The following is a 60,091-nucleotide window of genomic DNA, read 5'->3' as shown; positions in this document are numbered from 1 at the left end:
GCGACGATATTGGATTTTTTTGTTATTGTTGTTTTGTTTTTTCGAGGTGGGGTTTCAGTCTAGTTGAGGCTGACCTGGAATTCACTGGGTAGTCTCAGGGTGACCTCGAACTCGTAGTGCCTCCCTAGTGCTGGGCGTGCGCCACCACGCCCGGCTTGACAATATTCGACTTTCTTGAGACACGCCAAGGATCTTATCACTTCCCAAGATTCCTCGTGTCCCCATAAGTCTTTCACCCCCCCCCACCACCCCCCACCTAAAACCCAGACTCCAAAATCCCACCCGGATCGAAGCCCAACCCCCACCCCCGTTTCACAACGGCCTCGCGCTCCAGGCGCGTGACTTCCTGCTTTGGGGAGGGCTGAGGCTGACTTTGCTTTCTGCTCCGCATTGGCCGGGCGGAGTTGCAGGCCTCGCCTCCGCCGCCTGCGATTGGCCGCCCGCTCGCCCCGCCCGCTCCGCCCTGGGGCCGCGGCTCTCTATAAAAGCAGCCGCCCGGCCCTGCTCTCAACGGCGCGCCCGAGGACCCTGTGTCTGTGTCTTGCTTCAACAGTGTTTGGACGGAACAGACCCGGGGACTTCCTCCTTTTCCTTTTTTTTCCCCCCTCAAAAAATTTCCAACTGCCTTCCAGTCTCTCCAGTCACCACCCCCGGGACCATTTCCTCGCCGCCTGCGCCTTCCAGGACCATCCAGAACCTTCTAACTTCTTACTGCCGGACCAGCCATGACCTCCCAGATTCGTCAGAATTATTCCACTGAGGTGGAGGCTGCCGTCAACCGCCTGGTCAACTTGCACCTGCGGGCCTCCTACACCTACCTCTCTCTGGTGAGCGTATAGCGGGGTACCCACTAATGCGCACCCCGGACCCTTCTACGCACGCGCCGTCTCCTTTGTTCCATCGAGTGACCAGTGGGTGGAGTCCGTCCCGTCCAACCCTTGTCCCTCCATTTTCCTTCCCGCAGGGCTACTATTTCGACCGGGACGATGTGGCTCTGCCCGGCGTGGGCCACTTCTTCCGAGAGTTGGCCGAGGAGAAGCGCGAGGGCGCGGAGCGTCTGCTCAAGATGCAAAACCAGCGCGGCGGCCGGGCGCTCTTCCAGGATGTGCAGGTAAGTGCTGCGGGCAGCGGACTACAATTCCCAGCAGGCCATGCGCGGGCAGTGCCCTAGGCTCGGCCCTATTATCAGGAATCACGTGATATGTTTGTGTCTTTTTCTGGGGGTGTTCTTTTTTGATTTTCGAGGTAGGGTGGTCTGGAACTCAAGGCGCTCCTTCTACTTCTGCCTCCCGAGCACTGGGGTGTTCTTTCCTAATGGTAGAATATGGAGGAAATCGCTATACTGGGAACATATAGGAGACCAGGATGGCTGTTGGGAAATTTAGTTTTACCCTTAGCTGGGTGGGTGATATCTGTTCTGAGCTGTTTTTGTCTTTATTAGAAGCCTTCTCAAGATGAGTGGGGAAAAACTCAGGAGGCCATGGAAGCCGCCTTGGCACTGGAGAAGAACCTGAATCAGGCTCTTTTGGATCTTCATGCGCTGGGTTCTACCCGCACAGACCCCCATGTAAGTACCCTGTTCATCTTTGGCTAGCCCGCCCTTTTTGTGAGGCAAGGTCTTCCTATGTTTGTAAGACTGGCCTTGAACTCTCAGCCATCCTCTTGCCTCAACCACCCTAGTGCTGGGATTACAGGTGTGCACCGTCGCACCTAGCACTACAGTCTCTGGACTGGGCAAATTATCCTTTATGGTTTCTGAGATCTTCTCCCTCCTCAGCTCTGTGACTTCCTGGAGAACCACTTCTTGGATGAGGAGGTGAAGCTCATCAAGAAGATGGGCGATCACCTGACCAATCTGCGCAGGCTGGCGAGCCCTCAGCCAAATCTGGGCGAGTATCTCTTCGAGCGGCTCACCCTGAAGCACGACTAGATACTGCACAGCCTTCCAGGGATTCTTGCTCTGCCTTAACCTCCCTCAGGACCTCCTCCATCCCAGCCTCTCCAGCCACTAGGCAGCTTTGTAACGCCCAGATCCCCTGTCAAGTCTTGGACCAAATGAAATAAAAGTTTTGTGCAGCAACTTAGATGTTTGCCTCTGTGCTTGTTGGGTGAGGTGAGGCAATGGAGAGAGATGAGCTTGCTTCTGTTTGCTTAAGCTGTTTCAGAGAGGAGCCAAACTGCGATGCCTTGCACTGAGCTCTTTGCTAACTGCCCTCCTGGGAGGCAGGTGTAGGTTCCAGGGAATCTGATGTGGTCACTGTAATGCCTTAGATGGGAATGTACCTGGCTTGTTCATATTTACTCGAGAGAGAATGGGCTGAGCGCCCAGGACCTCTAGTCACTGCAAACTCCAGATGAATGTGCCACCTTTGCATCTGCTTTGTGTGGGTCCTCTCTTACCTCTGCCTCCCAAGTGCTGGGATTAAGGGTGTGAGCCACCATGCACGGCTTGGTCAGTTCTTTTACAGTAGTGCTGGGGAGTGGACCAAGGGCATGATCATGAAGCTTGTGTCCCTGAAACAGCCCTGTGCTTTCAACAAAACAGAAGGGAAAGGGGATTGCTGTTTCCTTTATATGGGAAAACTGAGGCTATTAAGATACAAAGCCAGCATCCTGAGGCTGAGGTAGGAGGATCCACATAAGGCCAGCCTGGGCTAGAGAGAGAGAACCTGCCTGGAGGGGGGGAGGGGAGTAGGGACCCATATCTAGGACTCCCCCTAGGTGACATCTGCTCCAAAGAACCTTCTACTGGGGAAGTGACAGTGCAAGAACATGGGGTAACAGTCACAAGGATCTGAACCAGCAGGACTGGTGGGGGTGGGGAGTGTACCCAGGAAGTGCTTGCTGGGGTCCAGTAGAAACAGGATGTGAAATTTGGGGCCACTGACCAAATGGGACTGGAGCCTCAACAAGAAGTCTTAGGGACATATCCTGGGTGTCAGCTGTGGAACTGCTGCCTGCTTCAAGCTACTGGATGGCCACCTGCTTGTCAGCTCAGCACAAATCCCTCCTGTTACTGCTCTTCCTTGGGGATTCTGAGGGAGGGACCGATGCCCATGTATTATAGAGAACAGGGAAAATGTCATTACAGCTTTCTAGTTCCTGAAGTGCACATGGCCTGGGGAAACCAGCCATGCAGAGGACAGTGACACCAAAGCCTGGAAGCCAAGAGAGTTCTAGGAACATGCCTGAAACAAATCAACTGAAACACCCAGTAAGCATAGCCACAAGCTATACATGACCAGCATCAGAGGAAAAAAAAAGAAAAAAAGCATGCTACTCCTGAGCCACACCCCAAGGCCTCACTGAAGCTTCTAGCTAAGTACCTTACCACTAAGTGACACCCTCATCAAGCTTGCTTTCTTTTTTGAGGAAGGGTCTTGCTCTAGTCCAGGCTGCCCTGGAGTTCACTATGTAGCCTCAGGCTGGCCTTGAATTTACAGTGATCCTCCTAATTCTGCCTCCAAGTGCTGGGATTAAAGGCACGTTTCACTCATTCTGAGACCATCTCACTAAGTTGCCCAGGCTGTCCTTGGAGCTTTCAATCTTCTTGCCTCAGCCTCTGGGTTAAGTGGGGTGACAGGCCTGTATCACCTGGTCTGGCTGCAGGGTTCTTATATATCCCAGGCCCATGGCCGCCTTGGCCATCTTCCTCCACAGTACAGAGCCACTTTTGCCCAAATCATTGCAGCCAAATTTGCCACCTACAACTTGAGCCCCAACTATGTGATCAGACAAGGCTGCCTTAAGCCTTTCCAGGACAGAAGTGTGAGATAAAAAACTAGGGAGGGGGCTAGAGAGATGCCTTAGTGGTTAAGCGCTTGCCTATGAAGCCTAAGGACCCCGGTTTGAGGCTCGATTCCCCAGAACCCATGTTAGCCAGATGCACAAGGGGGCACACGCATCTGGAGTTCATTTGCAGTGGCTGGAAGCCCTGGCACGCCTATTCTCTCTCCCTCTCACTCTGTCACTCTCAAAAAAAAAAAAAAAAAAAAAAACTACGGAGGGCTTGGACTGGAGAGATAGCCTAGTAGTTAAGCGCTTGCCTGTGAAGCCTAAGGACCCTAGTTCGAGGCTCAATTTCCCAGAACCCACGTTAGCCAGGTGCACAAGGTGGCACACGTCTGGAGTTCGTTTGCAGTGGCTGGAAGCCCTGGTGCGCCCATTCTCTCTCTCTATATACATCTACCTCTTTCTCTCTGTCTGTTGCTCTCAAATAAATAAAAATGAACCAAAAAAATTTTTTTTTAAAAGACTAGGGAGGGCTTGATGATACCCATCTTTAATCCCAGCAGAGGTAGGAGGTCACCTTGAGTTTGAGGTCAGCCTGGGAAGAACGGAAAAACAACAACCGTGACTAGGGAGATGAGAGCAGGAACTAAAATGAAGAAGTGGGCCTAGCGTCTATGGCCTGTCAATCCAGCACTGAAGAGGCTGAGGCAGGATTGCCATGAATTTGAGGCCAGCCTGGACTACATGGTCAGAGCATACCTCTAAAAACAAACCAAGGGCTGCAGATGGCTTAGCAGTTAAGACGCTTTCCTGCAAAGCAAAAGAACACAGGTTTGCTTCTCTAGTACCCATGTAAGCCAGATGCACAAGGTGGCACATGTATTTGGAGTTCGTTTGCAGTGGCTAGAGGCCCTGGTGTGCCTGTTTTCTCTCTCCATCATTCAAATAAATAAATTAAAAACAAAAAACCAGCCGGGCGTGGTGTTACACGCCTTTAATCCCAGCACTCCGGAGGCAGAGGTAGGAGGATCACTGTGAGTTCATGTGCCATGAGTTCAAGTCCACCCTGAGACTACAGAGTGAATTCCAAGTCAGCCTGAGCTAGTGAGACCCTACTTTTGGGGGGGGGGGAACAAGGCCAAAAAACCCATGAGGATTGAGGGAGTTAGGAATCAGGCCCATCAAGTGTTCACTTCCAATCACACTTGGGATGCTTAAATACATGTGTATTTTTCCATCTCTGACACACGCCTTCCACCCTTCTGTTGACTACAAACCAAGCAGCGCATCAGGCATAGCACACGTGAGTCTCTCCTGGAGTTTCCTGATGCTGGAGGCAGGATGCAGCTTTTGGGTGGAAGGGCCTCGAGGTAAATGTAGGTCTTCTAGAACCCAATGGTTTTGGTTCTAGACTGAGGAAGGGGACCCAAGGTGTAGCACAGTGACAAGGTTCCAGGTTCAGCAGCTGGGACCCAAAACCCAAGGGTTTCTCAGTGGCCTGAGTGGCTGGGGTGGGGGTAGACAGCCAGTTTTGTCCTTAAGAGAGGCTGGTTAACTAAGGGAAGGAGAAGGATCTGGTCAGGGAAAGGCCAGAAGGCAGAAAGGTGTCTAGTCTGAGATTGAATATCCCCCACCCCTGAAAGAAATGAGCAGCCAGGCTTGGCCAAAGTATAGAGGTTGGAGGAGCTGGAGTGAGGGGTCTTCTACCCAAGACCTGAGCCTGAGTTCGGGTTAGAATGGAGGACTGTAAGCATTCAGTTATCTTAATCCCTGAAGTGTGCTCACTCTGGACTTAACTGCCCCATTTGCAGGGAAGCCACCGGGTTTCCAGCACATGGTGGTCCCTGGGGCACGTCTGAGCATAACAAACTCTGTATATCGCGGGATATGCTAAAGAAGCCCCAATCCTGAAAACAACAGGCCAGGTTTCCTAAAATCTCCAGCACTTTGCGGAGTAATAATGGCAGACTCCTGGCTTCTGGCCCCCAGTCCAAGCCAGAGCACAGAATGCATTCTAAAATCCAAGAAAGGCACAGCATTGTGGAGTGTGAGAGCTCCCACAGTGGAGATGCAGGGCCACGAATGAGTGGTGCAGGGGCTGGGCTGTGGACCACACAGAGCGTGGACCCCACTCATGGTCTGGAGGGGGGTTCAGGAACAGCATGTCTGCACCCACTCTCTGCAGGAAGAACACAGGGCAGCGGGCAAGGGAGTGAGGTGGAGTGCAGGGTTCAGTTGCGCTCCTCGCCCAGGGAGCTGGCAGGGCTGAGGGGCTCACTGGGCGTGCTGAGCGAGCTGGAGGGACCCGTGTCCACCGAGTTGCTGCGTTTGCTGCCACCGGTGGAGGAAGCGCAGGAGGCCCTGCGTGACCACTCAGGTGCGCGGATATTGCGACGATCTTTGGCAGCCTCTTCCTCCTCATCGTAGCGTTCACCATCATCCTCCAGGGACCCATCCCGGGGCTCTTCTTCATCCTCACTCTGGTGTGGGCTCGAGTGTCTGGACAGGGAGGGTGATGGTGGCACCGAGGCTGGCCGTGGGTAGCGGTACCCTTGGGTCTGAAAATGTGGGCGTGGGAATAAACTAGAGTGAGCACAAGCCACTGAAAAATCAAGAGGCAGCCAGTAGCCCTTCCTGCCCCAGAAGAGATTCTTACCCCCAGCCCAGCCTTCTGTTCCTGACACAGCTTTAGTACTGGGTCTACTCACCGCATCTGCCTCATGTGGCTCATAGGTGAAGTGATCTGGGAAGGCTTTGGCCAGGGCCATATGACGGGCAGACATGTAGTACTTGGGAGAAAGGAGAGGAAGTGTCAGAGTACACAGGGGGCAGATACACTCCCTGGCCAATAAATCCCAGCCACACCTTTTTTGACCACTGAGCCACACCCTAGCCCTCACTGTGGATTCTGGACAGGAGCTCTACCTCTGAGCCACATCCCCAGCCCTCACTGTGGATTCTAGACAGGAGCTCTACCTCTGAGCCACGCCCCCAGCCCTCACTGTGGATTCTAGACAGGAGCTCTACCTCTGAGCCACGCCCCCAGCCCTCACTGTGGATTCTAGACAGGAGCTCTACCTCTGAGTCACACCCCCAGACCCTCACTGATGATTCTAAGCAGGGGCTCTACCTCTGAGCCAGGCCCCCAGCCCTCACTGTGGATCTAGACAGGAGCTCTACCTCTGAACCATGCCCCCAGCCCTCACTGTGGATTCTAGGTAGGAAGGAGCTCTACCTCTGAGCCATGCCCCCAGCCCCTCTCCCTGTAGATTCTAGGCAGGAGCTCTGCCTCTAAGCCATGCCCCAGGCCATCACTGTGGATTCTAGACAGGAGCTCTACCTCTATAGCTATTTTTTAAAATAAATATACTTTTATTTATTTGAGAGAGAGAGAGAGGGAGGGAGGGAGGGAGGGAGGAAAAGAGAGAAAGAGGCAGACAGACAGAGACAAAGAACATGCTAGAGCCTCTAGCCACTGCAAATGAACTCCAGACACATGTGCCCCCTTGTGCACCTGGCTTATATGGGTCCTGGGGAACTGAGCCACCGTCCTTAGGCTTCACAGGCAAACACCTTAACTGCTAAGCCATTTCCCCAGCCCACTACAGCTATTTTTAAAAATATTTTATTTTTTAAAGGAACAGATTGCTCAGTGGTTAAGGTGCTTGTCAAAGATGAATGTTTGAATACCATAACATAAAAGGAGTAGTGTTTTCTTTCTGCCTGGTGACACAGGCATTTCTACTCTTACTTGTAGGTTGAACCCCAAACACATAGGTTTTTCAGTTTTTTATTTACTTATTTTGACTATTCATTTACTTATTTTATATCAGAAGAAATTTCATAAATACACATCACATGTTGTGACCATCAAGCTCCTGTCTCCCTGTTTAATTGCAACGATTAAAAACTATTTGTAAGATTGGAAAAAATACATATTTTATTTTTTATTTATTTGAGAGACAGGTAGAGAGAGAGAGAGTGTGAGCAAATGAGCACACCAAGGCCTCTAGCCAGTGCAAGCAAACTCCAGCATGTGCCACCCATGTGAATCTGGCTTACGTGGGTACTGGAAAATTGAACCAGGCCAGCATCCTTGGAAGCAAATGCCTTTTATCATTGAGCCATCTTCCTAACCCATCTATACTTTTACATATATATATGAATGTATGTGTGTGTGAGAGAGAGAAAGAGGGGGGCACACCAGGGTTTCTAGCCACTGTAAACTCTAGATGCATGCATCTCACCTTATGCATCTGACTTATATGGGTACTGGGAAATAGAATCCAGGTTTCCAGGTATTGCAGGAAGGCGCCTTAACTGCTAAGCTAGCTCACCAGCCTCTCTTTTATTTTCTTTTCTGTTTTGGTTTTTCAAGGTTGGGTCTCTCTCTAGCCCAGGCTGACCTGGAATTCACTATGTAGTCTCAGGGTGGCCTCAAACTCATTGGTCCTCTTACCTCTGCCTCCCAAATGCTAGGATTATAGGTGTGCACCACCATGCCTGACCTGATTTTTGTTTTTTAATACAAGAAAAGTGAGAGCAAGAGAGAGAGAGAGAGCAAGAGAGAGAGGGAGGCGGAGAGGGAGAGAGGGAGAGAACGAACTAGCATGCCAGGGCTTCCAGCCACTGTAGTTGAACTCCAGACACATGTGCCATGTTGTGTGCATGTGCGACCTTGCACGCTTGCATCTGGATTACATGGGACCTGGAGAGTCGAGCGTTGGTCCTTAGGCTTCACAGGCAAGCACCTTAACCGCTAAGCCATCTCTCCAGCCTCATCCTATTTTTATTTTTATTTTTTGTCTTTTTTGAGGTCCGGTCTCCCTCTGGCCCAGGCTGACCTGCCTCATCCTATTTTTTGAGACAGGGACTTGCACTGAATCGAGAGCTCACCAATTTGGGTAGACTAGCTACTCAAAAAGCCCTAGCGACCCTTCTGCTTGTACCTCCTGAGCACAAGGACCATAGGCATGCTCTGGCATGCTTAGCCTTTTAGCTTTTGGTGTGTCAGTGTGGTATGTGTGAACCTGCATGTGCATGGATGTGCGCATTTGGGGAGACTAGTGGAAGACATCACGTGTCCTTTGCTCTTCTGCCTCATTCCTCGAGATACAGTCTTGCACTGAACCTGTGGCTGCTGATTTCTTGTTAGACTAGTGAGTCCCAGGGATCCTCCTGCCTCTACCCCTCTCAGTGCTGTGGTCATAGGTGTATACAGCCATGCCCAGCTTCTTACAGGGGTGGCATGGATCAAACTTGGGTATGCACGTCACACACAGAGCCATATCCCCAGACATTTTTTTGTGTGTGCGGAGATTAGGGTTTCACTCTGTAGCCCAGCAGACCTGGAAAGTCACTTTAGAGTCCAGGTAGGCATCAAACTTGTGGTGATCTGCTTGCCTCAGCTGCCTAGGTGCTGAGGTTACAGGTGTCTTTTCACTCACTAAATTACTCACAGTGGTCTTGAACTAGTGATCATCCTGCCTCAGCCTCCCAAGTAGCTGAGAATACAGATCTGTGACACCAGGTCCTGTTGGCCACTTTGTGGTCTTGTTAGGCTTTAATAGTGTCTTGCTATGTACCCCAGGCTCGCCTCCAACTTTTAGCTACATATTGGGTCAAACTTTCCAGTCTCCTCTATGCAAATGTTCGCCTCACATGGGTATTAGCAGAGCCATGACTGGACAATCCCAGAGTTACACCTCACCAACTGGGGCAGAAAATCCCCAGATTAAATACTGCTTTGTCAAGAAATCACTGCAAATGAGAACTCTACAAATGTCTTTCTTAGAAATTAATTTGACTTTCCTTCTTTGGTTTGAGAAAGTGCTTTTTGTTTGTTTTCTGTTTTGTTTTGTTTTGGGGTAGGGTCTCACTCTGGTCCAGGCTGACCTGGAATTCACTCTAATTTCAGGGTGGCCTCAAACTCACAGCACTACTCCTATCTCTGCTTTCCAAGTGCTGGGATTAAAGGCGTGTACCATCACACCTGACTCAAGAAAGTGCTTTTTAACCCACAAGCCATTTTCCCAGGCTTTTGTTGTTTTGTTTGGAGACAGGTGCTTCTATTACTTTTCCTTGAGACAGAGTCTCTCACTGAACCTGGAGCTACCATTTTTTGGTCAGTTTGTCTGACCAGCAAGTCCCAGTGATTTTCCTGTCTTCCCCACTCAGCACTGAGATTACAAGCACGTGTGGCCACACCCATCTTTTGTTATTTTATTATTATTATTATTTTTTTTTTTGTGGTAGTATCTCACTTTAGCTCAGGCTGACCTGGAATTTACTATGTAGTCTTTCAGGGTGGCCTTGAGCTCAAGGCAATCCTTCTACCTGTCTCCTGAGTGCTGGGATTAAAAGTGTGCACCACCACGCCCAACTTTTATTATTTATTTATTTATTTGTAAAGATAGAGAGAATGAGGATGGGTATGGCCAGTGCCTCCAGCCATTGCAAAAGAACTCCACATGTTCCTGCCACTTTGTGCATCTGGTTTACATGGGTACTGAGGAATTGAACCTAGGTCCTTTTGCTTTGTAGGCAAGTGCCTTAACCACTGATCCATCTCTCCAGCCCCACACTTGGCTTTTTGTGTAAGCAGTGGAGGTCAAAGCCAGGTCCTAACACGTGCTGAGCCATCTCTCCAGCCTGAGATTATTTTCTTTATTTTTTTTTTAATTTTTTTTAAATTTTTTTTAAAATTTTTATTTGAGAGCGACAGACACAGAGAGAAAGACAGATAGAGGGAGAGAGAGGGAATGGGCACGCCAGGGCTTCCAGCCTCTGCAAACAAACTCCAGACGCGTGCGCCCCCTTGTGCATCTGGCTAACGTGGGACCTGGGGAACCGAGCCTCGAACCGGGGTCCTTAGGCTTCACAGGCAAGCGCTTAAGCGCTAAGCCATCTCTCCAGCCCGAGATTATTTTCTTAAAATGACAGCAACGTTTACAGTAGGACAGACCCACGTGCTGCAGCCTTTTGAGGTTATATAACTAGGGGCTGACAGCCAAGGTGTCTGGGGAAGAAAACAAGGGGGGGGGTAGGTTCATACCCGGCCTAGGTATTTCCAATCCAGCAGGTCAGACAGCCGCTCAGTGCGATTCCGCTGGATGATCCGCTGTCGCCGGCTCTGCTGGCAGAAGCTGTAAAGGAAGGAGGTGAGCTGCGAGCAGGAATCATCCAGACTACGGAACCTTCGGTCTAGAATGTAGATGCCTGCAGAGACCAGGGCCAAGGTGTGAGAATGGGCTTTGGAAGCGATGTTGGTTCCAGGACTCCTCCCCATTGCAAGAACCGGCACTGACCGTAAGCTGAGGGGTCTGCTATGTGCTCCTCCATGAAGCAGCCGAAACCAGAGAGGTTGGTGGAGATGCTGGGGATGCCCATCACGGTGCATTCCGCTGCGGGAAGGCATGGGAAGGAAACATCAGGGAACACTGTGAGGCGCCTCCACAGCGCCACCTGCTGGCGTCTGTGGAAAGTGCATCCTCACTGTGCCCATGGATCCAGTCTGCCATTTCCCCAAAAAGGAATCTGAGAGACCAAGAAAGGGTAGTAATTCAGGAACTGGGGAGATGGCTCCACAAGTAAGAAGAGTTGTTGCTCAAACATGGGAATTTGAGTTGGGATGTGCCGCACCGTTGTAAAAAGTCATGCATGGCCAGGTGTGGGTGAACGCGTTTAGTCCCAGCAATAGGGAGGCAGAGTTAGGAGGATCGCTGTAAATTCGAGACCAGCCTGGGACTAGTTTGAATTCCTAGTCAGCTTGGGCTAGAGTTAGAGCCTACCTCAAAAAAAAAAAAAAAAAAAAAGGCCATGCATGCCGGTAACCTCAGCACTGGAGTGGAGAAAAAAGGATCCTTGGGCCTGGCAAGTTTGAACAAAATTGGCAGCTCCAGGCTCTATGATAAACTCTTGCCTCAAGGAAATAAACCAGAAGCATGACAGAGGGCACCTAATGTCTTCCTCTGGTCTTTGCACAATATGCACATGTGTCTGTATGGTGTGGACACCGACACACATATAAATATGCCACACATACACAACCCACAAAATTTGGTGGCGCACGCCTTTAATCCCAGGATTTGGGAGGCAGAGGTAGGAGGATTGCCCTTGAGTTTGAGGCCACCCTGAGATGACATAGTGAATTCCAGGTCAGCCTGGGCTAGACCCTACCTAAAAAAAAAAAAACAAAAACGAGTCAGGTGTGGTGGTGATTGCCTTTAATCCCAGCACTCAGGAGGCCACCCTGAGACTACAGACTCCTGGTTAGCCTGGACTAGAGCGAAACCCTACCTCGAAAAAAAAAAGAAAAAAGGAAAAAGAAAGAAAGAAAGAAACCTCACAAAATAAAATAGGGTTGGACAAATGGCTTAGCGGTTCAATGCACTTGCTTGCAAAACCTGTCTTCCAGGGTTCAATTCCCTAGTACCCATGTAAAGCCAGAAGCATACAATGGTGCATGTGTCTGAAGTTCATTTGCAGTGGTAAGAAGCCCCGGCATGCCCAACCCCCCTTTTTTTCTCTTTTACTCACTTGCAAATAAATAAAAATAATTTTAAAAATGAAATACAGCCAGGCATGGTGGCGCACAACTTTAATCCCAGCACTACTCAGGAAGCAGAGGTAGGAAGACCACCATGAGTTTGAGGCCACCCTGAGATGACATGGTGAATTTAAGTCAGCCTGAGCTAGAGCAAGACCCTACTTCAAAAAAAAAAGTGAATTCACTTGCTGTGGTTGTTTGAATGTAAAGAAGCCTTATACTCAATCCCCAGCTAGAGGCAATTTGGGAGGTGGAGCCTTGCTGGAGGAGGTATGTTGCTTGGTGGCAGGTTTTGGGGTAATGAAGCCCAGCTTCCCAGCTGCTGGTCTCCATGAAGTCACAATCTGGTATTTTGTTTTGTTCTGAGTGTTCACAGTATGTGTAGTGTGTTGCATGCATGTTTGTATGTGCTGATGCAGCACCCTACGGGATTGCCCAGATGCTCTCCTCCATTACTCACCCATCTGTATTTTTTCCTTGTGCCACAATCTCTTACTGATTCTGCAGTGTGTCGTTCACATGGGTTCTGGAGAGTCTCAGCCCACCCTCCCCCACCTTCATACCCGCACAGGAAATGCACAACTGCTGAGCCATCTCTCCAGAGATCCTACCTCGAATACAAAACAACAAAAAAACAAAAACAATCATGCAAAAAAGTTTGGGGAAGGGGTTGTATCTGGGTGGGCTGGAGTGGGGGTGTAAAAACACAAATGTCCTGGAAATGAGGGAGAATTGTACATAAACAATTCCACTTCAGCTCTGGGTTGAAGAGAGGGAATCTGAAGGTCACTGGGGACAATGTTGCTCTATCAGTAGTGTTGATGAATTTGGAGGCAGCTGCTCTCAGTGGAGACTAAATAGCAGCTAATTAGGGGAGATCAGGTGAACAGTGAAGGCTGTTTGAAATGGACCCTAGTCATTCAGTCCTGACCTCATGGGTTTGTGTGCCACCAAATCATACCCAGTACCAGAAGAAGGTTCTACCACTGTCCCTAAACAAGGGACACTTTGCCTGAGGCTCATGGCCCAAGCTGAAAAAGGCCCCAGCACCCTGCCACCCTGCCCTGCACTCACCTGGAGTGTAGCCCCAAGGCTCATAGTAGGAGGGGAAGACACCAAGGTGGCAGCCACGCACAAACTCCTCATAGTCCACAGGGAGCAGGGGACTTGTGGAGGAGAGGAATTCTGGGTGAAAAATCACCTGGCAATGAAAGAAAAGAGCTTAGCCCAAGCTCCTAATAGCTATTTCCTGACAGCCTAGAGTGGCTCAGACAATATGCAATACTATTCTTAAAATACATAAATAATTAAGTACATATATATGGCTGGAGAGGTAGCTTAGCAGTTAAGGCATTTGCCTGCAAAGCCAAAGGATCCCAGTTCGATTCTCCAGGACCCACGGAAACCAGATGTACAAGGGGGAGCATGTGTCTGGAATTCCTTCGCAGTGGCTGGAGGCCCTAGTGCACTCATCGTCTCTCTCTCTCTGCCTCTTTCTCTCTCTCTCAAATAAATATGTTTAAAATATTTTATTTATCTGAGAGAAAGAGAGAGAGAAGAGGTAGAGAGAATGGGGGTACCAGGACCACTAGCCACTGCAACTGAAATCCAGACACGTGCCACTTTGTGCATCTGGCTTTAAGTGGGTATTGGGGAATTGAACCTGGTTCCTTAGGCTTTGCAGGCAAGCGTCTTAACCACTAAGCCATCTCTCCAACTCTGCAACAGTGTGATAAAGTCACACAGTGTGATAGTTTGAATGTGTGTCCCCCATAGACTCAGGTGTTTTATTTTTTTTTAAGATTTAATTTTTTTTATTTTTATTTTTATTTTATTTTGAGAGCAACAAACACAGAGAGAAAGAGGCAGATAGAGATAGAGAACGCCAGGGCCTCCAGCCACTGCAAATGAACTCCAGATGCGTGCGCCCCCTTGTGCATCTGGCTAACGTGGGTCCTAGGGAAATCGAGCCTCAAACCAGGGTCCTTAGACTTCTCAGGCAAGCGCTTAACCGCTAAGCCATCTCTCCAGCCCAAGATTTCATTTTTATTTATTTATTAGAGACACAGAGAGAGAGTGTGTGTGAGAATGAGTGTGCCAGGGCCTATAGCCATTGCCAAAGAACTCCAGAAACATGTGCCACCATGTGCGTCTGGCTTATGTGGGACCTGGAGAATGAACCGGGGTCCTTAGGCTTTACAGGCATGTGCCTTAACCGCTAAGCCACCTCTCCAGCTCCATCAAGTGTTTTACTAAAGCTTGTAACCTAGGTCTCCAGCCGCCAGGCTGGAGGAGGTGTCCCTGGCGGCAGATGCTGGTGTGACATGCCCAGGGTCTAACCACTAGTATTGGCATTCCCAACCCATCACTGCCTAGTAACCTACTCACTTTCACTCGATCAGCACTACTGTTGAAAAGGCCAATTCGGCGGATGGTGGTCAGGATGGGATCCGAGGAGTCATCCAGCATATTGTGGGTGCACACCGGGGGGAAAGACTGCCGCTGTAGAAGCCACAAGTGGGACAGGAGTCAGAAAAGGGACAGGAGAGCTAGAGAGATGGCTTAGCAGTTAAGGCACTTACCTGCAAAGCCTAAGAACCCGGGTTCAATTTCCCAGGACCCACATAAGCCAGATGCACAAGGTGGCAAATACATCTGGAGTTCATTTGCAGCAGCTAAAGGCCCTGGTGTGCCCGTTCTCTCTGTCTCTATCTGCCTCTTTCTCTCTCAAATAAATATAATAAAAATTTAAAAAGACAGGTTGGTGGCACACACCTTTAATCCCAGAACTCAGGAGGCAGAGGTAGGAGAATCACCGTGAGTTTGAGGCCACCCTAAGAATCCCGAGTGAATTCCAGGTTAGCCTGGCCTAGAATGAGACCCTACCTTGAAAAACCATTAAGTAAATAAATAAAAGAAAAAGAAAAGGAACAGGAGACTTCTCCATAGGTCATAGGGACCTTAGATGTCTATGGAAAGCACAAGAGATTATTTGGAGTTGTACTGGTTGGCTCTTTCTTAATTACTATGAGCCTAAAGGCAGAGCCAGTGTTAAGATGTTTATGGGAAAGCAGATATATACATACTTTTTTGTTTGTGTTTGTTTGATTGGTTGGTTGGTTGGCTTTTTGTTTTGCTTTGTTTTTTCAAGGTAGGGTCTCACTCTAGCCCAGGCTGACCTGGAATTCACTATGTAATCTCAGGGTGGCCTCGAACTCACAGCAATCCATCTGCCTCTCAAGTGCTGGGATTAAAGGCGTGTGCCACCATGCCCGGCTCAGAGCTATTTTATTATATATTCTTTCCTCTATCATTAAAGGAGTCTCTAACTACCAAGGCCAAGGGAAAAGTTGTAAAAAATGGTATCAAGAAGCAGGGGCTAACAGGAGTTAAAGTTTTCTTTTCCAAGTCAAACACTTCACACCAAAGTGGAAGCAAAGAAACTATGGTTCCCAGGAGTCACAATAGCAAGACAATGCTACAATGAAAAGAACTCCAGAGGTTACAAATATGGACTTAAAAAGATTTTTTTTTTTTTCGAGGTAGGGTCTCACTCTGGCTCAGGCTGACCTGGAATTCACTATGTAGTCTCAGGGTGGCCTTGAACTCTCTTGAGATCCTCCTACCTCTGCCTCCCGAGTGCTGGGATTAAAGGCGTGCGCCACCACGCCCAGCTCTATTTTGTTTTTTTTTTTTTTCTTTTGAGGCAGGGTCTTACTCTAGCCTTGTCTGACCTGGATTATGTAGTCTCAAAATGGCCTTGAATGTAGGGCAATCCTGCTCCCTATGTCTCCCAAATTCTGGGATTAAAGGCATGTGCTACCACATCTGGTTTTGTTTAGAGATTGTTTCATACTCACCTTCAGCCTAACAAGCACAAGAAACTACAACTCCCAGAAGCACCCACTTAGCAACATTCATGAATGCAGAAGACCTTTCTTTGGGCCTTGGAAATTAGTTTAACCAAATGCACATCTCACCTCATTTATGCATCATAGCCTTTTAGGTCCCTTATTCTCTAACAAAGGCACCAATGTCCCTTGGCCCAAAAGGAGTGAAAGAACTCTAATTCCCAGAAACCTCCCAGGCAAGGGAAGTCAATGCATTCCAAAAAAAAGAAAAAAAAAAATCTCAAGGGTTGATGGGAGTTGTAGTTCTCATTTTATGGTTGCCCTCATTAATGTTTCCTGCTCACTTAATCCCATCAGGAAAAAAAGAAGTTCCAACTGCCAGGAGTATCTGAAGACTAACACTATAGGCAGTGGGATTAAAAAATTAGCTGGTGTGTGTCTATCATGAGACAAGCCCAAAAAACTACCATTCCCAGAAGGGCATTGGGGAGAAGCCAGTTGGCAGCAAGGACAGAATTTGGCAGCTGCATTTCTTCCTGTAAGGTGATCTTTACTCTTAAAGTCCGTTTGACTTTTTGTACACTGACCCCCAAAGACCTAAAAAAAGCCACAATTCCCAGCAGGACCCTGGCAAAATGTCACAGAAAACAGCCTGCCCAAAGTGCTCCTGGGAACTGAAGTTTTACCATACATTTCACACCTTTCTGTAGACTTCAGAATTGCTCCCTCCATATAGGGCCACGCAAGAAATCAGAAGTCCCAGCCATCTGTGGGACAAGCAGCCTCAGGGGCCACACCACTGACAACTGGCAGCTCTCTGCTAAGGGGTACCAACCTATACCTGAGTGGCAAAAATGGCTCTCTTCATCATAGTGAAATCCTCCTTGTCCAACATCTTGTTCATGTCTGGAAGACTTCCCCTGTAAAATGAGCAGGGGTAAGCATGTGGCAATAAGGTGCCAGGAAGGGTCATGGTGCTGATGTTGGGGACAGAGCTTGGGCTGGCTGTTCACTCACACCAGTAAGGATTCGTAAAGCTTCCGCCCGAACTTCTCCTTCACTGCATTGGCTGTATCCCTGGAAAAGAAGAGCCACAATTTCACGTGTACACCACCTGCTACTATTATCAGGCTCTGAGGGCAGCGGGAACTCTGAGGCCAGAACAGCGAAGCTGTGTAGCAGGGGCTCCAGGAGGAGGAGGGGCACCAGGGAATGCTTGGGTGCCTTGAACTATGTGGCTGTGGACAGGCGGTCTTTCCTGTCTTACTTCAGTGACTCAGCTGGATGAGTGTAAAAATAAAACCAAGCCAGGCATGGTGGCGCACACCTTTAATCCTAGAACTCAGGAGGCAGAGGTAGGGGGTATTGCCATGAGTTTGAGGCCACCCTGAGACTACATAGTGAATTCCAGGTCAGCCTGGGCTAGAATGAGACCTTACCTCAAAAAAAAAAAAAGAAAGAAAGAAAGAAAAAGAAAATAAAAATAAAAGCAGCTTCAGGGGTTTACAGGGAGGACTCAAAAGAGGTAAGGAGAAAAACTGGCAGATGACAAGCCTTCCAGAAATGTCAGCTATTATTAGGGTTTGGCTAGTGCTGGACAGAGCAATGGTAGGCTGTTTTATAAACAAGGAGTAAGATTCTGACAGAAGAATGTCTTGGCACAAAAATTAGGAAAGAGTGTCACCTGACAGCCTCATGGCTTACAATCCTCCCATAGCTTAGGCCTAATTTTCTTCCCTGGACACACTGTTCTTGCCACACTGGAATCCTTGTTCATTCTCAACCATGCCTCAGGGCCTTTGCACTTGCTATTCCAAGGTCCTACAAAGGTGAACGACATGGGGTAGATGCTCAAAGACTCGGGTTAAGGGAGCAAACGACTCAGCAAGGGGAAGTAGTTTACCGAAACCCACAAAGAAAGCAACAGAGGGTGACATGAGAGGAACTTCACTATGAGATTATCAGAGACCTGGTCTGCTGTCACACTTGTCTAGAGAATGACTTGCTATGGCTGTCCCTGGACTAAAGCAATGACTTCACAAGATTGGTGGGGCAGGCTGACCACAATACAGATGGCCACGGTGAGACTGTCTGTGTGCACAAACAGGCATTGGGTTGACCGGGTGCCAAGCCCAGGGCTACTGACCAGAGTTGCTTGCGCACAGCTTGGCCCTTGAGGGTTTCCACGTTAAAGTTGTTGGTCCGGGCCGGCATGATGAAGAAAGCAACCACTGTCTGTTCACTGCCATTCACCTGGGGAAATGAAGAGAGGGGAGGTGAGGGTGTGGGACAGCAGGGATGGGAATGGGCTTTGTCACTGCTAGGACCTCACCATGGCTTCTGCAGATAAGCAGAACTGTGGGACGGAGTTACTATCCCGATAGCCCCTCTGATCTCTGATCTTTTTCATCTTTTGCAGTGGGGGGGGGAGGGGTGTTGTTGAACAAAAGAGTCTCTCACATCGGTAAGCACTCCCCAAGTGAACCACACCTGTGGATCTTAGGCAGGAGCTCTACTACTGAGCCACATTCCCAGCCCTCTTTATACTTTTTGATATAGACTCTCATTAAATTGCCTAGGCTGGCCTTGAACTCATTCTTCTGCCCAAGCAAGCCTTGAATTTGTGATCCTCTTGCCTCAGTTTCCCGAATACAGGGAGTACAGGCATGTGCCACCAAGCCCAACCTCTGATTTTCTTTCTGGGTCTCTACGCCCTGCTTCAAACCATGGCTTTACCTAACCCACCTTCAGTCCCTCCTCACTCTGCTCCTTGGCCCGGGCCTTACTCTGAGCAGATAGTTGAGCCGGGCTAAGGCCTCCAGGAAGACGTCAGCTCCCTTGTTGGAGAACTCGTAGCGGCCGGCGATAAAGAAATACAAGGTCTTGTCTAAGTTGAAGTCCAGGTGCCTAAAGAAGCCACAGGATAGGGTGAAGCCCAAGACCCTGACTCTGGAGTCTTGCTCTGAAAACTACAAAATCCCAGAAGCTACAGGACCAAAGAAATTTAACATAATGCAAAGACATCAGTGGGACTCCTGGAAGTTGCAGATTTTTTTTCTCCTTAGATGAGGATTTACATTAATATCCAACCCATAATACCAGATATCAAGACATCTGGAAACAGAGCTCATAGTTGACCAAGGAGTCCACACCCCAGTCCTCCCTCAGATGTAGGGGGTCCAGGCCCAGTCTTCTTCCTTTATATCCAGGGGTCCAGACCCCAGCCCTCTTCCCTCAGGCCCTGGGGACTAGGCCTCAGCCCTTCTCTTTTGGTCATCTGGTCCACATACCCATAAAAATGGCCACGCACGAACTCCTGGATCCGAGCTTTGCTCTGAGCATGAAGGTTCTGGAACTCGTGCATGGCGGAGAATTTCTTCACGTTCAGTCCATTGGGGGTCACAATATCTGGGATTGGGGGAGAATGTCTCATTCTCTTTTGTTTTATTTTACTTATTTGAGAGAAAGAGTGGCCTCCAGCCATTGCAAATGAACTCTAGACACATGCGCCACATCTGGCTTCTGTGGGTACTGGGGAATCAAACCTGGGTCCTTAGGCTTCACAGGCAAATGCTTTTACCATTAAGCTATCTCTCTAGCCCTTATTCTCCTTTTTGATGAATCTGGCTAAAGGATTAATTTAGGAAAGCTGCCTTTTCCTCTGCACCTTTATTAATTAGTAAGCCATCTGTGATCTCCCATGATAACAGACTTACCCCACTACTCAGATCCCTTCTTGCCCGATATTATTTGTTTATTCTCATAAGCACAATTCCCAATCTCCTCAGCTCCTACAAATGACCAGACAGTGACCTTTCTACTTCAGAGGCTCTTGGGAGTTGTAGTTCTTAAACATTTTCTACCTTCATACCTCTTTCAGTGGTCCAATTATGTCCTGCTCTTATACAATTAATAATGTTATTATATTATTATTTTGCAAACCTCAGGCCTTGTGCATACTAGGAAAGCACCCTACCACTGAGCTATATCCCCAGCCCTCCCTCTCATAGAAATTAAAGCACATCAATTTAAAAACTACAACCCCCATCAGGCCTGAGGACAAAGTTTCAGAAAAACTACAAAGCAGAACAAGAAAGAACTTCTAGGAGTTGTAGTTATCACCTTACTTACATTCATAAGAGAATGGTTGTAAGACTAGTTTCAGCCTTACTTTTCTGAAATACAAATCTACTCTAGCTGCATTCTTTCATTCTTTTTGTTTGTTTGTTTGTTTGTTTTTTGAGGTAGGGGTTCACTCTTGTCCAGGCTGATCTTGAATTCACTATGTATTCTCAGGGTGGCCTTGAGCTCACGGCAATCCTCCTACCTCAGTCTCCCAAGTACTGGGATTAAAGGCGTGCGCCACCATGCCCAGCTCTTCATTCTTTTTGGAGTAACATATACATTAGCCAATTACTATATCTTACCACTTCTGAAATTATAGTCAGAGGCTAGGGAAATGGCTCAATACTTTAACACACTTGCTTGCAAAGCCTGCTAGTCCAGATTTGATCTTCCAATGCCCATGTAAAGCCAGATGCACAAAGCAGCACATCTATCTGTAGTTCATTTGCAGTGGCAAGAGGCCTTGGTGTGCCCATTTTTTCTTTCATTTACCTTCCCACTCTGTCTCACATAAACTGACAACACTCAAATAAGTTGATAAACTGACAAAGAAATAACACACACACACATTAATATTATTATTATTTTTTTTTTTTTTTTGAGGTAGGGTCTCACTTAGTTCAGGCTGACCTGGCATTCACTATGTAGTCTCAGGGTGGCCTCAAACTCATGGTGATTCTTCTACCTCTGCCTCCTGAGTGCTGGGGTTAAAGTCGTGCACCACCAGGCCCAGCTAGAAATAATTTTTTTTTCAATTAAAATCAGCAGGGCATAGTGATGCATGCCTTTAATCTTAGCACTCAAAAGGCAGAGGTAGGAGGATCGCTGTGAGTTCAAGGCCACCCTGAGACTACACAGTGAATTCCAGGTCAGCCTGGGCTAGAGTGAGACCCTCCCTCAAAAAAAAAAAAAAAAAATTAGAATTAGAATCAAAGAAACTACAACTCCCATTAACCTCTAGGATATAAAGAGCCAGACAACCATATTCATACGTTACTATTTCAACCTGAAGGCCTTCTAGTTCTTATTCTCGAAGTAAAACAAAAAGTCTATATTGGTGGCTAGAGAGATGGCTCAGCAGTTAAGGCACTTGCCTGCAAAGTCTAATGACCAGAGTTTGATTCCCCAGTACCCACATGAAGCCAGATGCACAAAGTGGTATATGCATCTGGAGTTCATGTGCAGTGGGTAGGGACCCTGGCACGCCCATTCTCTCTGCTCGCAAATCAATTTTTTTTTTTTGTTTTTGTTTTTCGAAGTAGGGTCTCACTCATGTCCAGGCTGACCTGGAATTAACTCTGTAGTCCCAGGGTGGCCTCGAACTCATGGCGATCCTCCTACCTCTGCCTCCCGAGTGCTGGGATTAAAGGCGTGCGCCACCACGCCCGGCTGCAAATCAATTTTAGGGGCTGGAGAGATGGCTCAATGGTTAAGGTACTTACCTGCAAAGCCTAAGGACCAGAGTTTGATTGTCTGGTACCCACGTAAAGTCAGACGCATAAGGTGGTGCATGTGTCTGGAGTTTGCAATGACTAGAGGCTCTGGTGGGCCCATTCTCTCTCTCTTACTCGATCTGCCTCTTCCTCTTTTTCACTCTCTCTCAAATAAGTAAATAAATAAAATATTTAAAAAGGAAACTTTTTTTTTGGTTTTTCGAGTGTAGGGTCTCACTCTGGTCCAGGCTGACCTGGAATTAACTCTGTAGTCTCAGGGTGGCCTTGAACTCACGGTGATCCTCCTACCTCTGCCTCCTGAGTGCTGGGATTAAAGGCGTGTGCCACCACGCCCGGCCGAAAGGAAACATTTTTTACAGTCTATATTGCAGCAGTTTCTTACCTCACTCGTATTTAGGGACTGCAGCCCAGATCTTACCTGGTTTCCTCTTGAGGAGGTGCTGAGCCTCTATGGCAGTGATCTGCGACACGGTAGTGAAGACGTGGGCGCAGTGGGCTGCTGCTCGCTCCATGCAGTAACGGTGGTAGATCTGTCTCTCACCTGCTTCCTTGTCCACGTTAAACTGGTCAGGAAGTGAGGAGGTCAGGTTGGGATGATGGGGAAGGAGACTTCAGGAATAGACTCTAGGGTCCTGGGCGGGGGTGGGGGGTGGGGGTGGGGCGGGGCCAACAGGTAGAACCACTAGGGTCTAGATTCCTGGATCTGAGGGAAGAAGACAGGGCTGAACCCCTAGGTCTGAGGGAGGAGGGAGCTGGATCCCTTTGGAATTCCCAGAGTTTTAGGCTTTACCCAGCATGTCCCACAAGCCTAGCTCACCTTCTCCAGGTTGTTGTAGAAGTCCACAGCGCCAGCACACAGGTAACGCCCCAGCAGTGTAGCGTGGGTGGTGAAGATGGTTGCCACAGGCAGGCGCCGGGCACGGCACAGGCAGAGTCCAATGCCTGCCAACCACTCATGGAAGTGGGCAACCACATGTGGCCTCTCTTCGCTCTGGGCCAGGAACTGTGGGGCAACAGGGACCGAGTCACTCACTATGTCTCCATGAGTACCACAAAAGGAACCAGCAATTCCCAGCAAGGACCAGAAAGCAGGGGAGAGGTAACCATTACCACTGGCACAAAGCAAGCAATAGCCACTAACAAGGAGCTATGTCCCAAAACAGGCTTATGAGCTGGTTTCATCCCTGGAGGCTCATGGGAGCTTGGCCATTGTGTTTGTTTTGTCACTTTCTAAATCCTAGTAAAGTTGAACTAAAAGAGCTAAAGTTTTCATGGACAAACTTCCAAGAGCTCTTGTACAGTAGACCTTTTGCAAGTAACACTGGCACAAAATGAAATATAACTCCTTAAATGCTTTGGAACAAATGGCTCCTGTTGTTCTAATAATGGAAAATTAAGTTTCCTAGATAAAACCAAGCTTCCTTGTTCTGAAACAGATTCGGGATTTGAGGGCATCCGGTATCCTTCTGAAGGCTTAAGTTCAGTCAATATGAGACCAGAGAAGTACAAGTTCCAGAAGTCCTGGGGTCAGCCCCCTACTGACCAGAGGCCCTAGGGGTCTACACTTGGAACAGTTTGAGAAGAACTAGACCTGGATGTTCATGTCCCCAAGTACCAGACCTAAACCTTGGACCAAAGAGCCTACAACTCCCAGAATGCCTAGAGAGAAGCCTACCCTCTGATACAGAGGCCGGTGGTCATTGTATTTTCAGTGGAAAGCGTAAGGTGGGGATGGCAGTGGTGCCTACCTCACCCAGGAACCAGGTGGTGAGGAAGCCAAAAAGAACGGCGTCGTTGGCCTCACGGTCATACCAGGGCACCCCGATGTTGCAGGTGTCCCAGAGCTCGCCTTTCCAGCGCTCCAGGGCCCAGGCTGAGGCCCCCACATCCAGGAGCACCACCAAGGGGCTCCCCTCAATCAGCCAACGCCCAAAATATACCTGGGTAGTAGACATAAGCATGTTCAGTATTTTTGCATTCTACCATCCTTGGGCAGTTGTCTCTTTCCAGCCTAATACGCTCACCACGCTCACCAGCTGCCTTATTTCTACTTGCTGTGACCTATTCTAACAATCCTTTAAAAAAAATTATATATATATATATATATATATATATATATATACACACACACACACACACACACACACACACACTACATACACACACATATATATATTATATTTTTTTTTCTGCTGGGCATGGTGGCACACTCCTTTAATCCCAACACTCCAGAGGCAGAGGTAGGAGGGTCACTGTGAGTTTGAGGCCACTCTGAGACTACATAGTGAATTCCAGATCAGCATGGACTAGAGTGAGACCCTACCTTGAAAAACCCAATATATACATACATACATAACTTATTTAAGAGACAGTGAGAGACAAAGAGGCAGATAGAGAGAATAGGGGTGCACTGGGACCTCTAGCCACTGCAAACATACTCCAGGCACATGAGTCATTGCAAAATACCACACTACACCACAATTTGGCATGCTAGGGCCTCAGACACTGGCTTTATGTGGGTACTGGGAAATCGAACCCAGGTCGTCAGGCTTCGCAAGCAAGTGCCATTAACTTCTGAGCCATCTCGGCAGGTCTGGAAATGTCTTTTACTGTCACACTTTTTTTTTTCTGTCCCCACCTGTGGTTACATTTCTGTCCCTTTCATTATACTGTCTTCACCTACTTCTCTCCTCTGTCCACTGTCCTGTTTTGTAATCCTTAGCCACATGTCTAACAACACCCATCCTGTCTCCACCTCAGGACTACATTTTCCTACCAACTGCCCTCACTTTCTCAAGCCGGGCATGATGGTATACACCTTTAATCTTAGCACCTGGGAGGTAGAGGTAAGAGGATTGCTGAATTTGTAGCCACCCTGAGACCACATAGTGAATTCCAGGTCAGCCTGAGCTAGAGTGAAACCCTACCTTGAAAACCCCACCTCCCCCCCCACAAAAAAAAAGGACTCACTTTCTCATCTGATTTCTCATCAGATTCCTCTATTGGCAAATTTCCTCCCTAGATCATGACTATGACTCTGGGCCTACTGCGACAGCTCTAACCAAGGGACATGTTTCACCCTCTTCCCCAATCTGCCTTGGCCCTGGGAGAGCCTCACTATGATGCCCTTCCCCCACCCAGCTGTTGTCTGCCCTTTTGCTGGAGGGGGGGGGTTATTCTTAGGAACAGCTGTCTTTGGGGGAGGAACAGGGCTGTTCTAGGGTCTCTTAGGGACATGGTCTAGCCTGAATGGACTCCAGATCCAACCAGAAATGTAGGCTGTGAATGAGTGGAAGAGCCATTGCACCTGTCTCCCAGTCCTGTCCATGATCTGTCTATACCTTCTGCCTGTTCCTCATAGCCCTGGCCCCAGCAGCTGCCTCTCACTCTCTACCTTTCTTTCCTTTTGCTTTTCTTTGTGGTGCTGGCGATTGAACCAAGGGCTTTACCCATGTTAGGTAAATGCTATCCCACTAACTACACCCCTAGCCCCTCACTTGGAATTCTATATATTTGCCATATGTCCCCCAGCCCCTATCCTCTTTTCTAATATTTATTTATTTGAGAGACTGAGAGAGGACAAGAGAGAGCATGGACATGCCAGAGGCCCCTGCGACTGTAAACAACCTCCAAATACATGTGTCATTTTGTTCATCTGGATTTACATGGGTACTGGGAAATTGAATCCAGGCCGTCAAGTTCTGCAAGCAAGTATCTTTAACTGCTGAGCCAACTCTCCAGCCCTGCTATCCTCTTTTTTAATATTTATTTATTTGAGAGACACAGGATAAGAGAGAACATGGGCATACCAGGGCCTCCTGCCATTATAAATGAACTCCAGATACATGTGTCATTTTTTAAAACATTTTTTAAAATTTTATTTATGTATTTATTTGAGAGAGAGAGAGAGAGGCAGATAGAATGGGCATGCCAGGGTGTCTAGCCACTACAAATGAACTCCAGATGCATGTGCCACCATGTGCTTCTGGCTTATGTGGGTTCTGGGGAATCAAACCTGGGTCCTTAGGATTTGCAGGCAAGTGCCTTAACTGCTAAGCCACCTCTCCAGCCCTATGCATTATTTTTTGCATACTAGGGACTTGAACCCAGGCTGTCAAGCTTTACAAGCAAGCTCCTTTAATTGCTGAGCCATCTCTCCAGCCCTCTATTCTCATTTTTAGGTTTAGTCTCTGGATCTGGGTCTACCTCTCTCTCCTATCTTCATCAGTATTCTATCTTTCTAGCTCCTTCTAGGCTTGAGGTTTATCTCAAGCATCTGGTGCTCTGTCTTCTGTACTTGAGGTACATTCTTTAAGTGTGCCAGCATGTCCACTTCTCTGTCCACACATGGCTGTCTACAGTGGTGGTGATGGTGGTAGCGGCAGTGGGAACAAAGGGGATAACAGCTCACACTCCAGGGCTAAGTTCCTAATTCCTTTACCCTCTCATGAGGTAGATGCTATATGAGCTGATCCTTAGCCATGGGCACACAGCAGCAGGGGGGTAGAACTTGTACTTTACATTCCAGAACCCTGTTCCACACCTATCTGAACTCAAGTCCATATAACCCAGGGCTCTATATGGCTGGTTGTCTTCCTGTTTTCCCCTGTCTCTCTCCCTTCCCTCTCTCCCTTCTCTGAGACAGGGTCTTGCTTTGCAGCCCAGGCTGCCTTTGAATTCAGAGCGATCTTCCTTTAGCCTCCCAAGAGGTGGGATTACAAGTGTGAGCTGCCACTCATGGCTCTGGCTTGTTCCTGTTCTCTAACACTGACGATCTCAAGTCTCCTGGATTCATGTTTCTTTAGGTCTGTCTGTGTCCACTTACCCAGATCCCGGATTCCCCAGTCCACTTCATCAGACCCCACATCTGTTGACTGGCTATTGCTCTCTCTTCTCTAGATCTGCTGGGAAAGTGCCCCCTATGACTGCTCCTGCCTCCTATGGACCCTGGGCTTGTCCATCCCCAGCCCTCCTCCATGTGCTGACCCTGCTCTGTGGCAGGGCAGTGCTATGTCCCACCTTGCAGCCCTTGCTGTTCATGGAGTCCAGTGTCCTCTTCAGGGAGGGGGTTGGGGGCTCCAGCAGCTCCACCTGCGTCCTCACACCCTGCTCCGTGTATGGTCCCACAAGGTAATAGTTGTCGCCCCATTCATCTCCTGTCACCTTTGCCTTCGTCTGCAGCACCGTGTAGATGCCACCCACTGTGGGCCCAAGAGCATGAGAATGGGCCCCCTGGTGGATTGGGGGATGGGCTCAGGTGGTATGGGGCAGAGGGAATGGAAACCCAAACTTTGGACCCAGAAAAGGGGAAGGACTGAAGGTTCCAGTCAAGAGGAAATACGGGGATTTTGGTGAGACTCCTGGGTCTGAGAAGAGAGAAAGATGGGCACCTGGGTCTCATGGAACCAAGGGACAGAAGCACAAGCATGGTGGACTCAGGTTCAAATCCTCAGTCCTGCTCCAGGCCATGGTCAAGAAAGGGTTCATGTCATATTCAGCTTTTCCAAGTTATCCAAGCAAGCCTGAATCAATATTCCTTACCACACACATCTGAGGGACCCTGCTTATCAGGGCTGACCACTGCCCCCACCATAACTCTACCTCAGATCTAAGAGTCTAGATCCCTAGCTTCCTCACCTTTGAAAGCCAAGGCCCAGGGGCTATGCAGTTTTTGGTTTCCCTGCCCCCATCATTATGGGGGGCTCTGTTCCCTTCTCCCCCCCAAGATCCAGCAAAACAAATTCTTAGACCCCTATGCTTCTGAGGAGTGAGATCCAAACAGGCCATCCTGGAGATTCCAACCCAGCTTTTTCTCCAACCAGTAACACAGGGTCTAGAATGCCTTGTACACCCAACTGCAGCCCCTCCCATCCTAGGGCCCAGCCCCTGACCAACTTAGGACTTCCAGCCTTCCCGTTTCTCTCTGCCTAAGAATCCAGGCTCGGGCTCCTTGGAAGCCAGGCATTTAGGCCTTCAACCCTCTCCCACCTAGGCCCTACGAATTAAGAAACTGCAATCCCCTCTCATCGTTCCTTTCAAGTGGCCAGGTCTCCAGATATTCCCAGAATAGTCCATAAATACTTTTTCTACAAGGGTGAACTCTCCGGGTCGGAGCCACATCCTGAGATCACTTTCTCCAGGACTATGGATCCCAAGAATCCTCCCCACTCCTCAAGGTTGCCTGTATAAGTCTCAGTGCCTCTCATCCTTCATGCCCCAGGTCTCCTGTCCCTTCCTCTAGGAACCAGGAATCTTTCGCCGAGTGTTCTATCCCTCAGATCTCAGGATCTGAAGCTTTCTTGAGTAGCCTCTCTTCCCTTCCTCGCAGGCCCAGGACGCGAAATCCAGCCCCTCCCCAAGGACACAAAAGTCACAGGGCTTTGCCCAGGTCTGGAGAGTGCCTCAGTGTAGCCCTGTCCTCCTCTGAATCACAATCCCAAGAGCCCCTCAGCCTGATGCCTCAGGCGTGCTCACCCTTGTTGGCCACCTCCCAGGCCACCTCGAAAAGCACGGTGTTCTCCAGGTCGAACTCATCCTCCCAATCCTCCAGTCCTGGGAGTGAAGACATGGACAGACTGCGGCTTAGAGGCATGGCTGGTGCAGGCAAGGGGCTCAGAGGACCATAGAAGGGGAGCCAGAGAATGCACGAGACTAAGTGAGGAGCCGGGTAGGTGGCTGTCCCCGGCAAGGTGGCAAAGCGCCCCGCTTCCTCTTGCACGACCGCACCCCCGCCCGGGAGAGCTCCCGACTTAGGTAGGAGGGGGCCGCGGCGTCACTGACCCGGGATAGGAGCTGCAGTGAGACCCCGCGGCCGCCAGGAGGCAGTGCCCGCCCCTCCGGACAAGCGCCATTGGTCCGCGCTTGGGGGCGTCTTCTCATTGGTGGAGAGGATCCAGTTGGCTCAGTCCGGTTGCCGCCAGTACGGAGGACTCGAATTCCAGAGGGGTGGGGCTTGTTCCTGAGCCGGGTGGAAGTGATTGGTCTAAGCAGCTGTCCATCATAAGGAGAGGGCGGGACAGAGGGGAAAGAGCGTGGAAGACGTGTGGTTGCTACAAAGTGTTCAGAATTCTGCAATCAGCCTGAGCTGGGTGGGGGCCTGAGAAACGGGAGGAGGAGACAGGAGACGTAAGGACCACCGCCTCGCGGGGTGGGCGGGGCTTGGAGGTGTTTACATATTCATAAAACATCTAGACTGGAAGACCCGGTAGCCTAGAGAGGCCAAGTCGCTTCTACCGCACTTCCGTTTCCGCTCAGGCATTGGCGGTTGGTGAGCATCATGGCAACCGTTGTAAGTATTGGAGCGCGTGGGGAGCTGAAAAGTGACCTTCTCTCTCGAGACTGGGGGAGGAGGGCTGGGGTCTGGATTCCCGGGTCTCCCGGGGGATAGGGCTGGGGTCTTCTGGATTCCCGGGTCTCCCGGGGAATAGGGCTGGGGTCTTCTGGATTCCCGGGTCTCCCGGGGGATAGGGCTGGTTGATGGCTCACTGAGCTGATGTAGGTGATATATATAGGTGGATGCTCGGGGAGGTTGCAAAAACAATAAGCTAGGTTCCAGAATGTCATTTGTGCTTCTTCTCACGCTGGGGGAATTTCATCTCAATCCTTTCTGCAGTGAATGACCAAATCCAGAGCGTTTTGCCCCAATGTCTGATGAGGATTGTGGTGTCTTAGGCTCCATCATTTTGAGTGCCTCAGAGTGTTTCTTGTGGGATTGGCACCTAAATTCTGGGGGAGAAGAGCAGACGGGCACCTGTGCTGTGTGCCTGTGTGTGAAGTCACTTTAATAGGTCCCTAGTGGAAAGACTATTGAGAACCAAAAGTGTGTTAATGGGGAGAAACCAGGCTTGGGACCATATTTCCAACACATTATATAGGGCACGTGTCCTTGGGAATGCTCAATCATGGCTTTTATTTATTTATTTTTTTTTTGGTCTGTATGTGGTGTGGGTTTGTATGAATGTGTGTGGATTTGTGTGTAGAGGCTAGATACTGACATCAGGTGTCTTCCTCAATTGCTGTCCACCTAATTTTTTTGAGACAGGATTTCTCTCTGAGCCTGGAGATCACTGATTCAGCTAGACTGCCTATCTGGGATTACAGACTGCACTGTGGGTGCTGGAGATCTGAACTCAGAACCTCAAGCTTGCGCAGCAGCAAGCATTTTACCAGCTGAGTCATTTCCTCATTCCTCCCCTCCCCCCAGTTAATTGGTTCTGAATGTTTGAATGAATGATAGTGAGCCTTCCGGTGGGAGATCAGACACACTGGACCTGGTACCTGCTTTAGAAACTTGTCAGTGAAGACATACTGTGAGGTCTGAATTTGGCTTGGGCCGGCCTTCTGGTGGCTTTAGTTTTCATGCTATCCCTAGTCAAGGTGGAGGAAGCCCAGAGGTCAGAGTTTATTGTTGTTACCATGGCAAGGAGCAGGAGGAGGAAGGGGTAGAGGAGAAAAGGGGCACTGGCAGGTCTTTTCACATTAGCACTGGATGGAGGAGAGTGTCATTGCTGAGTTGATGGTGGTGTTGAGCATGGATCCCAGGGCCTCATATGTGGTGGGCAAGAGCTGTACCACAGATCTCCACCCCAACTCAGTCCTGAGTTATAAAGAGGGTGTTTGTTCCACTCTGGGCTGCAAGGCTTAGGGGACTCTTGGTGAAAGGAGCACACCCCTTGCAGGAGATAGTTTCTTGCCCAGGGTCTATGTCAAGAGAGTTGGGGATTCCAGGATCTGTGTCTTTGCCTAGGCTGGCCTCAAACTCACATCATTCCTCCTAACCTCTGCCTCCCAAGTGCTGGGATTAAAGGCATGTGCCACCACACTGGGCCTGGCTTTTTTTAAAAGATTTTATACATACATATATATGCATACACACATATATTATATATATATGGTTGTAAGAAGAGAAGGGTGGGCCTCTTGCTACTGCAAACAAACTCCAGACCCATGCATCACTTTGTGCATCTGCTTTACATGGGTGCCGGGAAATTGAACCTGGGCTGCCAGGCTTTGCAAGTGAGTGCCTTTACTAGATGAGCCATCTCTCCAGCCTGAGCCCCAGTCTCAAGTAATAGATTGAGGTGATGTCTTTATGCTCTGGGGTCTTAGGGACAGAGTAGGTAGGAAGGGTCACAGAGCAAGGGACAAGGTTGTGAGCAACCATGAGGTAACCAGGCAGTGTAGCCCTGTGGCTTCTGAGAGGAGCCTGCTCTTAAGTCTTCTGAGGGGAGGAAGTGTGTTGGGGGTAATTGAGGGCAGCTCCACAAACCAGCTTCTTTAGTTTCCCTTTCTCTATTACAAGTTAGGAATGGGCTGGGGAGATGGGTAAAGTACTTGCCTGGCAAGAATGAGAATCATGGAGTTCCAACCCCAGTCCCCATGTAAAATGCCAGACATGGTGACACATTCCAGTAATCCTAGAGCTGGGGAGATGGGCACAGGAGGATCTCTGAAGCTCACTGGCAACACCCAAGGATCTGCCACCTGGGTTGGCTTTTTTGTTGTTTAATGTGGTGGAACACTGGTAGGGTGTTATAATGAAACCTTTTTAGAATGCCTTTGATGCGTGTAGGGCGTGTGGTAACTTGTATAATAGTTATATTTAACAAATTTAATTATCCTCCAAGGAATAATCCTGCAACATGCATCTGGCTGCTTCTGAAATTTTGCCTGGCCCTTCAGCTTCCCTGGATGAAGGATGCTGATCCATATCTTTTTTTTTAAATTAATTAATTTATTTATTTGAGAGTGACAGACACAGAGAGAAAGACAGATAGAGGGAGAGAGAGAGAATGGGCGCGCCAGGGCTTCCAGCCTCTGCAAACAAACTCCAGACGCATGCACCCCCTTGTGCATCTGGCTAATGTGGGACCTGGGGAACCAAGCCTCGAACCGGGGTCCTTAGGCTTCACAGGCAAGCGCTTAACCGCTAAGCCATCTCTCCAGCCCCTGGTCCATATCTTTAAAATTAGCTATACAGATGCAACAATGGAAGAATATTAGAAATCGATGGGTCAGTGTATGTGTAGGGTTTCTTATTTTGTTCTGGCTACATGATGGTCCATCATCGGACTCTTGGCCTGGAAGACTTTGATGGTGTTAGGACAAGACTCACCTGCTCTTCGACGCGACCTCGCACAAATCTGATTTTGCTGCTTGCTCCTCGAGAGGCTCAGCGTTAGGTGAAAGCTCTTCCAGACAGTGCACATCCACCAGGGTGAAGGAGGAGATCCAGGCTCCTGGACTTTCGGGGACTCCATATTTATTGGAGCTTCTGGCTCGTAAGCCTGCTCCAAATCTGATGGTAGATCCAAGCTCCTGCACACAGTGTACACATCCACCCAGGGTGAAGGAGGAGAGCTTATAGTGTATTCTTGTGGCCCAAACCAAAAAGGAGGTAGGCAAGCCAAGCAGAGAAGAAGAGCTGAGAGGAGCAGGGCGGAATTTGCAGGTTTGTTTTTTTTTTTAAATATGCTTTAAGCTGGTCGTGGTGGTACACGCTTTTAATCTTAGCACTCAGGAGGCAGAGGTAGGAGGATCGCTGAGAGTTCAAGACCACCATGAGATGACATAGTGAATTCCAGGTCAGCCTGAGCTAGAGCGAGACCCTACCTCAAAAACCAAAACAAAACAAAAAATCATTTTTTTTTAAAATTTATTTGTAAACAGAGTGGACATGCCAAGGCCGCTAGCCACTGCCAATAAGCTCCAGACGCCCACCTTGTGCTTCTGTCATATGTGGCTCCTGCAGAATTGAACTTGGATCCTTAGGCTTCGAAGAGAAGTGCCTTCACTGCTAAGCCATCTATCCACCCCCCCCCCCTTTTTGAGGTCGGGTCTTGCTCTACCTGGAATTCAGTATGTAGTCTCAGGGTGGCCTTGATTTCATGGTGATCCTCCTACCTCTGCCTCCTGAGTGCTGAAATTAAAGGCTTGGGCCACCATCCCCAACTTAGGCCTTCATTTTTATTTTTTTATTTTTTGGTTTCTTGAGGTAGGGTCTCACTCTAGTCCAGGCTGACCTGGAACTCACTATGTAGTCGTCTCAGGGTGGCCTTGAACTCACGTGATACTCCTACTTCTGCCTCCCTGGTGCTGGCATTAAAGGCGTACGCCACCATGCTCAGCTCTATTTTTGAAGGAAGCCCAATACACTGCCTTTTTTTATGTGTGTGTGTGAGAGAGAATTGGTATGCTAAGGCCTCCAGTCACTGCAGTCAAACTCCAAATGCATGTGTCACCTTGTGTTTTTTCTTCCTGCTTGCAAATAAAATAGAGGGCTGGAGAGATGGCTTAGTAGGTAAGGTGCTTGCCTGCAAAGCCAAAGGACCTCTGTTTGATTCCCCAGTATCCATGTAAGCTGGATGCACAAGGTAGTGCATGCATCTGGAGTTTGTTTGCAGTGCCTGGAAGCCATGGTGTGCCCATTCTCTCTTCCCCTTCCTCCCTCTCACCCCCCTCACTGCCTCCTTCCCCTTCTCAATAAAAAAAAAATAAAATAAAAAATAAAAAGAATGTCACTCCTATTACACCTGAATAATACTCCAGTATGTGGGCATACCACATTTGTCTCTCAGTTGGTTAGGTTAGCATATGGCTGCTGTGAATAATGCTATTAGCATTCCTGTGCCTAGGTCAGGTACTCTTGGGGTTCTTGAATTGTCCTTCCTCAGCGGTGTTACAGATGTTCTGGTTCCTCTCTGGAGAGCTGGAGGCCCCCATGCATGCTTGTTGAGTAAGTCAGTACTCCAATGAACCAGAGAAGTACAGGCCCTGCCCTGCATGGGACACACATCCACTGGGCCTACAACATTGACTGAGTGTCTCCCTGGAGTGGCTTTCAGAGCTCACAGTTAACTGTTGACAAAGGCTTTTCCATTCATGCACTGGAGTTGGAACACATGCTGAGCCCTAAGAACAGAGTGGCAGGTGACACAGATCTTGTCTTCCTGGGCCTGTCAATGTAGTGGGGTTAGTCACCCCATAGTCGGTGATAGCTTAGAGGGTGGGAATGACTGGTGTCAGTCTGTCAACTGCCTGTGAGAAGGAGCAGAGAGGAGCAGCTTGTGAGAGGAAGGGGCCATCCGGGGAAGACAATGGGAGTTGGGACTACAGGACTCTAATTACACATCTTTCTGTATCTGCAGACTGCCACCACCAAAGTCCCTGAGATCCGGGATGTGACAAGGATAGAGCGAATCGGTGAGTGAACAGGTCAGGACAAGGCTGAGACCCTGCCTGCCAGTGGTCCGACAGCAGATGTGCTCAGGCTTCTAAGAGAGAGGAAATGGCTCCATGTCATCCCCTGCTCTTCGCCTGGTGGTGGGGGGGCAGGGGGACTCAGGTGGAGCATGACGGTCCGCACTGTGCCCTGACCCCAGGCTGCACCTAAGCCAGGCAGTTCTGGTGGGGGTCCTGGAAGGCAGAAAAGTAGAGAACCTGAGTGCAGTCACTGGGTCTGCCTCAGCCATCAAAGGATGAATCTGTCTGCTGGAAACCTCCAGTGCCCTGTGAGGCGCAGAGCATAACTGCTGTTATGGTGGCCCTGGGCCACATTACTGCAAACCTGGGACACAGCAGGCAACCGGGCTGCACAGACTAGCAGGATGCACCTCTCTGAGGGGTTGTGCAATGGGAAAAGGCTGCACCAAGCAGCTGAGAGAGGCAGGAGGGCTGTGGGCTTTCAGTCATTGCTGGATTCTTTGCACTGAGTGGCCAGGCTGCTTGCTCCCTGTACCTCAGTTTCCTCATCTGCAAATGGAGCCAGGATAGTTTCCCCTTGTGATGTCAGCTTCAATTCGGTACACACTGTAATTTAGCAATCAGAAGGCAGAGACAGGGGGCTCATGAGGTCTACCAGCCTAGGTAAATTAGTGAGACTGTTTCACCTGTTCTAGGATCCAGTGGTGAATAATAGCTGCCCTTAAGTGCATAGTCTAGCACAGGTTCATAAAGCTATTTGTTGGGAAAGTATTGGAGTTAAATCTAGGACCCTACCACTCAGCTACATCCCCACCCCCTACAGTTATTTTGCTTGTTGGTTTTGTTTTGTTTTTCAACATAGGGTCTCACTCTAGCCCAGGCTGACCTGGACTTCACTATGTAGTCTCAGGGTGGTCTTGAACTCATGTTGATCCTCCTACTTCTGCCTCACAAATGCTGGGATTAAAGGCATGCAACACCATTCCCGGCCTATTGTATGGTTTTAATGTTGAGACCAGATTGCACTACATTACCTTGTCTGGTCTTGAACTTACTCTGTAGCCAAGGATGGACTTTAATTACAGATTCTTCTGCCTCCACCTCCTGAGTACTGGGATGATGGGGTACACCACCACACCCAACTGATAGATAAGTTCTACTTCAATGAAATGAAACCTTAATTTTTTTTTTTTTTTAATTTTGCACTGCTAGGGAGCAAGATCAAGGCCTCACCCTTTATTAGTGAGCTTGAGTCCTAACCCTTATTAAATTTTGTGCCCTCTGAAATTGACTCAGTCCATTATTTGAGATGGCAGCAAGACAGGGTGTGAAAGAGCGGGCTGGGCTGGAGCCCCCAGGCTGCCATTTGCCTGATCCTGGTCTGGGATGAAGTGCTAGGCTCTCTCTGGCTGGGTATCCTGAGATGGAACCCACCCTCTCTGCTCTTCCTCCCCATCCCTGTGGATGTGCCTAGAGCAATTATTATGTGTTCCCAAAAGTGTTCTGGGTGACAATAGCTAGAGCTCTTGCTTGTTAAGTCTTCATGGAATGCCTTGAGAACCACAGAGTAATCACTATCCTAGTATCTAGTGATGTCAGCCCAGCTCCTTTGTGTCCTGGGAGATGCTCCTATCTGCTGAGTACTTAATACACTCAGCTGTCCTTGTAGTGACTTGATGATTTGGGCCTCTTGTGAGAAGGAAGCCAGGGCTGTAAGGGAAGCCCATACCTCAGGCCATGTGTTGGCTTGAGCTGGCCAATAACACTGTCTTCCTTCCTTCCCACACAGGTGCTCACTCTCACATCCGTGGCCTGGGGCTGGATGATGCCTTGGAGCCTCGACAGGTAGGCAGCCTGGGGTTTGGGGTATATGGGCTGCTCAAACAGGCCTGTTCTGATATTCCAGCCTTCTGTTTCCATACTGATACAGTGAAGCCACACATGAGATTTGTTTTGTTTTGTTTTGTTTGAGGTAGGGTCTCACTCTAGCTCAGGCTGAACTGGAATTCATTATGTAATCCCAGTGTAGCCTCAAACTCACGGTGATCATCCTACTTCTGCCTCCCAAGTGCTGGGATTAAAGACCTGCACCACTATACCCAGCCACACATGAATTTTTTATTAGGATTAAGAAATGAGGGCTGGGCTGGAGAGATGGCGTAGCAGTTAAGACGCTTGCCTCCAAAGCCAAAGGACCTTGGTTCGATTCCCCAGGACCCACATTAGCCAGATGCACAAGGTGGTGCATACATCTGGAGTTTGTTTGCAGTGACTGGAAGCCATAGCACACCAATTCTCTCTGTCTCTCTGCCTCTGTCCCTCTCTCAAATAAAAAAAATAAAAAGAAATGAGGGCTGGAGAAATGGTTTAGTGATTAAGGTGCATACCTGCAAGGCTTAAGGACCCAACTTCCATTCTCCAGGTCCCACATAAGCCAGATGCACGTGGTGGCACATGCATCTGGAGTTCATTTGCAGTGGCTAGAGGCCCTGGCGTGCCCATTCTCAGTTTATCTTTCTCTCTCCCACACCTCTGTCTGTCTCTCATAAATAAAAATAAATCTTTAGGGCTGGAGAGATGGCTTAGCGGTTAAGGACTTGCCTGTGAAGCCTAAGGACCCTGGTTCGAGGCTTGACTCCTCAGGACCCATGTTAGCTAGATGCACAAGGGGGCGCATGTGTCTGGAGTTTATTTGCAGTGGCTGAAGGCCCTGGCACACCCATTTTCTCTCTCTCTCTCTCCCTCTTCCTCTCTCTGTCACTCTCAAATAAATAAATAAAAATAATAAAAATAATCTTTTTAAGGGCTGGAGAGATGGCTTAGCTGTTAAGCGCTTGCCTGTGAAGCCTAAGGACCCCGGTTCGAGGCTCGGTACCCCAGGTCCCACGTTAGCCAGATGCACAAGGGGGCGCATGCGTCTGGAGTTCGTTTGCAGAGGCTGGAAGCTCTGGCGCACCATTCTCTCTCTCCCTCTATCTTTCTCTCTGTGTCTGTCGCTCTCAAATAAATAAATAAATAAATTTTAAAAAATAATAATAATAATCTTTTTAAAAAAGGTGGCGGGTGGCAGGGTTGGGGAAGATGGCTTAGTGGTTAAGGCATTTGCCTGCAAAGCCAAACATTCGATTCCCCAGGACCTACATAAGCTAGGTGCACAAGGGGGCACATGCGTCTGGAGTTCATTTGCAGTGGCTGGAGGCCCTGGTGCACCCATTTTCTCTCTGTCTGCCTCTCTCTCTTTCTCATAAATAAATACATAAAATATATTTTTTTTAAAAAAAGAAGAAAAGACATGAGAACAGGGAGCCAGGCATTTTGGTACACGCCTTTAATCCCTGCACTCAGGAAGCAGAGGTAGGAGGATCACTGTGAATTCCAATCCACCTTTAAACTACATAGTGAATTCCAGGTCAGCCTAGGCTAGAGTGAGACCCTATCTTGAAAAACCAAAAACAGAAATGAGAATAGGAGCTGGAGAGATGGCTCAGTGGTTAAGGTGCTTGCCTGCAAAGCCGGATGACCTGGGTTCAATTCCTTAGTACCCGTGTAAAGCCAGATGCACAAAATGCTGTGTGCATCTTGAGTTCATTTGTAGTCGTTAGAGGTCCTGGCATGTCCATTCTCTCTGTCACTCCTCCCTCCCTCCCTCTCTCTCTCTCTCCCTCTCTCTCTCTCTGTCTCTGTCTCTGTCTCTGCTTGAAAATAAATAAATAAATATACATTTAAAAAGAAACAAACATGAGAACAGAGCCAGGAATGGTAGCACAGGTTTATATTCCAGCACTCATAAGGCACAAGCAGGAGGATTACCTGGTCTACATAGAGAGTTCCAGGCCAGCCAAGGCTGCATAGCAACCCTGTCTCACAAAACAAAATGGAAAGAAATGGAGGTATCAGAAAGTTTTTTTAGAAGTCCTAGGCAACAAAATCTGGTTTCTCCTCACTGGCTAAGATGTGGTCAGAATGCAGCGGTTGAGCTGACCCTACTGTCCTCTCTTACTCCCCACCCTACAGGCTTCCCAGGGCATGGTGGGCCAGCTGGCTGCCAGGCGGGCAGCTGGCGTGGTGCTGGAGATGATCCGAGAAGGGAAGATTGCGGGACGGGCCGTCCTCATCGCTGGCCAGCCGGGTACTGGGAAGACAGCCATTGCCATGGGTAAGAGACCTTGTTGGATAGGCATTCTGATCTCTTCCAGTTGATCCCTTCGATGGAAGTCAGGGTCAGGGTGAAGTTCAGCTTTGTTTAATAGTGGCTTAAGCAGTATCTCATGGAGAAGAACACGGGGAAAGGCCACCTAGGACATATGGAGCAGTTCTATGAGATCCTTTAAACAAAGGACCCTGCCTCAACTTCTCAGCACTTCCTTGGTGTCAAGGAACAAAAGAATTGCAGAGTAAGAACATATCCTGGGGTTAGCTCCCTGGAAGCCCAGCTGGGGAAGCCCATACACTTTGCTCATTATTATTATTTTTTTATGTATTTTTTTAAATTTTTATTTATTTATTTATTTGAGAGCAACAGACACAGAGAGAAAGACAGATAGAGGGAGAGAGAGAGAATGGGCGCGCCAGGGCTTCCAGCCTCTGCAAACGAACTCCAGATGCGTGCGCCCCCTTGTGCATCTGGCTAACGTGGGACCTGGGGAACCGAGCCTCGAACTGGGGTCCTTAGGCTTCACAGGCAAGCGCTTAACCGCTAAGCCATCTCTCCAGCCCCACTTTGCTCATTATTGACCAGGAACTTATCATAGGGTCATAGGGTGCTGCAGAGGAGGCTGAGACCTTAAAGAGGCAGTTTTGCTTTTTGTTTCAACATTTAAAAATTACTTGTGGGGCTAAAGAGGTGGGTTAGTGGTTAAGGTACTTGCCTATGAAGGCTGAGAACCCAGGTTTGAGTCCCTAGAACCCATGTAAGCCAGATGCACATTGTACATGGTGACACATGTGTCTAGAGTTTGTTTGTGAGGACTAGAGGTATCTCTCTCTCTCTCTTTTATTTTATATATGTATGTGTGTGTGAGTGTGTACATACACACACACACACACACGTACGTATGTACATATGTAGGTATGTATATATATACATGTAAAACAAAGTTTTTTTGTGTGTAGTTTTTTGAGGTAGGGTCTTGCTCTAGTCCAGGCTGACCTGGAATTTACTATGCAGTTTCAGGGTGTCCTCAAACTCTCAGTGATCCTCCCAAGTGCTAGGATTAAAGGCATGCACCACCATGCCTGGCTTTAACTTATAATTATTTATTTATTTGTTGGTTTTTTCGAGGTAGGGTTTCACTCTAACCCAGGCTGACCTAGAATTCACTATGGAGTCTCAGTTTGGCTTCAAACTCACGATGGTCCTCCTACCTCAGCTCCCCAGGTGCTGGGATTAAAGGCATGCATATCTGGCTTATTTTTTAAATGTTAATTTATTTGAGAGAGAAAGAGGCAGATAGAATGGATGCTCCAGGGCCTCCAGTCATTGCAAAGAAACTCCACATGCATGGGTCACCTTGTGCATCTGGCTTTCTGTAGGTACTCTGGTATCTAACCAAGATCATTAGGCTTTGTAGGCAAGTGCCTTAACTGCTGAGTCATCTCTTCAGGCCTGTTTAACATTTTAATCTGGATCAGTGCTGTCTTGATAAAACAAAGGTTCTGGGGCTGGAGAAATGGCTTAATGGTTAAGGCATTTGCCTGCCCTGCCTAAGGACTCTGCTTTGATTCCCCAGGAGCCATGTAAGCTTGATGTACAAGGGGTAATGTGCATCTGGAATTCCTTTGCAGTGGCTAGAGGCCCTGGCATGCCCATTCTCTCTGTCTCTGTGTCTCTTCCTCTCTCTCTCTTTCTTTCAAATAAATACAAAAGTCCAGGAAGTAAAAAGGGAGATTGGACACTGACTGTCTCCCCACAGGCATGGCCCAGGCACTGGGCCCTGACACGCCATTCACGGCCATCGCAGGCAGTGAGATCTTCTCCCTGGAGATGAGCAAGACAGAGGCACTGACGCAGGCTTTCCGCCGCTCCATTGGTGTGCGCATAAAGTGAGTGAGCTGTGGTGGCCCTAAGTCCTTAGCCAGGGTCTTAGCCCCAGGTTATAGGCTGATCCTGGCTCTGCTGTGTTTCTGGCCAGGGAGGAGACAGAGATCATCGAGGGTGAAGTGGTAGAAATCCAGATTGATCGTCCAGCCACGGGCACGGTGAGTCCCTTATGCTCCTCAATGCTGTTGCTTCTGGCCAAGCCACTGCCAGTCATAGGCCTGAGGCAGGCAAGGCATGTTGGACTCCAAGGAAGGTCCCAGCTGCAGATTAGAGCCATCAACGTACCTGTGTAGGGTGGGAATCAGGTGAGTGACTGTCTTTTTGCTTTCGTGAGGAGTACTGTCAGCAGCACTAAGGAATGGAGACCTGGGCAGGTAATGAGAGGAAAGGGTCTGGAAGTTTCTGCCAGTACATTCCAACCAGTGAAGCATAAAAACCTGCCCTGTTAGCTTGAACACCCGTAATCCCAGGAGCCTGATTGCTGAGGCTGCCACTAGTTTTAGGACAGCCTGAGTTATAAAGTGAGATCCTGTCTCCAAAAAAGGTGAGAGAGAGTCTAGCCCAGGCTGACCTGGAATGCACTATGTAGTCTCAGAGTGGCCTTGAACTCACAGTGATCCTTCTACCTCTGCCTCCAGAGTGCTGGGATTAAAGGTGTGCGCCACCTCGCCCGTCACAAAATTGCCACTTCTAAGCATGTACACAGACTTTGTCATTCTTTCAACTGTATAGCTTCTCATATTTAATATAATTTATTTTGCATTGGGCATGTGGTAATATGGACAGGTTAAAGTGGTCAATTTACTTGGATTAGGAATTCACAGACATTCCTCTGCAGTGGGTTTCTGAGGTTGCTTGCAGGAAGGATTGACTAAAGGAGGAAGTTGTTCCTCCAGCTGTTTTTGAAGAAGGTTGGCTCCTACCTCTGCCTCCTCAGTGCTGGGATTAAAGATATATCTCCATGAATAATTTAAATGATCCCCCAAACTGGAATATCCGGCCCAAACCCAGGGATGATGGGGGGTGATGGAAGCAGGGGGAATTATGCCCTGTTGGTGCTAATGCTGGAACTGGCCTCATTTCACTGGATTTGGTCCAGGGAATCCCAAAAAGAAACAGAAAAGGAAAGAGAAGCATCTCACCAGTGAACAACTGCTATCCGGTGGAATCTGGAAGCCAAGTACCACGCCATGGTCTCGGAAGACGGCCGTGCTGTGGCTCAGCTGTCCTTGGAATTGGAAAAGGAGCAGGACAGAACAAGCGGCTATCAAGAAGCCCTCATCTCTCAGGGGCTCAAGTTAGCGGAAGAAAGGAAGCTTCTAGAATGGGAACGGGCTTGAGTAATGCAAGAAGAAAGCCAGCTACAGCCTCTGAGAAGTGTGTATCTGAGCTGCCTGGAGGAGGAGGAGGAGGAGGACAGGCAGAGGAAAGGCAAGCTGTTGCTCAAGGAAGTAGGAGAGGCTGTCGTGGAACGCCAGAGTATCTACTGCAGCCCAGTTCTCCCCCACAGCACGAGGCTGGAGCTGGAGAAGAACTTACTGGTGCTTTTGTCCACCAAGCCCCTGGCTGCTGACCTAGAGATGGCAGCCAGCCTGACTGATGAATTTAAGCATGACAAGCACTGTGGTGATGTGAGGAATACTAACAAACGCCGAAATGGGAGGCTCATGTGGCTCTGTCTCAAATATTGGGAGCTACTTGTTGAGCTGAAGAAGTTTAAGAAAGTAGAGGTCATCCTAGAAAACTAAGAGAGTGAGCATACCTCCAGGCCGGTCTGTGTTCTAGGACTCCTGACATTTGCATTGCCTCCCTGTCACCTGTGTGTGGCTGTAGGGACTCTACTCCTCCCACTGCGGACAGTGAAGGCTTCTCTGAGAATGATTCAGTTCTTCTGAAGTCTTTGGAGCTGCTAATATTTAGCAGAAAAGTACAGTCTCACATTTTAGTTCTAGGGTAAAAATTAATTTCTAAAAGAGCAGATGCAGTATTGCTCCTAAGTAAATTTCTGTCAGATTTTACCTCTAAATTATTCTGTTTCCCACCAGTTGTATTTCTCCTCTTAATCCTATCCAGAAGTTGTGAGGTGACGTGTAACTCTGCCTCACAGATGACAGGAGAAGTTGAATACCGGGTGTGGTGGCGCACACCTTTAATCCCAGCGTTCGGGAGGCAGAGGTAGGAGGATTGCTGTGAGTTCGAGGCCACCCTGAGACTACATAGTGTATTCCAGAGTTAGAGTTAGACCCTACTGTAAGGTGCAGGAGTGACCAAGGAAACCACTTGGAGGCAGAGGTGGAAGTATTTATTCAGGGGAAAAACCCGAGCTGCCAGGACTGACTCAGGAGTGGAGCAGTCAGTCTGGGGTTACAGATAGGGGGCTTTATAGGCTTTTCAATTGGGGGAAAGTGAGGAAGGGAAGGAATTTCTTTGTTGGGGCAATAAATCTCTACATTATCCATAGGCTGAGACCAGAAGTGACCCAGTGAGAGAGAAGAGGGCAGTAAATCTAGACCTGGAATCTTGTTAGGCAGAGGAGGGATAATGGCTGGACAATTTCTTGAGGAATGTGGATGACTCCTCTGTCACCATTCTGCTGTCTGTCCTTCAGTCCTGGGTGACTCCATTTTGTCCAAACCTAACACCTACTAAAAAAAAAAAAAGGAGAAGAAACAGCACAAAGGCACCTGCATAGCAGGGCATGGTATTGCATGCCTTTAATCCCAGCACTTGCGAGGCAGAGGTAAAGGACCCAGGTTCAATTCCCCAGGACCCACATAAGCAGATGCACAAGGGGCACATGTTTTTGGAGTTCGTTTGCAGGGGCTAGAGGCCCAGGCTTGCCCATTCTTTCTCTGTCTCTCTTCTCACTTCTCTCTCTCTCTCTCTTTCTCTCCTTGCAAATAAATAAATAAATAAATAAATAAATAAATAAATTTTTAAAAATCCAGCTAGACGTGGTGGCTCATGCTTTTAATCCCACCACTCATGAAGCAGAGGTAGGAGGATCACCATGAGTTCGAGGCCAGCCCCAGACTACAGAGTGAATTCCAATTCAGCCTGAACTAGAGTGAGACCTTGCTTGGAACAATCAAAATAAATAAGGACTGGAGGGGGATGGCTTAGCAATTAAGGCATTTTTCCACAAAGCTGAGGGTCCCAGGTTCGATTCCCCGGGACCCACATTAGCCAGTTGCACAAGGGGGCGCATGTGAGTTCATTTGCAGTGGCTGGAGGCCCTGGCACACCCATTCTCACTCACTCTCTCTCTCCCTTCCCCCTCCCTCTTTTTGTCAAATAAATAAATCCTCTTTGAAAGAGCTGGGAGCACAGTGGCACATACCTTTAATCCAGACAATAAATAAATAAATAAAGTAAATAAAATTTTCCAGATGTGGTGGTACATGCTTTTAGTCCCAGCACTTGAGAGGCTGAGGTAGGAGGATGCCATGAGTTAAAGACCAGCCTGGGGCTACAGAGTGAGTTCCAAATCAGCCTAGGCTAGAGTAAGTTCATTCCTCAAATAAAAATAAAATCCCAGGGCTGAAGAGATGGCTTAGCGGTTAAGGCATTTGCCTGCAAAGCCAAAAGATCCCAGTTCGATATTCCAGGACCCACGCAAGCCAGAGGCACAAGTGAGCACATGAGTCTAGAGTTTGTTTGCAGTGGCTGGAGGCCTTAGCGCTCCCATTCTCTTCCTCTCTCTCCATCTTTCTCTCTCAAATAAATAAATATACTGAAATACTCAAGTAAATAAAATACGTAAAAAAATAAAATCCCAGCCAGATGTGGTGGCACATGCCTTTTTAATCCCAGCACTTGTGAGGCAGAAGTAGGATCACTATGAGTTCTGGCCCACCCTGAGACTATATAGTAAATTCCAGGTCAGCTGGGCTAGAATGAGACCCTACCTCAAAAAATAAAATAAGGGCAGGAGAGATGGCTTAGTGTGTAAGATACTTGCCTGCACAGTTAAAGGACCTCGGTTTGATTCCCCAGGACCCATGTAAGCCAGATACACAAAGTGGCGCATGCATCTGGAGTTCGTTTACAGTGGCTGGAACCCCTGGTACACCCATTCTCTCCTCTCTCTTTCATCTTTCCCTCTCTCAAATAAATAAGTAAAAATAAAGTACTTTTTTAAATACCATAGTGTAATTATCTTAACCTTTTTCCCTTTTGGAACTTGTTGTCTGTGTGTGCGCATGTGTGAGTGCGTAGTTCCTGGAATCCGTGCAGAGGTCAGAGAGCATCTTTAGGTGGTAGTCTTCAACTTCTACTTGAGGCAAGATCTCTTGTTTGCCTCCAAATACAGGTGGGCACTACCATACCATGTCTACTTGTATATGGTTTCTGGAAATTGGAAATCAGGTCAGGCAACAAGCACTTTAACCACTGAGCCATCTCCCCAGCCCCATTTTGGAACTTTGTGTTCCTGTGAGTGGATAGTGTAGAACCCAGAGCCTCTTGCACTCCAGGCAAGTGCTTCATTGGCTGAGCCCCTTAGGTCAAGTGAGTGGCTTGGTGGCAACACACACCTGCCTCTGAAATTGCATGTTGTGAGTCCCCTAGATGCTTTTATTCAACAAACTGGAAGGCTTTGAGGTTCATCTGTGTTGCTAGGTCTCCTTTCACATTATTTCAGGTGCTATGGCAGTGATCTGGAGAAAAGAACATGGTTGAATCCTATTGACTAAACCCCTGGTCCCTAAGCTCCTGTGTTTTATTGAGATGGGCACTCTTTTTTTTACATTTGTTCCTGTTTCTGTGATATTGTTTGAGTTGGGGTCTCACTTTTACAAGCTAGCCAGGTTGTCTACTTACCCCCGCACACGTGCATGCATGGTTGAACGTGGCCACACACAAGTGCACACTGATACGTAAAATATATATGTATATCTTGGAAGCAGCTTTGCCCATAAATATTCTTACCTTTTTTTTTTTTTTTTTTTTTTGGTTTTACGAGGTAGAGTTTCGCTCTAGTCCAGGCTGACCTGGAAATCACTATGTAGTCTCAGGGTGAACTCGAACTCATGGCAATCCTCCTACCTCAGCCTCCCGAGTGTTGGGATTAAAAGCGTGCGCCACCACGCCCGGCTTCTTACCATATTTTTAAGATTCAAAGTTATTACTGATGGATGGAACTAATTTACAAGTCTGTTTACAGTTATTAAAACCATAAGTCTAATAACTGGGGGCTAACTCCACAATGCACGACCCATTTTCAATAACAAGGAGGGTCTAATGGGAGGGGGTAGATCACAGATGAGCCTAAATAATGGTACCAAACTGCCTGTATTTACTGAAAAGAAAACTAATAAATTAAATTAAAAAAAAAAAACATAAGTTGATATAGATGCACATTAGATCTGTTCCTATTGAAAATGAGCCAGCTGACATGTGTCTGGAGTTCATTTACAGTGGCTGAAGGCCTTGGCGTGCCGTTCTATCTCTCTCTGTCTGTCTCTCTGTCTCAAATAAATAAATAAATAAAATGTAATAGTAAAAAAGAAAATGAGCCAGCTGGGTATGGTTATGTATTCTGTGATCCCAGCACTAAGGTGGCTCTAGACACACACTAAGGTGGAAGCTGAAAACCACAAGTTTCAGGCCAGCCTGGGTTGCACATGACAATGGTCCCCAAAACACACCAAGTGTGATGGTGTACACCTTTAATCCCAACACTCAGAAGATAGAGGTAGGAGAATTGCCATGAGTTCCAGGCCTCCCTGAGACTACATAGTGAATTCCACGTCAAGCTGGGCTAGAGCACAACCATACCTTGAAAAAACAAAACAAAAAATACAATAAAATAACATGGCTGGGGGTATAGCTCAGTTGTAACTAGCTAGAATCCACATTGAGGTTTGGGGGCCTGTGTCAGAGGTAGAGCTCCTGCTTAGAATCCACAGTAAGAAGCCATCTCTGGCCCAGCAGACAACCCTTGTGTTGCTGTTTACAATTACTTAGTTGTGGTTGGCACATAGTGTTGGACATCCATTTTGAAGCTATATACAGGCCAGAGCAGGGTTTCTGATTACCCTGTAGTTCTCTGAACCTTTCCTGGCTTATCCCCCACTTAGGGCTCCAAAGTGGGCAAGCTGACCCTCAAGACTACAGAGATGGAGACCATCTATGACTTGGGCACCAAGATGATTGAGTCTCTGACCAAGGACAAGGTCCAGGCTGGGTGAGCCACCTGGAATTGTGTGGGTAGTCTGGGCAGTGGGGGAGCTCTGATCCTCCCTTCACTTTTGCTTTCCTTCTCCCTCAGGGATGTGATCACCATTGACAAGGCCACAGGCAAGATCTCCAAGCTGGGCCGCTCTTTCACTCGTGCCCGTGACTATGACGCCATGGGCTCCCAGGTGCACTGTGAGACCCCCTGTCCCCACATAGGGATGTTTCTGTTTACTGTGTCATTCCCATGGCCATGGGGTATGAGTACTCCTGTCATCTCCCTTGCTGGAGCCCTGGGTACCCCGTGTACTTTTATGTCCTTACCCTTGCCCCTGGTCCCATAGACCAAGTTTGTGCAGTGCCCAGACGGAGAGCTGCAGAAGCGCAAGGAGGTGGTGCACACCGTGTCCCTGCACGAGATCGACGTCATCAACTCACGCACCCAGGGCTTCCTGGCCCTCTTTTCAGGTCAGTGTTCTGCCCTGATGTGGGTCCCTGGAATCTATTCCTGTGCTCCTCCCCCAGCATGGCCCACCCTCTCAGCTCTTTCTCTCCGGATCCCTGCTGCTTGTCTTCTGTTCTCCATCTGAGCTTGGTTTTCCCTTCCTGCAATTGCCCGGCAGCCCCTCCTTGGGTCCCTACCCTCAGACTCCCTGGCCTCCCGCCACTTTGCCACCATGGTCTTGCTCCCTGGTATCTGTCTCTTTGTGTTTAATTTCCCCCTCTAGCTCCTGATCCTTATCTCTGGCTCCCCTGTTGCCACCTTATCTCCTGCAGGTGACACAGGGGAGATCAAATCAGAAGTCCGAGAACAGATCAACGCCAAGGTGGCTGAGTGGCGGGAGGAGGGAAAGGCAGAAATCATCCCAGGGGTGAGTGGTGAGAGCTGGTGGCCAGTGGGGATTGGATCAGGAGGAAGGGCAGGCCTGAGTGTGACCTGTGGCCTGATGGCTGCCAGGTGCTGTTCATTGATGAGGTCCACATGCTGGACATAGAGAGCTTCTCCTTCCTCAACCGGGCCCTGGAGAGTGACATGGCGCCTGTCCTCATCATGGCCACCAACCGAGGTATCACCCGGTAAGTGGCCCCAGAGGCCTTAGAATGGGGCGCAGGCAGTGGGGTGGCTACAGGGTGAGCAGCTGCTGAGTACCAGGTAAGGTAACCTGGGGGCTTATTATTAAAAAGTGTCTTGTGACACGAGGGAAGGGGTGCAGTTCTGCATAGCAGGAACCCTGCTGCTCTAACTTGGTGGAACAGTAGGTCCCAAACTGCCCAAGCACTCCAGGTTTGTACAGGGAACTCACAAGGATGATGCACTATGAACCACACAACCAAGGAAGTTACATAGACCTAGCCACTTAGTCATTAGAAATCAATATTTACGGTCTTAAGGAAGCTGTGGAGGGTCTGGGGAGTTGCTCAGTAAGAGTGCTAGCTGTGCAACTACAAGGACCTGATTTCAATCCCCAGCACCCATGTCAAAGCTGGGTCATGGGTGCACATGCCTGTAGCCCCAGCACTAAGAGAGGCAGAGAAGGATCTGTCAGGCTGTCTGGTCAGCCTAGTTGATGGGAAGCTCCAGGGTCAGTGAGAGACTGTCTCAAAGAAGTAAGGTGGAAAAGCATTAGAGGACACCATTGCCCTTGGGCTGCTGCACACATGCAGAAGCTCAAATGATGGCAGCCTGTGAAGACTGAAGCTTGTACCTCCCTGTGGCTCATGGGAACCTAATCCTGCCTCCCTCTAGAGCAGTGCCTCTGAACTCCCAGTGACTGTGGACAAACTACTGTGACTGGGGTACTGTCAGGGCCTTGTGAAGCCCATTGTGTGCTCTGGGAGCAGGAGCTCATCCAGGCCAGTTTCCTTGGTGCCTGGTGTGCAGAGGTGGGGTGGGGTTGGTGCACCTGTGGAAAGCTGTGCTGTCAGATGACTGTTTACCTCACTGAGTGGGCTGTGAAAGATGCTGAAAGGCAGAGCTGGGTTCCCGGTTCATCACCTGACAGCCATCCCTGACCCCTAGGATCCGAGGCACCAGCTACCAGAGCCCCCATGGAATCCCCATAGACCTACTGGACCGGCTGCTCATCGTGTCCACCTCCCCTTACAGCGAGAAAGACACAAAGCAAATACTCCGCATCCGGTGTGGCCAGCTCTGCCCATCCCACCACAGGGGACACTGAGGTTGGGGTGGGGGTGACAGGCACCAGACCTCTGGGTTGCCAAGGGAGAGCTGAGTGGTATGTGAACTCTGACCTAAGGTGGGATCACTGGAGCAAGAGGTGGGAAGGAATCCTTGGAGTGGGTCAAGAGACATAGTTGTCTGTGGCTTTAAGACACAGCAGAAATGCTGCAGTGACTTCTGCCTGACTCAGGCCCACCTGGCCCTAGGTGTGAGGAGGAGGATGTGGAGATGAGTGAGGATGCCTATACCGTGCTGACCCGCATCGGCTTGGAGACCTCCCTCCGCTACGCCATTCAGCTCATCACTGCTGCCAGCCTGGTGTGCCGGAAGCGCAAGGTCAGTCAGCTTGTCAGTCTTGCTGGCTAAGAGGGAATGACCCCTGGGGTGACCACAGCCTGTGGTACATCTGCCCTCCTGTCTGGTACTTAATTGCTTAGTCAGGGTCTGGGCCATCTCCCATGAAGAAGCAAGGGGTGGACTGGATAGGCCCATGACTCAAAATGGCACAGAATCTGCACATTGCTGCTGTGGGCAGCAGCCTGAGCTAGGATCTGGTTTCCTCCAGGGCACAGAGGTGCAGGTGGATGACATCAAGCGGGTCTACTCACTCTTCCTGGATGAGTCTCGCTCCACACAATATATGAAGGAATACCAGGATGCTTTCCTCTTTAATGAACTCAGTAAGTGCCTCTTCCCCTCCCCCAACCTGCCCCCATCATGGGGACAAGGGCCCAGGCTTCACTGACCAGTGGCTGCCCCTCTGCAGAAGGCGAGACGATGGACACCTCTTGAGCTGATGCACTGCCCTGCCGGACCCTGCCCTGCTTTTTCTATAAGTTCTGACACTGTGACTTTGTATAAAATGGTTTGAAACTGGAGCCCTGCTGTGTGTCTCCTGAGCCCACAGATGACTCACTCTCCTAGTGTGGTTGATAAGCCTTTATTAGGAGGGAGGGTTGGGGCAGCTGCAGGCCTCAGAGGAAGAGAAGGCCTGGGAGGTGGGGGAGGTCGCAGGCCAAGGGTTGGGCCCTAGGGCCCCCGCAGTCGGAGCTGCTGAGGCGGCAAGGCCCGCAGCGGCAGCTGAGGGCCACAGGGAAGGAGACCATGGGGTCCACGCCGGGCGGGCAGCCAGGGAGACGGACAGAGGCGAATCGCAGCTCACGGTAGGTGCACACGGGCTGGGGCACCGGGGGCAAGGCAGCCGGCAGAACCCGCACCTGGAGCCCAAGGTGGAGGAACAGTTCTCAGGCCCTCTGCACACCCACACTAGCTCTGGAACCTGGCCAGCTATCGGCCCCTCCACCCCCATAGGACCGTCTTTGTCCTCCCCCTCCCCCGTGGCTCACCATGCTAGGGCAGTAGCCGGCACAGATGCTAGTGGTGACGGTTATGCAGACAGGGCAGGCTTCGTTCTCCGCAGCCAGGGTGGCATTGATGGGCCTACACAGTGGCCTCAGGGGGCCCCTGGAGGCCCACACCCCACTTGTGCTCAGCAGCAGCCACAGCAGCAGCCCCTGGACATGGCCAGTGCCTCAGGCCCAGCTCTCACCCTCGCATCCTGAGCACAGGGCCGGGGGCCTCCCCCGTCTTCCGCTCCAGACCCACCCCCAGCCCATGGCACCCCACTGGATATGCTGTCCACCCTTAGGTGCTGCGCTTCCCTCCTGCGGGAAGTCCACGGGCAAGGAGATCTTCCCAGGTTACCAATTAGAGCCTGGGTAGAGTGGGTAATTGCCTAGGGGCCCTGTGAATCTTACCTGGATCCTCTCCATTCTGGTGCCTCCCCTGCCTCTGCCACTTTGCTTTGTACTTGGGGGCTGTGGGGGCGGCAAGGCCACCTGGTGGCGGCACCAACCTGGGTAACCTGGACACTAATCCCCCTGGGGGCGAGTGGCGGACAAGGTCAGGAAGGCTCCATTGCCAAAGGGGGGGGAGACAGGTAACTTCACTGAACCTAGTTTGAGGCCAAGAGGTGAGGGACAGGGTCCTCGTCCATTGTGAGAGGGGGAACTGCGGGCAGAAAGGTACTGCTCTCAGGCCATGGGACTGGGGGCCATAGCTTCTGCCCCAGCTTGGGGGGATTCCAGATAACCCACACCAAATCCTCCAATTAATGCTAGGTATTTCCAGAAATGGGCGTGGTCTTGGCTACTTAACGCGTTGATTCAGTAAGCCCCGCCCCCGCCATACAAAGTCAAGGTATCTTCGGCGTTTAGCCTCGACTGAGAGGCGTGTCCGGGGCGGGGCTCAGAGCAGCTCCGCCTGTCCGCTCCCATAGCGCGAGTTCTGGGTGCGATATGCCTTGGGCACACTGTGAATGCCAGGCAAGGGCTTCCAGTGCGGGCCGCTCCAGGGCTCCTCCGGTGGGCAGCCGCGGTCCGGCAGGCTGAGTGGGGTCCCGTAGGACTCCTGAGCCAGGGTCAGCGACCCTCGGTGCGGCACCGGGCACGCGCGGGGCAGGCGGGTCCCCGGAGGTGCTGCAGTTCGCTGCCCTTGGTGACTGCAGCCCTGAGCCTTAGCCCTCGACCTCCAGTAGGGCGGCGAGTCCTGGCTCCAGTACCCGGACAGCTCCTTCCTGTGGGCGGCAGGGGAGCACTAGGAGTTGGCACACCCCAACTCTTGCATCTATAATCGGGGACCCATAAGGAGGGACGCGGAGCTCGAATTTCTGGAAACCCGCAGGACAGGAGCCTGGGGTCTCTGTGGGCCTCCTCTTGTTACCGAGGTCTGGAAGCGACACTCGGGATGCCGTGTCTAAGAGGCAGGGCTGGGTCTGAACTCTGTACCTAGCAGGGGGACACCCGAGAGGGTTGAGCACCCGCCAGAGCGAGCACACGGGCTCACTTCGGGTAGAAGCGGAAGTCGCGGGACGAGGTAGTCAGATAAAGCTGGAGGTGATCCAGGACGCCCCTATCGTATACTGTGAAGGGCCGGCCAGACAGCTCCAGGTTCCTTGTCCATGGGATTAGGGCCTGGGAGGTGGACGAGAAATTGGATACCCCATTTCAAGCCATCCTACTCTCAATACCTCCAAGCTGCTTGGGCTTTACTCCCCGGAACAGATTCGCCTGAGCCCCGCGCTCCAATCCAAACACTAGCAAGAATTTAAAGCCAAGCGTGGTGGCGCGTCTTTAATTTAATCCCAGCACTCGGGAAGCAGAGGTAGGAAGATCGTCGTGAGTTTGTGGCCACCCTGAGACTATATGTAGTGAATTCCAGGTCAGTCTGAGCTACAGTTAGTCCCTACCTCGAAAAAAGAATGTAACCTCAAACCGGCATTCACGCACATGGACAGACCCCTCCCAGTTCCGGCCTCAGGTCAAGCCTTCTCAAACACCGGAGATGAGCTGCATCTTGGGTAACAATACCACAAGATTTGTTTTGGTTTTTGAGACAGGGTCTCAAGCAGCCCAAGCTGCTAGCAGAGGGTGACTTCGAACTTCTGATCCTCCTGCCTCCACCTCCCCAGAAATTGGGATTACAGACGTGCTCCATCACACCCAGTTCATTCCGTGCTGGGGATTGAACCCTGGACTAAGTGCATGATACTAGGCAAGTACTCTACTCACTGAACTACATTCCTCGCCATTACAGCTAATCCCACTTCCCATCGTGTCTTTAGCTCATAATATTCTAGGTCCAGCGTACCACCCACCCCATAATTAGCTGCTTAGCCTTCAAACCTCTGTATCCTGACCCCAGCATCACACCTTTCCACCGTCCCACAGCGCGTCCTAGAGTCTGGGTCCAGGGTCCCTCATCGCGGACCCCGCTCCGCAGCACACGCCCCAGTGTGTACGCTACCTGAGAAGGGCCCCCGTGGAGGTGGTCCTTGAGCTCCAGGGGCAGGGGCTCCACGAAGAGAGGGCTGATCTGGTCCAGGCCCGGCGATCCGGTGTACTGTTCCTTCATCTCGCTGATGTGGTACTTTGTGATAAGGGGGGAGCGCCAACCCTGACGTCTTATCTGTGAGAAGGTGGCAGACCCCCAAGTGAGGTTGCAGAAAACCCAAGTGCAATGGCCAGCACTGTCGTCCCTGCGGACTTCGGAATCCTAGAACCTTACCTTCTCCACCAATGTCTTGATCCCCATTGACCGCCTAGGGTCCGCAGGCACTGCCGCCTTGGGTTGCGCGTAGGGCCCACTGTGCGACTTACACACGTGCGTCGAACCCGTGGTGGTCTCCCACCTGCTGATGACTTCGTCAAAAGCCCAGATGTGCGGATCGTGCTGCGCGGCAAGGGGCAGGTGCGCCGCCAGCGTAGACTAGAAAGAAGGCGCACAGGTCAAAGGACCCTAAGAACCAGCCTTCTCTTGACCCTGGCAACCAGGCTTTCAGAACCCTTCAGACAGGAGTGGGATCTCAGTCCATTCCCCCCTACAAGCATCCAGGTACCACTAGGCTCCTCCCTCTGTCCGGGGTCTTCTCACCTGTAAAGTGGGCGGAGGAAAGGGCGCGGACGGGATGCTGTGATGGGCTACCCCACTACTGGTAAAATACCATTTGGGCCAGAATCCAGGCACCTCAGTTCCAGACACGGCGCGCCGTGGGGGCCCACTGCTCACAGCTAGGGTGCGACCCGCCATAGTCCCACTCCCCACTCAAGAGCCAAGCAGGAGGTGGCTTGTTGTGCCTGTTGCCCCAGGTAACAGAACCCGCCCTCCCTGAGTCCAGCCAATGGCCGTGAAGGTAGAGAGTGTGAGAAACAGACCCGGGAACCGAGACAGGGACTTGGACTTGAGAGAAGGATGGGGACCCCGGGATAGAAAGGCGCGGAGAAGATGCATGTGGAGGATGTGGAGACTCCAAGACAGGGGAGGGCAGAAAGTTGGAGCCGGAGAAAAGAAACAAGAGGTCAGAGAGTGGTAGGCTGAGTAGCGAACAGAAGAGACAGGCTCAGAGGGGGAGGGGAAACCCATGCGATTTAAACACCCCTTTCCGGTGGGGTCCAGCCCTCTGCCTGCCTCCCCTTCTGCCAGGCCTGCGCGCCCTGGGGTAACGACTTCCAGACATCTCGAGATTCTCCCTCCTCTCAGTGAGGGCTGAAGGCTGGTCCCCAATCCTGTCTGCCTTTGATTTGGCTGAAAACTTCCACCTGGGTATGCTGAGGGGGCGCGGAAGGAGAACCGCGAATAGACACACCACACCGGGAAGTGCTTAGCAGAAAACAGGGGCGTGCACAGACATGAGACACAGGAAGTCAGAGAGACACAGAGGGAGGTGGCAAAATTGAGTGGGAACATGGCAATTCTTAGAGCAGAGGCCGCAGACCCTGGGGTAGGGGACGCTGGACTTAAAAAGAATGTCTGTGGGGAGATGGGCATGGGAGCCAGGGCTATTATCCCAGCACCGGGGAGGCTGAAATAGGAGAATCACCATGAGTTCAAGGCCAGCCTGGACTAGAGTGCCACCCTACCTTAAAAACGCCAAAAAAAAAAAAAAAAAAAAACCAAAACAACAACAACAACAAAAACCAAAGAACGGGAAAAATAAATAAATAAAGGTGCTAGAGCTGGGTGTAGTGGCACGACTTTAATCCCAGCACTCGAGAGGCAGAGGTAGGAAGATCACCATGAGTTCAAGACCCCCCTGAGACTATATAGTGAATCCCAGGTCAGCCTGGACGAGAGTGAAACCCTACCTCGGGGGAAAAAAAAAAGGCTGGAGAAATGGCTTAACAGTTAAGGTGCTTGCCTGCAAAGTCACAGAACCCAGGTATGATTCCCCAGAACCCACGTAAGCCAGCTGCACAAGGTGGTGCATTCATCTGAAGTTTGTTTGCAGTGGCTGGATGCCCTGGCACGCCCATTCTCTCTCTCTCTCTGTCTCTTTCTCTCTCTCAAATAAATAAAAATATTTGAAGGGAAAAAAAAAAAAGCCAGGCATGGTGGCACTCGCCTTTTACCCCAGAACTTAGGAAGTAGAAGTAGGATTGTCATGAGTTTGAGGCCACCTTGAGACTACATAGTAAATTGCAGGTCAGCCTGGGCTAGAGCATCATCTTACCTCAAAAAAATAAAAAAAGATAAAGGCTAGGTGGGATGGTACATGTAACCCCAACAGGGGAGATGGAGGCAGGAGAATCATTTCAAGATCATCCTCATAGACTCTGAGGCCAGCCTGGGTTACATGAGCCTACCTCAAAAGAACAAAACAAGGAGGGAGGGGCAGGGATATAGCTCTGTTGATTGGGTGCCTCTCTAGCCTAGGTTCTTCTACAGGGCCACACCATCCAGGCTCAGTGGTGCATGTCTGTAATCCCACTGCTGAGAAAGTGGAGGTAAGATCAGGAGTTCTAGGTATCAGGCCAAAGCCAGCCTGGGCTACATGAGACTGTCTCAAAAACAAACAAACAAAAAACCCTACCAGCACTTGGGAAGCAGAAGTAGTAGGATCAGGGCTGGAGAGATGGCTTAGCGGTTAAGCGCTTGCCTGTGAAGCCTAAGGACCCCGGTTCAAGGCTCGGTTCCCCAGGTCCCACGTTAGCCAGATGCACAAGGGGGCGCACGCGTCTGGAGTTCGTTTGCAGAGGCTGGAAGCCCTGGCACGCCCATTCTCTCTCTCTCCCTCTATCTGACTTTCTCTCTGTGTCTGTCGCTCTCAAATAAAAAAAAAAAAAAAAAAAAAAAAAAAAAAAAAAAAAAAAAAAAAAAAAAAGAAGTAGTAGGATCATTATGAGTTTGAGGCCAGGCTGTGACTACAAAGTGAATTCTAGGCCAGTTTGGGCGACAGCAAGACTCTATCTTGAGAAAAACAAAATAAAACAAAACACTAAGGTCCATTTGGGATGTGGGATAAAGGTACTCCAGGGAAGGGTTAGAAATCTGACTCCAGTTCCCATTCAGGGCTGATCTCTCCCACATCTGATGGAAGTCTATTCTCCCTGGATGCTGAAGCACTCAAGGAAGAGCTGTCTTCTAAGCCAGCACTTGCCCACTCTGGCTAAGTCAGTTTTCTCATTTAAACTCTGGCTCCCAGGTGCCTTGAGGCCTCCCTTCAACCATGTCCTCAAAGTCCTATGTCCAGTTGCTCCCATGTTCCTGTTTCTACCTTACCTGACCCACTTTTTTTTTTTTTTTCCAAGAAACAAGGTTTCACTATGAAGCTAAGTTTGGCCTGGAATGAAAAGCAATCCTCTTACCTCAGCCTCCCAAGTATCAACGGGCCTGTGCCTGCCATCACACCCAGCAGGAATATATGATTCTTTTTTTTTTTTTTTTTTTTTCTTGTTCTGAGGTAGGGTCTCAACTCTAACCCAGGCTGACCTGGAAGTCACTATATAGTTTCAGACTGGCCTCAAATTCATAGCGATCCTCCTACCTCTACCTTAGAAATGCTGAGATTAAAGGCATCTGGAATTTTTTTTTTTTTCTTTTTTAGACAGAATTCCTGTGTAAGGAAGAATGACCTAGACTTCTGACTCTCCTACCTCCACCTCTCAAGTGCTGGAAATTACAGACATGCTCCCAGTTCAGGGAGTGCTGGAGACTGAAACCAAGTCTGTGTATGCTAGGCAAGCACTCTACCAACTGAGCTACACCACACACACCCCCTTTTTTTTTTCAGACAGATTCTCACTGTAGCCCAAAGTGGCCTGGAACTCGCTCTGGAGCCCCGGCTTGCCTTGAACCCACAGAGACCCTATGTCAGCTTCCTCAGTGCTGGCCACCACATCCAGCTCCCATTACGACTACTTTTTTGTTTGTTTGTTTTGTTTTGTTTTTCGAGGTAAGGTTTTTGCTCTAGCCCAGTTGACCTGGAATTCATTATGAAGTATCAGAGTGGCCTCGAACTCTCAGCAATCCTCCTACCTCTGCCTCCCCAGTGCTGGGATTAAAGGAGTGTGCCACCATGCACAGCCCCATTACTTCTTGAAATTTCCTCTCCTGATCCCTCTTGCCAGGATGGGCCAGGCAGAGTCCTCTGAGGTTGGTCACCAGTTCTGATGGTCAAGTCTACAGGATTTGGGCTGAGGAGTCAGTATATTAGGGCTGATACAGCAAATATTGGCTATTATTATTATTACATCAAGTTCCTCCAAGAGAACTCTTATTCATCCTTTGACACCCCATTTCATCCCACATCTTGCACAGATTGAGCTCTCAAAATCAGAGGTGTGGTTCTGTGGGGTCTTAAGTTCACAAACCGAAGGCATGAGTACAGCAGGTGTCCAGCATCTAGCTTTGTTCTTTCTGTGCCTGAGCTTGGACCTCAGGCCCGGCCTGTCCGGCTAAGGAGTGTGCAGACACAGGCTGTATCAATCCGAATCCATCGCCAGCCCACGCGGCCCTGGGCGTCTGCTGTCAATGCCCGAACGTAGGACTGTTTGGCTTTGCATTCTGAGAGCCAGTGCCTCCTGTCCACTCCGCGACAGCCCCCTCCACCCACACCGGGGCCAACTTCCCCAGTGCTCTCGGCCTTGCAGCGGGTCTCGAAGAAGTACTGCCGAAGGGGGCTGCCGCCTGCCGCGGGCACCTCGCCCAGCACCTCCACCTCACGCCCACGCAAGTCCACAGCCGTCTTCCGGTCAGTCACCCAGCCGCTCACAGCGTCGCACACGGCCAGCTCACCCCTGCGGCTGGCTGGCGCTGTCTCGCTCACCCCACGTCTACTGCGGTTGGCGGGGTTGCCAAGTGGCTCCCCAAAAGCCCCAGACTCCAGTAGGAAGAGAAGAGGGGGTCCAGAAGGGGCACCTCTGGACAGGGCCACTCGTGGAGACAGGAGGTCCCACTCAGGAGCCAGAAATGGGGGCAGTGTGGAGGATGGGGAGTGGGGCTCCATGAGGACGCTGGGGAGGAGGAGGAGGATGGGGAGGGACCAAGGGGAGTGGGGGAGCATGTCTTGAGCACCTGAGGATAGAAAGAGAAAAGCTGGGGTTAGAGAAGTGGGTGGGCACCTGCGGGGCTCCTACTGCTTTCTAGAACTGTGGGAAAGCCCTTGGGGATACCCTGTGAGCCAGAACGTGGGCTTGCCAACTTCTAAGTTAGCAAGAATTACTCAAAGGCCAGGCACAGCGACTCACACCTGTGTAATCTCAGCACTGTGGAGGCTCAATGAGTCCCAGGTCAGCCCCGGCTGGAGTGAGACCCTGCTTCTTAATAACAGTAATAGTTACTCAAATATGATTACTTAACAGCCAAAGCTAGGTCTGGTGGGGCACTCGTGTGCAGAGGCAGGAGGATGACCGCAAGTTTCAGGGTAGTCAGGGCTACATAACAGACCCTGTTTCAAAAAGGAGGGGAACCCACAAGGAAAAAATCAGGTTCATAGAAATTAGTGAATTGTGCAAGGTCAACAAGGCTGGCACAGGCTAGATTTGAATTTAACTTCTGTCAAGCCTCCTGCTCTTACAACCCAAAGCAGCCTGGGCTATGCCACTGATGACTTGGTTTCTCTGCATGTGACACTGATCCAGAGAGTGGGCACTGGGGCTTTTCCAGAACACTCTAGGAGCTTGTGGAAGACAAGAAGTAGCAAGTGAATGAATACCACACCTATCAGCAGCACCTCCTCCACCTCCAAGCTCCAGGTGTGGGGGCCCCCAGGCTCCTCGGGGCCCCTGTGGAAGATATAGGTGGTCCACTCCCTGACATGGCAGGAGAGGGAGGGAGCAAACACCTGGGGTGGAAGGAAATAGGTTAGGTAGGTAGATGGGGAGGCGGGTCTGAACCCAAAAAACACTCCCCAGAGTTCTCCAAAAGCATAGGGTACCAGAGTCAAAGCCCTGCCCCCTTGCAGAGCCCCCCATCCCTGCACAGGTGATAGCCCTGGACAGCAATGGGAAGCAGATGGGGGAGCTGAGAGGAGTAGGGGGAGATGATGGAAGAAAGGGCATCCCCTCCCCCCATGCCACTACCAGACTTGGCGGGGACGGGGCTGGCCTGGACACCCGGGTCGGTGCCTGCCCACACTCAGGGTTCTGGGTCCCCGGAGGCTGCTTCCAGGAATGTTAGCTGCACGCGGGACAGGCCAGGGCCCGTCCAAGACTCTGACTGCGCATACCTGGAGCGTCTGCCGGGCCTGTCTCCGAGTTCGGGGAATGGGAAGTGTGGGCGTGTGACAGGGGCAAGGGTTGACCACACCAACACAGGGAGTGTGGGTGCCCGCCGTCTCCTTCACGCTAGCCGTCCAGGTACTATGTTACCTCTCTCCTCAGAGAAGGTGTCCAGGTGGCCATGCCCTTCTCCCACAGGACTAGATGTCCTGGCCCCCAGGAGGCTCCAGGAGACTGAATTTCTTGGTTCCCAGCTGCCTCCTCCTTCGGACCAGGAGTCCAGACCACAGCCCGCCTCCTTCAGATGGAGTCTAGCCCCAGCCTCCTCCCCGGGACCAGGAATCCAGACCCCAGCCCTCTCTCTCAGACGTAGGGGTTCTGAAGTTGCGGCCCTTCCTTGCCTTGCTTACAAAAGAGGAATCCCAGGATACTCCCCCAAAAGATTTGGGCTGGGGTCCCCCACTCCTGAGTCCCTGCTCGGGATCCCGTTCCAGGTCCCTCCTGCCTCAGTTTCCATCGCCAAGCCCCGCCCCCGACGGCCCCGCCCCCGCCCCTCCCCTCCCTACCCGGGGGCAGGGCGACCCGGACGCCAGAATCCCGCGGGAGGAGGCGCGGAGCTCTTACCTGGGGCGCCCTCCTCTGCTCCCGGGCTGCCCCTGGCGCGACGACGGCTCCTCCTCCAGCTCGCTGCCTGCTCGCCGCTCTCGCTTGGGAGGGCCTGGGGCGGGGGCGGGGGCGGGGCGGCGCCCGACGGCGGAGGAGGGGCGGGGGAGCCCGCCTTGCACTACCGTGCCCGGACCTCGGAAACCCAGCCCGGCCCGCCGCAGTCCCGCGTGTCGTGCCGCAGCCCTGCTCCCTCTCTCAGGCGAGACCAGACCCTGGCCCTCCTCCTTTAGTTGCAAGAGCTCAGGCTTGGTCCTACTTCCTCACACCCAGGAGTCCTGGCCCCAATCCTTCTCACCTTAGAGTCTGGAAACCAAACCCTGGCCTTCCTCCCTCACACCCAGTAGTCCAGGTCTCACCCTCCTCCCTCAGACCCAGAGGTCCAGGCCCCAACCCTCCTCCTTCAGACTCAGGGTCCAAGGGCCCCCATCCTCCTACCTCAAGCCCAGAGGTCTAGACCTAGCTTTAATCCTTCAAACCCAGGGTTCCAGACCACGGTCCTGACTTGGACCCAGGAGAGCAGACCCGGCCTTCCTTCCTCAGACCTAGGGGTTCAAAACCCAGCTCTGCTCCTTCAAATACAGGGTCCAGACCCTAAACTCTCTGGGATTTGGGGTCAGACATGTAATCCACTACCCTCTTTGCTCAGTTGTGCAGGTTCCCACCCGCTGTTCACGTCCCCTCTCAGGAGCTTCCTGCTAGACATTAACCAGCTGCGTTTGGGCAGCGATAAGGCTAGATGCCTGGAGACAGTAGATTTGAGGGACTCCCCCACACAGTCCTCTCTCCTGGAATTTCCTGGGTGGGGACTGGGAAGAGGGTCTTGTCCTGAGCTCAATATTTAGAAATTCAAGGTATTGCAGGAGTCAGAATACACTTAGTGAATTGTAACAGATGTGGGTAGAACAGAGGAAAAAGAGGACAGAGACCTAGAGAGAGGAGCCAGATACCTAGAGGGAGGGCAGACTGCCCAAGAAAATGGACAGGGTTCTGGAAACAGACCATAAACAAGAGAAGTATCATGGGAGTTAGACAGTTCTGGGACATGGGTGGCAGGGCCCTTCACCCTGTCACATCCCCACCATGGGAGTTCGGCTCCTCTCCCCCTGAACTATTTTAGGAG

General features: G+C 50.1%; 6 protein-coding genes and 1 pseudogene across 8 annotated transcripts; 3 read left to right on the top strand and 4 right to left on the bottom strand.

The window, feature by feature from the left end:
• Positions 1 to 492: 492 nt before the first annotated feature.
• Positions 493 to 2,084, top strand: Ftl (ferritin light chain). The gene is made up of 4 exons (XM_004650183.3): positions 493 to 827; positions 965 to 1,111; positions 1,442 to 1,567; positions 1,778 to 2,084. The coding sequence occupies exons 1-4, from the start codon at positions 726 to 728 to the stop codon at positions 1,928 to 1,930; spliced, it is 528 nt and encodes a 175-aa protein (XP_004650240.1). The 5' UTR covers positions 493 to 725; the 3' UTR covers positions 1,931 to 2,084.
• A 2,859-nt stretch (positions 2,085 to 4,943) lies between these two features.
• Positions 4,944 to 28,506, bottom strand: Gys1 (glycogen synthase 1). Of its 2 annotated transcripts, XM_045134115.1 has the most exons (16): positions 28,185 to 28,506; positions 26,730 to 26,911; positions 23,459 to 23,650; positions 22,528 to 22,713; positions 22,129 to 22,273; positions 19,422 to 19,539; positions 18,918 to 19,038; positions 18,278 to 18,384; positions 17,149 to 17,208; positions 16,973 to 17,051; positions 14,669 to 14,782; positions 13,355 to 13,481; positions 11,040 to 11,135; positions 10,787 to 10,950; positions 6,441 to 6,521; positions 4,944 to 6,290 (listed from the first exon to the last, which is right to left on the bottom strand). In XM_045134115.1, exons 1-16 carry the CDS (start codon positions 28,300 to 28,302, stop codon positions 5,964 to 5,966), a joined length of 2,217 nt encoding a protein of 738 aa, XP_044990050.1. In that variant the 5' UTR covers positions 28,303 to 28,506; the 3' UTR covers positions 4,944 to 5,963. The 2 variants fall into 2 exon arrangements, with proteins under 2 accessions (XP_044990050.1, XP_044990051.1); XM_045134116.1 differs by lacking the exon at positions 26,730 to 26,911.
• Positions 28,507 to 28,849: 343 nt separating this feature from the next.
• On the top strand, positions 28,850 to 49,188 carry Ruvbl2 (RuvB like AAA ATPase 2). Its single transcript, XM_004672259.3, has 15 exons — positions 28,850 to 28,998; positions 33,857 to 33,911; positions 35,701 to 35,756; positions 37,926 to 38,067; positions 39,824 to 39,953; positions 40,043 to 40,109; positions 46,032 to 46,138; positions 46,223 to 46,316; positions 46,473 to 46,596; positions 46,906 to 47,000; positions 47,087 to 47,205; positions 48,149 to 48,268; positions 48,517 to 48,646; positions 48,876 to 48,990; positions 49,077 to 49,188. The coding sequence occupies exons 1-15, from the start codon at positions 28,987 to 28,989 to the stop codon at positions 49,100 to 49,102; spliced, it is 1,392 nt and encodes a 463-aa protein (XP_004672316.1). The 5' UTR covers positions 28,850 to 28,986; the 3' UTR covers positions 49,103 to 49,188.
• LOC105945032 lies at positions 40,890 to 41,699 on the top strand (annotated as a pseudogene).
• A 96-nt stretch (positions 49,189 to 49,284) lies between the features above and the next one.
• On the bottom strand, positions 49,285 to 50,544 carry Lhb (luteinizing hormone subunit beta). Its single transcript, XM_004672258.2, has 3 exons — positions 50,068 to 50,544; positions 49,657 to 49,824; positions 49,285 to 49,527 (listed from the first exon to the last, which is right to left on the bottom strand). The coding sequence occupies exons 1-3, from the start codon at positions 50,080 to 50,082 to the stop codon at positions 49,285 to 49,287; spliced, it is 426 nt and encodes a 141-aa protein (XP_004672315.1). The 5' UTR covers positions 50,083 to 50,544.
• Positions 50,545 to 50,557: 13 nt separating this feature from the next.
• On the bottom strand, positions 50,558 to 52,897 carry LOC123454644. The gene is made up of 5 exons (XM_045133371.1): positions 52,742 to 52,897; positions 52,376 to 52,576; positions 52,115 to 52,276; positions 51,155 to 51,282; positions 50,558 to 50,885 (listed from the first exon to the last, which is right to left on the bottom strand). Exons 1-5 carry the CDS (start codon positions 52,895 to 52,897, stop codon positions 50,558 to 50,560), a joined length of 975 nt encoding a protein of 324 aa, XP_044989306.1.
• A 3,399-nt stretch (positions 52,898 to 56,296) lies between these two features.
• Positions 56,297 to 59,004, bottom strand: Ntf4 (neurotrophin 4). Of its 2 annotated transcripts, none has more exons than XM_004672257.2 (3): positions 58,930 to 59,004; positions 57,806 to 57,929; positions 56,297 to 57,160 (listed from the first exon to the last, which is right to left on the bottom strand). In XM_004672257.2, the coding sequence occupies exon 3, from the start codon at positions 57,147 to 57,149 to the stop codon at positions 56,523 to 56,525; it is 627 nt and encodes a 208-aa protein (XP_004672314.1). In that variant the 5' UTR covers positions 57,150 to 57,160; positions 57,806 to 57,929; positions 58,930 to 59,004; the 3' UTR covers positions 56,297 to 56,522. The 2 variants fall into 2 exon arrangements, with proteins under 2 accessions (XP_004672314.1, XP_044990313.1); XM_045134378.1 differs by lacking the exon at positions 58,930 to 59,004 and adding an exon at positions 58,456 to 58,524.
• Between the last annotated feature and the right edge of the window lie 1,087 nt (positions 59,005 to 60,091).

Source organism: Jaculus jaculus, chromosome 14 (assembly GCF_020740685.1).
Source record: "Jaculus jaculus isolate mJacJac1 chromosome 14, mJacJac1.mat.Y.cur, whole genome shotgun sequence".
Taxonomy (NCBI): Eukaryota; Metazoa; Chordata; class Mammalia; order Rodentia; family Dipodidae; genus Jaculus; species Jaculus jaculus.
The sequence above is the reverse complement of the archived record's forward strand: the minus strand, read 5'-3'. Positions and strand labels throughout refer to the sequence as shown.

Bases quoted from the DNA above. Each gene is read 5' to 3' on its own strand.
- Ftl (XM_004650183.3), top strand. From the start codon at position 726: ATGACCTCCCAGATTCGTCAGAATTATTCCACTGAGGTGGAGGCTGCC. The intron at 828-964 runs GTGAGCGTATAG...TCCTTCCCGCAG, and splicing joins CCTACACCTACCTCTCTCTG to GGCTACTATTTCGACCGGGA. The intron at 1,568-1,777 runs GTAAGTACCCTG...CTCCCTCCTCAG, and splicing joins CTACCCGCACAGACCCCCAT to CTCTGTGACTTCCTGGAGAA.
- Gys1 (XM_045134115.1), bottom strand. From the start codon at position 28,302: ATGCCTCTAAGCCGCAGTCTGTCCATGTCTTCACTCCCAGGACTGGAG. The intron at 14,783-16,972 runs GTATAGGTTGGT...TGGCTTCTACAG, and splicing joins GAGCCATTTTTGCCACTCAG to CGGCAGTCTTTCCCCCCGGT. The intron at 13,482-14,668 runs GTGAGTAGGTTA...TTTCATTGCCAG, and splicing joins GTAGTGCTGATCGAGTGAAA to GTGATTTTTCACCCAGAATT.
- Ruvbl2 (XM_004672259.3), top strand. The intron at 35,757-37,925 runs GTAGGCAGCCTG...CCCACCCTACAG, and splicing joins ATGCCTTGGAGCCTCGACAG to GCTTCCCAGGGCATGGTGGG. The intron at 48,647-48,875 runs GTCAGTCAGCTT...GGTTTCCTCCAG, and splicing joins TGGTGTGCCGGAAGCGCAAG to GGCACAGAGGTGCAGGTGGA.
- Lhb (XM_004672258.2), bottom strand. The intron at 49,528-49,656 runs GTGAGCCACGGG...CTTGGGCTCCAG, and splicing joins CCGGCTACTGCCCTAGCATG to GTGCGGGTTCTGCCGGCTGC.
- LOC123454644 (XM_045133371.1), bottom strand. From the start codon at position 52,897: ATGGCGGGTCGCACCCTAGCTGTGAGCAGTGGGCCCCCACGGCGCGCC. The intron at 52,277-52,375 runs GTAAGGTTCTAG...ACCTTCTCACAG, and splicing joins TCAAGACATTGGTGGAGAAG to ATAAGACGTCAGGGTTGGCG. The intron at 51,283-52,114 runs GTAGCGTACACA...TCCACCTCCCAG, and splicing joins TCCACGGGGGCCCTTCTCAG to GCCCTAATCCCATGGACAAG.
- Ntf4 (XM_045134378.1), bottom strand. From the start codon at position 58,488: ATGGCCACCTGGACACCTTCTCTGAGGAGAGAG. The intron at 57,930-58,455 runs GTAACATAGTAC...CTTCCACCCCAG, and splicing joins CACCTTCTCTGAGGAGAGAG to GTGTTTGCTCCCTCCCTCTC. The intron at 57,161-57,805 runs GTGTGGTATTCA...TTCTATCCTCAG, and splicing joins GGAGGAGGTGCTGCTGATAG to GTGCTCAAGACATGCTCCCC.